The 72,089-nt window shown below is 39.0% G+C and overlaps 1 protein-coding gene across 1 annotated transcript; it reads right to left on the bottom strand.

The window, feature by feature from the left end:
* Nucleotides 1-25,265: 25,265 nt before the first annotated feature.
* Nucleotides 25,266-61,818, bottom strand: LOC149829671 (actin-interacting protein 1-2-like). The gene is made up of 6 exons (XM_090015234.1): nucleotides 61,731-61,818; nucleotides 61,544-61,617; nucleotides 42,096-42,518; nucleotides 29,351-29,464; nucleotides 28,745-29,152; nucleotides 25,266-25,523 (listed from the first exon to the last, which is right to left on the bottom strand). The coding sequence occupies exons 1-6, from the start codon at nucleotides 61,816-61,818 to the stop codon at nucleotides 25,266-25,268; spliced, it is 1,365 nt and encodes a 454-aa protein (XP_089871360.1).
* Nucleotides 61,819-72,089: the final 10,271 nt, after the last annotated feature.

The following is a 72,089-nucleotide window of genomic DNA, read 5'->3' as shown; positions in this document are numbered from 1 at the left end:
CGGATATTGGGCAGTTGAAGATCCTTGCAGCAGCCGATTGGAGAAGAGGGTCAGCATTGAGTAAGACCAGAGCGCACTTACTCTTGTTCAGGCGAAGGTCTGAAATTGCAGCAAAGACTTTAATAATGAAGTACAACCTAGACATTTGATTAACATTCGCATGTCCAAATATTAAAGTATCGTCTGCATATTGAATTGTGTGACCAACAAAACTAGGAATGCCCAAGGATTCCAAGAAGCCTGTTTCTTCTGCCCTTTTCATGAGAATAGGTAAACCATCTACCGCGATATTAAAAATGATAGGTGCTAGAGGACAACCCTGTCGTACACCTCTAGCCAACTTGAATTCTTCCCCTCTCATTCCATTGATGCAAACTGATGATACGGATTTTGTGACCAACTCCTTAACCCATGCTATAAATCGGCTGCCAAGCCCCATATTTGTTAGAGATTCAATCAGAAAATCCCATGCCATTCTGTCATAAGTCTTGTGAAAATCCAATTTTAGCATGAAGTGCGGTGATCCAGTCGACTGTAAAGAGTGAAGAAGCTCAGTTGCACAAATAATGGATCCTTGCAAACTTCGACCTGGAATAAAAGCACCCTGGTTCGGACAAAACAAGTTGATCAATGACAGCGCGCAACCGATTAGCCAACACCTTAGATATAATGCGATACAGAGCACCCGTCACCGAAATCGGCCTAAAGTTGGATATGTCTGATGCCCCTTGCCTCTTAGAAATCAAAGAGATGACTGCCACATGATATGGTTTAGGCAGCCTCGCATTACGATAGAATTCATCGAACAAGTGGAGCAGGTCAGTTTTTACAGTTGACCAAAATGCTTTAAAGAAGTCAATGTGAAAACCATTAAGGCCTGGTGCCTTCCATCCCGATAGTTCGCTAATAGCATTCGAAATCTCCACTTCAGTGAATCTAACCTGCAAAGAAACAAATTAGTTTGCCGCCAACTGCTTATAGCCCATATCGCCGATGACCCCCCTGACGCCTAAGTCGGCCGAATACAACCTGGAGAAATAAGAAGTAATAGCTAGCAGGCAATTGTGCGGACCAAACTGGCATCCATCGATCTCGATCGAGAGTATACAGTTCTTACTGTATTTATTTGATGCGTTCATATGAAAAAATTGTGTATTATCATCGCTATTAGCCAACCATGCAACTCTAGCCCTCAACTTCCATCTAAGCTCATCTCGTGCTCTCCATTCTGCAACGAGAGTAGAGAGTACGACGATACGCTCCTGCAATTGAAGCACTTGACCCTTCGGTACACCAACAAGATCGACCTGACGTTGGGCCAAATCGGAGAGCTCAGCTTCCCACTGGCCGATGAACCTAAACTTGTTCAGGTTATTAAAACTTAGCCATTCCTTAATACGTTTTCGAAGACGAAGAAGCTTAACATGGATGCGGATGGCCACCCAAGATCCCGTAGCAGGTTGAGCCCACGATTGACCTACCAACTGCTGAAAGTCTGGCACCCGAAGCCACCATTCCTCAAAGAAGAACCTACGACATGCCTTGGAGCCTGCGCCCCACGAAACAGTCATTTGTCCATGATCGGACATGGTCCGTGGCAGCAGACAAGCAGTGACATCCGGAACTGCGTGAAATAGTTCTGGGGAGAGAAAAACGCGATCAAGTATCCGCAAGCAAGGGCGAGACCTCATATTTGACCACGAGAATTGCTCCCCTACAAGAGAGAGAGAGAGATCTAAAATGGTTTACAATTTAAGTACTTGATTGCCAAATTATTCGAGATCTAAAATGGTTTACAATTTAAGTATTTGATTGCCAAATTATTCTAATGGCTGGTTGACATGGTGAGTTGATTCACTTTCTGGGAAGCATATTGATTTTGTCAGTTATCAAGTTTGAACTGAAAAGTTTACTTCAACGATAGGGTCGCGAGATCGAAACTCAGAGGAATTGACAGGGGCCTGCACAAGATTTGAATTGCTTATCCGGTTCGGGCGTCAGGTGTACGGGGGACATAAAAACAATGAAAATATCAGATACAATATAATTGCACCAACATTAAGCACCTGATCACCCTCCATCTTGAGGACAGCCTGTCAGTTGTGGGGCCTAGGGCCTGATGGAGGGCAGTCAAGTGCATAATGCACAAATTTTGTGCCATGTGATTGCACCCGATAAGAATCCACAAAATATGGTGGTTGTGTCTTAATCTTTGAGGGTCTTATATCGCAGTGGGCCGAGCCCATTAAGCGACCTAGTCTTCGATATAGGTTTTCTTGTCATTAAAAAATAAAGTTTAGATTAAAATATTGTTAAATTGTAAAATAGATGCCGTCATTATCCTAAAGAATTAAACATTAAAATTTTTTAAATATTTTCTAAATAGTCACTTTTTGAGCGCACAATGGTGAAATTTGTCCTTAGTGACCTGTTCCAGCACACAGAGACAAGGTCCTACCCCAGAACTACCCAACAATTAAGCGCACACTCTATCCTACTGAGAAAGTGGAAACTCACTATGACACTTTAGTGATTGGATGTCATCCAAGAAAGTTTGCTCACAAAAAAACCAGGACCGTTTTATGGGACAATATTTGCTACCCCTCGTGGGTAAGGAACCCTTCAGTGAAAAACTGTAATATTTTTATTATTTTTTGCACATTTGACACGATCTACATGTTTAGTTTAGTAGAAAAGGACCTTTGAAACATGTTATTATAACATGCATGTGAGATTTTTTCAGGGTTAAAAAATCAACGGCCTACAATGTACCAAACTTTCAACCTTCAAAAAATAATATTTTTACATAAAAAAATATGATCTAAGTGTTCATTCTTACGAATTCGACCATGTTGAATACATTTGCTCAAACCAACCTTCTCCTGTGAGTTCCAATTAGAGGGTCAAATGCTTTCCCCATCTTATATTGCCCTTCGTAATGATGCATCTACTCATTCAGGAATCATGTCAGCCTTTTACATTAATGTTAGATCATGGTTGTTTTTACTTTAAGCTTACGACATTGTATGTAAGGGTGTCAATAGGTCGGCTTTGGTTCGACCTAGGTGGAACCAAACTTGGATCAGATTTTTGGGTAGGATACCGGATCTAGACCCAGGTCTAATCGAGCCTACTATAAGATAAATCATACCTAGATCCAATAAGAACTACATGAACCAGACCCAGATCATACCTGATAAAATAATAATTTTTTATCATTTTTACATTGAAAATTTATGGTCTTAATCAAAGCTTGAGTCAAGCTTGGGTCTGGTATAAAATTTCACAAACTATACTCGGGTCCATATATTAATCGGTTCTTCAAGTCGGGACATGAGTCTTAATCGGGTATTCTTTTTTGTCACCAAACCCGAACCCTATAGGGTTTGGTCGAAGTAAACCCAACCCGTTGACACCCCTAATTATATAGAGTCAAACATATTACTTTTCCCTAACAATTATGAGGGTGTGCTTGAGTGCCGAGATCTTGTAATATCGTGTATTAAATTTAGAGATATTTGAGGTTTTGGCTAAGTGCCATAAAAAAATCGATAAATCCTCGATTTTAGGTAGCGTCAATTGAGTTTGGGTTTGACCCATGGGTCATTGATAAGACCTAAATGAGCCAAACAAGATATGATAAAAACTTTTATTTTTGACCTTTAAAATCAAGCAAAATTTGAGCAAAATTCAGGTTAAATTCAAGTTATACATCATTAGATGTACCTCAAAATGTTGAATTCAACTATATTTTATTTTTCTGAACTCAGGCTATGGTCTGCTCGAAAATCATATTTTTTAAAAAAGGGTCTGTCTCGATGGGACCGAGTCCAGATTGGATCAAACTGAATCCAATCTGTATGATCCAAGTTAATATGGATCTGAACTCAATCTAAAACCCATATTAATTAGGATCTGATCCAGTTCAAGATCCATATAAATATTAGATATGAATTTGCATCTTGGATCTGGACCCAGATCTAAAATCTAGGTCCAACGAAATTAAAGCTTTCAATTCGGTATAAAGGTTTAATTTAAGGAAATTTAAGGTTAAAAAGACTCCAAGATGGATAAGGCACTCTATGAAATTTTCTAGATATTTATTAATTATTAATTAATTAATTAATTAATTAATTCCAAATTTTAGTTATATATGGTAGTTACCAAATAGTGAGGTCTCTAAAAGAGTCCCTTTGATTGCTTTAAAAAAAAATTACTTTTCAATAGGGATGAGTTGGGGTCGCTACAGGTTTGGTATCAGAGTCGACCATAAAATATTATATTTTAATCATTTTTGTGTACCAGAATTTTCTTTTGATAATCAAGCCATGTCCAAATTTTATCAGAAAGTCATGACTTGTATTCTAGAGCAGTCTCCATCACTAGTAAGGGCTACCTGGTATTTTTTTTTACTAATATCAATTTATTTAAATTTCATATGATAGACTGTGAGAATGGCTTAATTTAATTCCTTTTTATGTGAATTAGGAATTTGATGTGAATATGCAATTATGATTGTTGAGGGGATCAATCCTAAGGGGGTAGGTTTGATAAGGGTGCAAATTTTTTAACTATTTTTCATGTTTTAGATATATACCCGCTCCCGAGCTTTGACTTCTGGTGCTCCCACTGATTGACAGGAGCAAAGGGACTTCATGTTGAATGCCCTGAACACCTTGACAACGATAGTGACCACATACGTCCAGGCACAGGTGGCGCAACAGATCATGTGTGTCTATCTTGCCGAGGTCACTCCAAACCCCACCGTGGTGATGTTCAAGAAGTTTCTTAGGTTGAATCTCCAACCTTCTCAGTGAAGGCCGACCCAGAGGCAGCTGAGAGTTGGGTTGAGGAGACTAAAAGGGCGTTTTGTATCCTGCCTGTGCCTGAGGATAGGCAGACTAATTTTGGCATGTTCCAATTGAAGGGTGATGCCAAGAAATTGTGGGACACCCTGTGATGAGTGAAATACGACAGAGTGGAGGTAATTCCTTGAGTGACTTTCAATGAGAATTTCTTAGATGCTTAGTTCCCTGCTTATGCACGAGAACGTATGTAGCAATATTTTTTTGGGTTTGTTCAGGGGAACATGAGTTTGGTGAACTATACCACCAAATTCAGGAGTTTGGAGCGCTACTACTTGAACCTTTTTACTAATGATAAGGCAAGGGCAGCGAAGTATGTTCGTGGGCTGAAAGACGGACTCCAGGTTCGTGTGATGACGAGTTGTCCTACTATATTCAGTGATGTGATCAAGTCTGCATCCATCTTGAATGAGGAGTGGAAGAGGTTCAAGGATGAATCACAGAAGAGTGGGGGGTAACTAGGGCATCACCAGTGGCGAAGCGAGGAAGAACCCACCTGTGGGTGGCAGGGGGTAAGGTAAAGAGGCAGAGGACACAACAAGGGCATCAGAAGGGTCGACCCCAACAGAGGAAGCAATAGGGGAAGACTTTGTTCATGTGTCAAAGGTGCAACAAGAGTCATCATTAGGGCTCTTGTCCACTCTTTAAGGGAGTCTGCTACTAGTGCCAACAGCCCGAACATATCGTTATCTATTGTCCGAACAAGCCAACGACTCATGGAGGACAACAATAGTAGCAACATAGGCCTCAACAATAGGCGCAACAGAGGACCAACAGGAGAGTGTACGCTGCAACAACTGCCACACAGGGTAATCAAAATGACCTGCTCGAAGGTATTTTCGTAGTCTTTGAACACTATGCTCATGTGATGTTTGATTTGGTGCTACCCATTCTTTATATCCTCCTCCTTTGCGAGTTTGCTTGATCTTGTTACATCTAGCCTCGAGAAGGCTTTTTACGTGATGTCTCCGATGGGTACATCTTCTTCTTGCGAGAAATATTTTCCTACAGTCTGAGTGATCATCGAGGGGCATGAGTTGTTTGCTGACCTGATCATACTGAACATGAATTTCTATGATGTCATTTTGGGTATAGACTGGTTGTCTAAATACAATGCTACTCTTTAGTGTTGGAGAAATGAGGTTCCGTTAGAGCGCCCTGATTTGTCTGTATTGGTGTTTTAGGCGATTTGATCAACGAGCGAGGTGAAGATTGTCTCGACATTGAAGATCTCCAAGTACCATAAGCAAGGTTGTATGGTGTTCTTGGCCAGTGTGTCTGCGACAGACAGTTAGGTGACACATTTGGAGCAGTTGGACGCGGTTCATGAGTTTTTGAACGTCTTTCCCGAGGACTTGCCAGGTTTGCTACCTCACAGGAAGATCAAGTTCTCAATCGAGCTAATGCCTGGCATGACACCAGTTTCCTGAATACCGTATCACATGGCACTTGCAGAGCTGGTTGAGTTGAAGAAGGAGCTGGTTCTGTAAGATAGATCTTTGTTTCGGGTACCATCAGTTGTGAATCAGGGCAGAGGATGTTCTAAAGACCACATTCAGGTCCAGATACGGGGACTATAAGTTTTTGGTGATGTCTTTTAGACTTACCAATGCCCCTGCAACATTCATGGACCTGATGAATCGGGTCTTCAGTTTATGGTTGGATTCTTTTGTCATTATATTCACCGATACCATTCTTATCTACTCTGAGAGCGTGGAGGAGCACTGAGAGCATCTGTGGATTGTGTTGCAGACACTGAGAGAACATCAACTTTATGTTAATTTCTTGAAGTGTGAGTTTTGGCTCCACAGGGTGATGTTTCTCAGCCACGTGATCTCTAAGAAGGGCATTGAGGTCGATCCAGCCAAGGTGGAGGCAATGTTGTCTTGGAAGCAACCGAAGACAATTTTAGAGATCAAGAGTTTCTTGGGATTGGTGAGCTACTACTGTCAATTCATTGAGAACTTCTCTCGTATAGCGGCTCCAATGACTCGACTTTTATAGAAGAAGATAAAGTTGGTTTGGTCACCTCGATGTGAGGAGAGCTTTCAGAAGCTGAAGAGGAGGTTGGCCACGGCCCCAATATTAACTTTACCTTTTGGGACAGGTAGATTCATTGTGTACAATGATGCTTCAGGGACCGGACTGGACTGTGTCTTGATGCAGCACAGAAAGGTGATCGCGTACGCTTCTCGACAACTAAAGGTGCATGAGAAGAATTACCCCACGTATGACTTGGAGTTAGCGGCAATTGTCTTTGCACTGAATATCTTGTGTCACTACATGTATGCGAAATAGTTTGAGGTCCTCTCTGATCATAAGAGCCTCAAGTACATATTCACACAATGTGATTTTAATTTGAGGCAACACAAGTGTTTGGAGTTCCTGAAAGACTACAAGTTCTCCATCACCTACCACCCTGGTAAGGCAAATATAGAGGCAGACACGCTTAGCAGAAGGCTTTAGTCATGATACTTAGCTTAATAGGGCATATTTGGGATATGATCAAAGAGTTTGTGAGATGACAACCATTTGCAGATGATTCTGGATGCATCCTTTATGCGGGGATGCAGGCGTAACCTAAGATTATAGACCACATTGAGGAGCTTCAGTCAATCGATCTAGAGTTTGAGAGGTTGTGCATGAGTGCCCAGAAGCATGATGCATAGTTTTGTCGTGAGGAGGATGAAACCATCATGTTCAAAGACAGATGGTGGGTTCCAAAGGCACTGCAGGAGGAGCTGATGAGTGAGGCATACCGGTCGAGGTATTTTGTTCACCCAAGTTCTACTAAGATGTTCAAGGACCTCCAACGGATGTATTGGTGGAACAAGATAAAGCAGGACGTAGCAGAGTTTGTGTCTCGGTGTCTACCTACCAGTAGGTGAAGATCAAGCATTAGAGACCTGGTGGACTTCCTCAGTCATTAAACATTCCAGAGTGAAAGTGGGATGACAACTTAATGGACTTCATCATAGGGTTGCCGTGGACCCATTGTCAACACGATGCCATCTAGGTGATAGTCAACATGTTAACGAAGAGTGCCCACTTTCTACCGATCAGGATCAGTCAAAGCTTGGAGAGTCTAGCAGACCTCTATGTGGATGAGATAGTCTGGCTTCACGGGGTGCCACATTCGATCATGTCAGATCGATACCCTCATTTTATGTCTCATTTTTGGCACCAGTTGTAGAAGGCCCTTGGTGCCACATTGAAGTTCAACACGACTTTTCACCCACAAACTGATGGTCAGACAAAGCGCATGATACAAACACTAGAGGATATGCTTAGAGCATGCGCGTTAGATTGGGCAGGAGAGTGAGATAGGCTGTAAAGCTTGTAGAGTTTTCATACAACAATAGTTACCCTGCTAGCATTGGTATGGCCTCATACGAAGCTCTGTATGGCAGACCATGTAGATCCCCAGTGTGCTGAAATAAGGTTGGAGTGAGAGCAGTGGAGTCACCAGAGGCCATCAAGCACTACTCAGACCAGGTACGGTTGATCCGACAGAGGTTGGTCGCAGCACAAAGCAGGCAGAAGAGCTATGCCAATCAGCGGCGTAGGAAGCTCAACTTTGCCATGGGTGACCACGTGTTTGTACAGATCTCGCCCACGAAGAGTGTCTTCCGGTTCGGGAAGAAGGGGAAGTTGAGTCCTCAATATGTTGGACCCTTAGAGATCCTTGAGAGTGTTGGGTAGACCGCATACCGTGTGACACTTCTCCCTTAGTTTTCTTAGATTCATAATGTCTTTCACGTCTCGATCTTGAAGAAGTATGTGACTGACCCCTCACATGTGATCCACTATGAGGCGGTTGATGTACAACCTGACTTGATGACATAGGAGAAGCTGATGAAAATTGTGGATCGCCAGGAGAGGACACTGCACAGTAGGACGATTCTATTCGTGAAGGTGTGTTGGCAACATCACAGATTGGACGAGTGCACTTGGGAGCCCAAGGTCGATATGCGTGAGCACTACCCACACCTATTCAGTACGTTCTAATTTTGTGAATGAAATTCTTTTAAGAAAGTAGGGATGTAATATCGTGTGTTTTTACACAGTCAAATTCAAAGATTTTGGTTGTGTTGCAGAAAAATTGATAAATCCTCAATTTTAGGTGGTGTCAATTGAGTTTGGGTTTGGCTCAAGTCTCATTGACAAGACCTGAATGAGCTAAACAAGATATGATAAAAACTTTTATTTTTTACCTTTAAATCAAGTAAAATTTAAGCAAAATTTGAGTTAAATTCATGTGAAAATTGGAGGCAAAATTCAAGTTATACATCATTGGATGCACCTTGAAATATTGAATTCAATGATATTTTATTTTCCTGAATTCGAACTATAGTTCGCCCAAAAATTACATTTTTTTAAAAAGTGCCCATCTCGATAGTATCGGGTTCGGGTTGGATCAGACTAGATCCGATCCGCATGATCCAAGTTAATATAGATCTAGACTCAGTCGAAGACCTATATTAATTAGGATCTGATTCAATTCAAGATCCATATGAATATTGAATATGGATTTGGATCTTGGATCCAAATTCAGATCCAAAATCTAGGTCCAACGAAATCAAAGCTTTAAATTTAGTATAAAGGTTTAATTTAAGAAAATTTAAGGTTAAAAAGACTCCTAGAGGGATAAGACACCCTCTAGATTTTTTCAATAATTATTAATTATTAATTATTAATTAATTAATTAATTAATTAATTATTAAAAATTAATTAATTTGAAATTTCAGTTAGATATGGTAGTTACCAAATAGTGGGGTCTCTATAAGAGCCCCTTTGGTTGCTTTAAAAAAAAAGTAAGTAATTAGAAAGAGGAAGGAGTTGGAAAAGTCAACAAAAAAAATCTAGAAAGATTAGGAAAGGAGGTTGGAGATAGAATCCCATATGGAAAATTCTATCTCCTGTCCATGTGAGGAAGCCCTAGAGGGGCGTCACCCTCTAGAGGCCCCCTCTGATATAAAACTTGAAAAAGAAAGAAAGAAGAAACAAAGAGAGAGAGAGAGAGAAACCGTGGGAGAGAAAGAAAGAGAAGAAAAAATAAGAAGAAAAGAAGAAGGAGAAGAAGGCTCTTTTTCTCTCCGATCATTCGATCTTTCTCCTGGTCTCTTTTGAGCTTCAAAAAAAGGTACAGGCTTCCTTCTTGATTCAAATGCAGAGAAATAGCACAGATGAGGTTTATGTAATGTTTTTGGTGGAATGAAAAAAGAAGAAAAAAATGAGAATATGATTTTACTAGGTATATATATATAGAGAGAGATTGATAGATAACATTACATTAGTTTTATATATATATATATATATATATATATATATATATATATATGGTTATAATATATATATATATATTATAACCATCCATAAATTTTATTCTTTTAGCCTATGCATGCTGTTTCGATTTTCGGTGCATATAGTTAGATTTGTTCCACTGTTCACAAGGATAAATCTGTCCTACCATGTGTATGGACAAATGTGGATAGATCTGCCTATTGTAATGGTGGACAGATCTGACAAGCCTCATAAACGTGCAAATTTGGTCCGGATCTACGGATGTCAATGATTGTTTTTTTTTTTTTGGCCTGTTATGCGATAGATTTTCAGCATGTTACATAACTAGATTTTTGGTCTGTTACATGATTAAGATATTGGTCTATTATATGGCTGGTTCTTGGTCTGTACATGATCAGTTCTCGGCCTGTGGCATGATAAGTGTTCAGACTGGTCATATAACATACTAATATAATTGTTTAATGCATTATATAAGACTGTTCATGTTTTACATTATGTCACCAAAACCCAAATTTCGTAAATTATGGTTTTAGGATTGATTTTCAAATTTATTTCGTTTTTTTTATGAACTGTGAATAACCTAGCTGACAAAAGTCGGCTGAGCAGTTTCTCTAGTACACAGGCCCATCCAAGTGTTGTTAGCTGAGCAGGGTTCAAAAAATAATACGAGACACTAATATGCCCAACCAACTGCAGTCGACTAAGTATAATTCAAACACTTCTGTGCCCAACCAACTACAGTTGGCTGATCATATTTTATAATCTGTCATGCCCAGCCAACTGTAGTCGGCTGAGCAGTTTCTAAGCCTGTCAAGCCCAACTGACTGTAGTCAGCTGAGCAGATCTCATGTGTTACACTCCAGCTAACTGCAGTCAGCTGGGATAGACTCAAACAAAAAAAATGATGAAATGGAGCTGATGTCAGTGGGTTTTAGCCCAGTCGATTATCATCGTCTAGGACCCATATCCAACTTTGTTTGATGCTGCCATTTAGGCCAGCATCAAAACAACCTTTAAAGTTTCATCTTGAACTCTAAGTTAAGATCAGGTATGCTGCCACTGTTAGATTGAATATGGCTTGTTTTGTTGCTGCCACATGAACTGTAGTAAGTCTGATTTTTTTTGGCCTATTATATAGTTGATTTTTTGCATGTACATTACCGAATTCTTGGCCTGATATATGACATATTTTCAGCCTGTCATATAGCCAATTTATGGCCTGTTACATAATAAAAATTTCAACCTATTATATAGTCAGTTTATGGCCTGTTTCATAACAAAAATTTCAGCCTGTCATATAGTTGATTTTCAGCTGGTTACATGACAAATTATCGGACTGGTTAAATACATAATCATGTGATTGTTCATGTATGTCATGATAAGACTGTTCATGCTTTATAAAACGTTACATAATGTGTGCTTCTATATGACTGTTATGCACACTTTTACAGGATTGTCATGCCTTATGAATATTACTAAAAATATGTTATGTGACTGATTATGCATGCTTTTATGTGACTGTTCTTGTATCAAAAAATGTCACAAAATTTTTATATGGTTGTGTCGTAAAGCGACACCACATACGTGGAGAAATTAATATGAGACTGCATATGGTTATCGGTTGAGGCTGTGATGGTTTTGCCTAAGCCTAACCGATTGCCAATGAGGTCTTAGTGTTATGCCGTGTATGATTAACATACCTTCGGGCTCAGTATGTTTTGATTGGTAACCCGAGCATACTCGAATTTGGTAAAGATGTGGTTGTTTACATATGCTCATGAACTTGAGTTTTGTGTTGGCTTAAATATGCATATAGTGAACACGTGAATTCTGAAATTACATTGTTGTTGCATCAGCATGATCATGTGTACGTCTGTATATTATGCATGAGATGAATCATGAAAATAAAAATGTATATTGAAAGCATGTGTTCATATGCATATGTAAATTATTTATTCATGCACATTCGTATTGTGTGTGAATGAATGTGCATTTGTGAACATGTTTGGATAATTATGTGATCACATGTTCACTTTGCATAAGATGCACCAGTGGTCAGATGTGATCCACTGTAGGCCATGTGGACCATGAGCAGGTGTTGCTCTAAGTTTATTCTATGCATTGCAAAAATCCATTTGAAACTATTGATTTCTGAATTAATTGCACTGTTAAATTTTGTAACGGGCCAAGGTCACATGTTGTATTTTGCATGTTGATTTGTAAAATAAATCTTTTGAAAAGAATGTCTTTTGATAAAAGATAAAAAAGATAAAATAGTGTAATTAATGTTTCTTCTTGAATGTTCCTTTTACATTATGGGAATCCTAGATGGCGGTTTTGGAGAACCGTAAGGATACTAAAACTCTGTGTGCGATTGTGCTCCTAAATATGATATGGTGGTTCACCTCTCAGCCACGATTTAGGGAGTTTCTGTCACTTTGCCTGAGGGTGGTGTGCAGACATAGTTATTATTGGTATACCAAGAAAGTGATATCAGTAGATGTTGATTTTTCTGGTGTTCCGACATTAAATGTTGATTTCTAATGTTCTGATGTATGACATTGATTTTTGATATCGGTCGAGGGCCAAATCTGAAACCCATTAATAAAACACAAATTATGTGTTAAGCTATAATTAGGATATCTTGAACTTCGGGAATTGTTGTGCCCATTTTTTCATATCCGCAGGTTTTAATGAAAAGTGAAACTAAAATTGTGTACATTTAATAGCGACATGCATACAAAAGAAAACTCTGACAAGAATTTAGTAAGCTATTCATGCATGTGCATTGATATCATGCATATTTACTATTCTGAAATTAGTTTATGCACCTTTACCTATTTTCATTTCATGTGAGATATTGTTGTTGCATGCTAATTGTTATTAAATGCATGATTGGTTGTTTGGATTATGAGATAGTTGTAGTCATGTTCCTCTAAAAATGTTATATGAATTGATTTATACTTCTCTTGCCTATTTGTATCTTTAGAAAAATTTGTACACAGGATCTTTAATTTTGACCCTATGCTCTTTATGTTTTTCATAGGTCCTGAAGCCCAATGATGAGGACATCTACTATATGGGGCTTATGAGGCTTCATGACTACTTTATAATATTTTGTTTGGGACAGTGTGGCTCTATAATTAAGGACATTTATTTGATTATGTTCTTAAACTTTAATTATTGATGAATAAAGTTAATTAGTCGATTGTTGGGTTAATGTAAGATCCCTTGTGGTTTGGATTGTGTTATATCTGTAAGGCTCCGGATCTCTGGGTAGAGTTTCCACAATTATAAAAAAAAAAATCCACTTTTCAATAGGGATGAGTTTGGTTTGTTACAGATCTCTGGATTGAAGTCAAATTCGACAGATGCCAAATCCTTTTTTTAGAAAGGCAAGATGGGGTTAGGCATAACCCCACCAGTTATTGTTCAATGTACCACTAAGGTTTTTTAACCTGCAACATCCCACCACAAGGAGACGTACACTGATAGCTCTTACCAACCACGCCGAGCCCCATTGGTAACTCATGCCAAATCCTCCAATTACTAAAATGAGAGATCTCAAATCCGTGGATCTAAAATCTTCAAAACTGCCAAAAATGCAAGGCTTTTTGGCAAGGGGGTCAAGCTAAAAATCCTTTGAGGATCCCAATTTCATAAGATGTTAGAGCAGTATTTCAAAGAATGGCTAAGTGCCATGAATATTTGACACAGGCAAACACATGACAACATTTCACGTGGGGTCTAAACTTTGTAGTTGTGGGCCCCATGCAATGCTGTCGTGTGATTGGCTAGTGTCATATAGTCATGGTTGTTAGCTGCTCCTTTAATCTCAAACTCAAAGAGACTTGTGCACACTTACATATTTTTATTAGTTTTTTTACACCTAATGGTGGGTTTGACCGATTAGATTGTGCCTTGCTGGTGACTGATTAGATCTTGGTACTAGCCCTTGTGTGTGGATGTAGAATTATTATGGACCAGCAACTCGAAAAATGATTTTGTGGATGTGCAATCATGTTAAGGGGGTGTTTGATTCACCGAAGAATCTCTTGGAGGGACACCACACTCCCTGCTGAGGTGTTGTCCCGCATTTGATTCACCTATCATGTGTGTTCTGTGCTCAATTTAATTGAGGGGATGCAAAAGTCCAAAACATTTGTCTCTCACTCAAGATTCTTATATCCAGAACATTTGTCGCTTTGCTTGTTCGACCGACAAATGTTCTACATGGCAAACACTTTTTAAGAGTGCATTGATGCCAATATGTTTTAAGAGGGGCAGAAAGGGAGATAATAAAAGTATGAAAAATTATCATAAGTATTGTACGACAAAAATGATGCATTTCACGAAAAACCTTATAATTTTCAAAAATTTGTTTGATGTCCAAAATTGCAAATATCTGTCATTAAAAAGACCATTTTAACCTTTGCATGAGTGGTTTTCTTTCAGATATGCAAATTTCCCCCCAAATATGTTCCCAAGTATTGCATCAAAGATTTATGACAGACCTTATCACTGATTTTTTACCTAAAAAATAAATGATTTCAAAAACACACACAAAAGAACAAAGAAATTAGACATAAATACCATTTCAACGATACCTAATTCGCTGAAAAATTGTGAACAAATGTTGAGATACAACCCTTACAACATTTCTAAACATGAGATGAAAAGGCACGACTGTGGTTATCCTTATTATTCTATGCTAATGACCACCTGCAGTAGAAATCTGAAAAAACAACAAAAGGGACAAAGACAAATCGAGGCATTAACTTTCCAATACCATAAAGATCACCTTAATCTAATGAGTGGTTGGGGAGAAATATCCTTTGAAAGATAGACTGTTTGGTTATTCTAGTCTGCAGAGCATGTTTTTGTTTCAGTTTTAGAACTCAAAAACGAGAATCCTAAAGGGGTTTTTAGTTGTTACACAAAACAAGAACGTTACATGCATGTATCACATTTTCAACAACTATAAAAATGTAAATTTTCAACATCATATCAGAGAGATACATATCAGAGAACAAAGACTGTCATGCAAAAAATATGCAAATTTTCTTTAAAATATGTGAATTTTCTCCCAAATATATGAATTTCCTCCTAAATATGTGATTTTCTCCTACATATGTGATTTTTTTTCTAAATATGTGTCAAAGTATTGCATTTAAGATATGTGTTAGAATTTGCCATTAATTTTTTACTTAGAAAATGAAGGATTTTTGAAAAATACATAAAAAAACAAAGAAACTTGAAAAAACACATTTTCAACGATTCCTAATTCGCTAAAAAACAATGAACAAGCATTGAGAAACAACCCTGACATGATTCCTAAAATAAGAGATGAATAGGTGTGATTGTGTTTATCCAGATTATTCTATATTATTTTCTGCCCACCTGCATCAAAAATCCAAAAAAATAATAAAAAGAAAAGAGACAGATTGAGGCCTTAGCTTTCCAACACCACCAAGATCACCTTAATCTGATGAAAGGTTGGAGAAAAATATCCACTAGAAGATAGATTGTTTGGTTGTTTCAGTCTGCAGAATATATTTCTGTTCTGATTTTGAAACTGAGAAAGGGGAACCCTAAAGGGCTTTTCGGTTCTGACTTAAAACAGAAAAGTTACAGTCTTGTGTTTCCGCTTTCCAACTATTATAAAAATATAGGTTTTCAACTTCGGATATGAGAAATAAAGATTTGAGAACAAAAATTATTCTGCAAAAAATATGTGAATATGCGAATTTCATCCTAAATATGTAAATTTCCATCTAAACATATGAATTTCCTCTTATATATATGATATTTTTCTCTTGAATATACAAATTTCCTTCTAAATATATAAATTTTCTTCCAAATATATGCATTTTTTCTCAAATATACAATTTTTTTTCCAAATATGTGAATTTTCTCTTAAATATGTGATTTCTCTTAAATATTTGAGAAGAAAATCATATATTTAAGCAAAAAATCGCATATTTGAAAGAAACCCACATATTTATGAAGAAATTCACATATTTAGGAGGAAAATCATATATTTGAGAGGACATTCACATATTTGGTAGGAAATTTGCATATTTAGGAAGAAATTCATATATTTGAGAGAAAAAATAAATATTTAGGAGAAAATTTATATATTTGGAAAAAAAATTGCATATATAAGAGAAAATTCACATATTTAAGAGAAATTTCTCATATTTAAGAAGAAATTCACATATTTAGGAGAATATTTTCATATTTGAGAGAAAAAAATACATATATAGGAGAAAATTCACATGTTTAAGAGAAATTTGCATATTCACGTATTTTCTGCAAAACCATTTTTTTTTCATATCTGTATCTCTCTGATCTAATAATGAAAACCTATATTTTTATAGTCGTTAGAAGAAGATATAGGCCTGTAACTTTCCTGTTTTTAGTAAGAACTGAAAACCCTTCTAAGGTTTATGTTTTTGAGTTTAAAAAATAGAACAGAAATATGCCCTACAAACTAGAATAATTGAACAATCTATCTTTCAAAGAATGTTTCTTCCCCACCACTAATCTGATCAAGCTGATCTTAGTGGCATTAAAAAGCGAACAACATGATCTCTCTGCACTTTTTATTATTTTTTTAGATTTTTGGCACGTGGCTAGAAAATAGCATAGAATAATCAGGATAGGCACAATCACATTTGTTCATCTTTTATTTTAAAAATGTTATCAGGGTTGTATCCCTGCATCCGTTTATCATTTTCTAGCAAATCAAGTATCGTTGGTAATGTATTTATGCCTAGTTTGTTTGTTCTTCTTTATATTTTTTCATAATCTTTCATTTTTTGGGTAAAAAATAAGTGGTAAAGTCTGTAGCAAATCTTGGATGCAATACTTAGACACATATTTAAGAGAAAATTTAAATATTTGAGAGAAAAATCACATATTCAGGAGGAATTTTGCATATTTATGAGGAAGATCGTGTATTTAGGAGAAAATTCGCATATTCGCATATTTACAAATTTTTGTTGAACATTCATTGTTCTCAGATATGTATCTCTCTGATTCAACGTTGAAAACATATATTTTTAAGTTGTTGGAAAGTTAAGATACATGTCAATAAGTTTTCTATTTTGAGTCAGAACTCAAAACCCCTCTAAGGTTCTCGTCGGAGTTACAAAATTGGAAACGAAACATGCTTTGTAGACTGGAACAACCAAATAGTCTAACTTTTAAATGATGTTTCTCTCCAACCACTCATTAGATCATGGTAACCTTGGTGGCATTGGAAATATAACACCTCGATATGCCTCTATTCTTTTTATTATGTTTTTGGGTTTCTAGTATAAATGGCTAAAAAATAGTATAGAATAATTGGGATAGGAATAACCATGCTTGTTCAGCTCTTGTTTTAAGAATGTTGTCAGGGTTGTATCTCGTTCGTAGTTTTTCTGCAAATCAGGTATCATTGAAAAGGTATTTTTGTGTAGTTTCTTTATCCTTTTATTTAGTTTTATGGAATATGGTGCACACCGACAATAAGTCAGTTCGTGATCAAGACATCGAAATAAAATTCTATTGCAAAAGCAGTCAAAGTGAAATTTTATGGAATATGACAATGACTGATACTACTAGAATTTGACTTAGTAGGTCACTAAATTTGAAAAAACTGATTAACAGAGAAAACACAGAAAACAAAAATATCTTTCCAATGAATCAATAATTATAATTTTTTGATATCGGGGTGCCATGATATGGTATGAATAACCGGTCTGAATGATGCACCAGAAATACAGTCACTCGAATGACTGTACTCTTTGTTCAGATCTATTTTTGGTGACTGCAAATACAAAATCTGTCAGCGGACTGAACACTGGAAATATAGGAGAGTTCATTAGATTTTCAACAAATCTAAGTAAGCACAAAATAGACCTATATCTACGAAGATACACTCTGATTATCAGGACTGGGTCAGACAAACCAAAATGCATAAACACACATCAAGCACAAATGCACAAGTTTTGATTTTCGATTTTAATTTTTTGGTGGTTAAAATTTGACCTGCACAAAAAATATACTTCCAATGGTGATTTATCAAAATTTCAACTACCCTTTCTCTGAAACCCAACTCCGGTTAGACAATGCTCAACTCAAACACGAAAGATAATCAACCACACAAGCTTTCAAGAAAATAACTTAACAAATCTGTATTCATTCAAAAGACATGCATGTTTCAAATATGGTGCAACACAATCCAACTCTAACAATGAGATGACAGATTTAAGAAGCAATAACAACATCCACAACACAAATTTAATAGAGCAATTGGGTTTTAGCCAAACTGATGGAGACAAAAATTGGCCAGTTCAAGCCACAAACATGTTTCTTCAATCCTAGTGGTCACAAGATAAGAAGTGTAATCTAAAATTGCCACCAAGGAACACATGCAACATTGTGGGTCACGAACAGTAGCAGAGATGCACTTAAAACAACAATGGTGGATGCCCTTCATATCCATCACGATACCATGAGGATGGAAGGCATCCTACTCGGTTCCTCCAAGCTCGAATACTCCAAGTTTGGCTCAAAACACAAAAATTGCCATTCTTTCTCCAAGTTTCTTCTCAAAACTTTTGCAAAATTCTTCAAATTGTTGTACATATATTGTATTTGAATCGTTATACCAGATAATGTCCTTAAGTGATTTACACAATGACATCTATGTCGGAGACAACGATTTACCTTTGCTACAAATAACAGTCCAACTTATTGACGTGTTTAGTAAAATTAATTTTTATTTCAACCCAGAGAGATTTACATAATTTGTCTGTTATATGTTCAAACCACAAACTCATCATTTATAAAGGAAATGTCACTTCGTCTATTCTTTACTGACGAAGCAAAGCGAAGCGACACCCTCCTAAACTTGTGCGACCTGTCATTCATTTATAAAGGAAACATCGTTTCACATACCGCTCATTTTAAAAAAGCGCACACAAATAAATTGCATTGCACATTAATTAAAAAACATCATTTCATTTGCCTTTTGCAAAAATGAATTATAATTGATTGCAAGTCAATCAATATCAAGCAACAATATGCCTTTGTTTGTCTTTCTCAATGAAATCGATTTGTATTTATGAAGTTACCTCGATTTGTATCGCTGAAGTTACCTCAATTTATACTTTACTAAGTCTAAACATTGTGTCGATTTGTTTGTTGTTTTTCTTTTCTGCCTTTTATGAATCAGTCATTTTGTAAATCACGATAGGACATATCATTCATATAGACAAAGCTCGTAAAGGCAAATCATAATAGGATATTCAAATGGATTTGGTGGGATGAGATGTATTTGATTGTCAGATGGGTTTAGGTAGGGGAGTGATTGGATTGGGTTGGATGTGAGACCTATTTAGCTCTCATCAAATTTAAACCCAATCTAAACTATTATATATAGAGAGAGATACAAATTTACATATATATATTTTAATTAAATTTATTTGGGTCTCAAATGAACCCAAAAGTTATTATATTTAAGTATGATCCATTTGGAATTTAGATAGATCAAAAACTTATTATATTTTAGTAAAATTCACAGTACACTAAAATGATTCATTTAGATCATAAGTGAATCCAATTCTTTTTTTCTTAAGTAGGAGTTATTTGGACCTCGAATTGAATTCAGAACAAATTCATTTTACCTTCATGAGAACCATTTAGGTCTCAGGTAGATCCAAAAGCCTTATTTACTTACTGGAATCCAATTGGATCTCCAAATGGGTCTAAATGTTAATATACATAATGAGATCAAATTGAGTCTTTAAGTAGATTCAATATCTTATTTTCTTAGTAGGATCCAATTTGGTCTCTAAATGGATCTAAAATACTTTTACATTAGATTAGATTTATTTGGGTCTTAAACGGATCCAAATCTCTTATAGGTCCAGTCCAAACCCTGATCTGAGTCTAAACTATTTCCATATCTATGATGGTCATGTATTGTATCTAAGCCAAACCATTGATTATGATGTATTATAACTAAATACTCATATTTTTTGTAAATGAATGTGGTTGTAAATCACATCGATTTGTAGTTATGAAGTTACCGTGACAATGATATGTCTTTGTGAACGAAATCAATTTGTATTTATAAAGTTACATTGATTTGTATCATTGAAGTTAACTCAATTTGTTCTTTACTAAGTCTAAACATCGTCTCGATTTGTTTATTGTTTTTTTTTTTTTACCTTTTATGAATCAGTCATTGTGTAAATCGCGATATGACGTGTTGTTCACTTAGACAAAGCTCGTAAAGGCAAACCCAATCTAAACTATTATATATATATATATATATATATATATATATATACATTTACATATATATTTTTTAATTAAATTTATTTGGATATCAAATAAACCCAATTTTTTTTTATTTAAGATGATCCATTTGAAATATAGATAGATCCAAAACTTAAACCCTAAACCCCAAACCCCAAACCCCAAACCCCAAACCCTAAAGCCTAAACTACAAACCCTAAAACCTAAAACCCTAAACCCTAAAACACTAAACACCAAACCCTAAACCCTAGACCCTAAACCCTAAACCTTAAATTCTAAAACCCTAAACCCTTAAAACACAAAAACCTAAACCCTAATCGTGACAGGGCATATCATTCTTATAGACAAAGCTCGTAAACACAAATCACGATAGGACAAATCATTTTTGCTTTATGTTCATGGGTGTACAGATCGTGATAGAACACTTCTTCTATAAAAAACAAATCGCGATCTCTTATAGAACTGATTGCAAGCCAATCGGTATCAAGCAAATCGCGATAACATGTAGCCTTTATACGTACAAATCCTTTCAGCCTTTTATCATTTTTTGTGTAAATCACGCTAGGAAGAAAGGTCGTAAAAGTAAATCATAATTTCTGTAGTACACAACGCTAAATGCTTCTTCAATTTTTTTTTATGAAGGCCGAACATTACAACAATTTATTCAGTAGCACTTGTGTGTTGAACTTATTAAAAAAAGAATTATATATTTATAGAATGTCACATTACAAAAAAGAATTATAGAATTACAACAAAGAATTATAGAATTACAATAAATAATTATCGGGATACAAAAATCACATAATGTTTATTCAGTAGCACTTGAAGACTCAGATGGACTATGATATACAAATCGTCTCTTTCTTTTCCTTGGTGGACTCTCTTTTCTCGGTGGCCTCTTGGTTTCCTCGAACTTATTCAAACCACTGGTAATCATCTCTACCAGTGTACCATATTGTGATCGCATTTATCTCTCCAAATTCTGCACCTACTTCCGTAACTCCTTATTCTCTCTCTCCAACATCTCTAACCTTGTGACAGAGACTACCTTCTTTTTTGTGAGTTGTGTTTGCTCCTCACCGTGTACTACAACTGAGGGAATCGTTGTTGTAGGCAGAGGGACACGATGAACATTTTTTCTATGCTGGGAGATGACATGTTGGGGGACGGGAGGGATGCATGGGTTCCCAATATTTTCACGTTGCTTCTTCTCAATCTCCAGATTTTGATGCATGGGTTCCTAATATTTTTTAAAATAGTTGAGGTCATATTGTCGTTCTTTATAATCATATGCTATGTTACAAACACCTCATTTGTTCCAGCTATCCAATTGTTTCCTAAAGCGTTCGTGCTAATTCTCGTTCCTGACCCCACCACTATTCATCTTCCTTCTCACTTCCACAAGCTGCTTTGGGGTAGACTGTCCCAAGCCAGCTTACAGGAGAACTTGACTACCATGCTGCAACTTGGCTTCAGATTTGCTAAATAGCCAAATATTGCAGCCAGACAGTCTCGCAGCCTCAGCAATAACCTCTTGGTCCTCGTCCTCCCCATCTTCATACAGTCTCCACACAACCTGTACATTGGAGATTATGGTTTAGGTATAGGCATAATTATTCATGCTAATGAATGCTAAATATTAAAATGATTTATAATAACGAGTGCTAAATATATTACAACGATTGTTGCTAATGAATGTTTTGTATTAAAATGATTTACACTAATGAATGCTACATATTACAACAATTTACAATAATGAATGCTAAAACGATACCGCTTTGTACTAACGAAGACAAAATCATTCAACGATCATTACTTAAGAATGCTAAAGAGTATAACAATTTACACTAATAAAAGTTAAATGCTAAAGCGATAACGATTTATACTAAGGAATACAAAATCCTGCAACGATCATTACTTAATAATGTTAAACATTAGAACGATTTATACTAATGAATGCTAAATGCTAATACGATAATGATTTGTACTAACGAAGACAAAATCCTACAGCGATGATTACTTAAAAATGCTAAACATTTCAAAGATTTACACTAATAAAAGTTAAATGCTAAAGCAATAACGATTTGTACTAAGGAATACAAAATCTTATAAGCAATCATTACTTTAGAATGTTAAACATTAGAAAGATTTATACTAATGAATGCTAAATGCTAATGCGATAATGATTTGTACTAACGAAGACAAATTCTTGCAGCGATGATTACTTAAGAATGCTAAACATTTCAACAATTTATACTAATGAATGATAAATGCTGAAACGATTATAAACGATTTTAAACCATTTACCTCATTTAATTGCAGACCATCTAAAATGAACTTAGCATTATCCTCCTTGACATTTATTGTAGCCTATCGGTCGATCTTGGAAAAACCATAAATCGCAGGGCCATACTGAGGACAAAAGGCGACAATATGCTCTCATGCTCAGGCCTACAAAAATAATATATTAGTAAGACTATAACCTTCAACGACATTAGTCTATAACTACCAAGTATGTAATAAATATTTACCTTAACAAATGGCTAAAACCCTTCGACGGTTTTTGTACCCTTACTCACACGGTAAAGTTGACTGCATAAGAATGCAAGAATAGTAGCACCCCATGCATAGTTGTCTACTTCATCGAAGTCTTTCAAGAACTGCAGCCACAGGTAACTTAACCTCGAACCAGACAAATCCGAAAATAGAGTAAGTCCAAAAAAATAAAGAAGGAAGCTGCGCAACTCTTGGTCAGCTCTTTCAGATGCACATGTAGCAGACCGGCCTTCCCATTTATTACGAAAAGAAGAAACTTTCATTAATGTGAAATTTCTTTCACCAAAAATACATTGACCCCAATCCTCCATCGACATTCCTAGAAGGGTCGTGCACTTGTCCCTTGCATTATAGTTTGAATCTCATGCTAGGACAACAATTCTATGGCACTTAAGACCCGTAATTTGTGGCACATCTTCTAGGGTCATGGTGATCTCAAAAGAATCAAACTGGAATGTGTTCATCTTATGATTTCACTTATTGACCGGGTGGGTCATAGTGTTCCAATACGAGAAAGCCACTGAAGTGCATATTTCATAATTGATCATTCTGATATTCACTCAGATGTCCATATTACGACAGAACTGCAGGCCACTGACACCGCCCTTTGAGCTTTTCACCTGGTGCTCTACTTATCTTCTGACCTCTGTGTAGCACAAAATAACATATTATTTGTATCAAATCAAAATTACTCTCATTTGTACTTTTACATGTCGCTATACACAGTAATTCCTATATATAATAATCGTTGCACACTCGCTATCACTGTAATCATATACACAATAATCAATATCAAAGTAATCGCTATACGTACTAATCGCTATACATAGGTCACAATAATCACTATACATAGTAATCGCTATCACAGTAATCACTGTACATAATAATACCTATCACAATAAATCATTACGTAATCGCTATATGTTACATATAAACAGATTCATATATCCTTCAAATTTGGATATTTATCAGATTTGATAGCAAAATCAGAATCGAATTATACTCGAATAGTTTTAGCTTATCAAATGCAACTGAACAATCAAATTTGGTCGGATATAGGATCAAAAATATGATTCACTGAGTGGCAGTTGTGCCAGAGAATGATGTTAAGGCACTTTATGCATTTGAGAAAGGAGGTGAGACGACCTTTGTATTTGCATTGAAAACTGGATTTAGCAACTACCACCTCATAAAATGGTAGATGCCAAATCCAGAAATGGATTGCTGCCACTTTGTCAAATGCATAAACTCCCTCCAACTACCAGTTCCCATATGGAGACTTATTTCATATTCTTAAGATCGAAATATCATCAAGAGGGCGTTTATTGCATCCCCACCCAAGGGAAGCCACTTCTTGAAGGGACGCATGAGAAAAAGTTCTTTCCCATGGGGGGAAGGTGTGAACCAGTGTTGTCGATATTGGCCTGAATGTCGATGCACCAGAAAATACTGACCTAAATTGGCTATTTTTTAATAAAATGTAAAAAATAGATTAAAATTAATTTTTTATATTATTTTAATGGCTTTAACATGTGTCAAGTTCTGATTGACACAATATTTTTTAATTATTTTTTGGCCAATTCAGAATAATTCACTTGAGAATGGATATTGGAGGATTCACCTGAATCATTGGGCCAAACGATACAAGTCCGATTCCGATACAGACAACAGTGGTGTGAACCCATTTTGACAGGAAAGATGCTTGTTTGCCTTTATTATGTAAACACCACCACATGTTTTCCATGGAGATGTTTGTTTCACCTCCCTTAGTAAAAGTTCTCTTTCCTACGAAAGAGTGTCTCTTTCATCCCCCCCCGAAAAGAAAGCAATATCCATGCGTGAACAAAGAAGAGAGTGCGAATAGGCCAAGGGATTAAGCATTCTATTATTTCATCACAATTCCAGCAATGAACATTGCATACACAAATATGATCATGGAAAATATTTAGGTGTATGCATGGCTGATCAGACCGACAAAAGGAGAAGGAAAAAAAAAACACCCAATATAACCCAAAAAAGGCGAAAAACTCACATAAGCAAAATCATATCAAAACACGAGCCATTCTGCTATGTTCTTCTAGTCTTCAATCAAAGACAAACTGGAAAGGGTTTTCCTACAAACAAAACAGAGAATTCTTTTGACGAAGACTGCACAGAGCAAGAAATGTAAGGCCACACAACTTGCTTCCAAAACCAAATCAACCATCAATTGCAGTTACGATCCCGTTACTGCTGCACTAATCTCCACACACGAATGCATGCATCTTCACCAGAGCTTACAACAGTGCAATCATCATTGAAAACTAATCCATAAACACCTCCCAAGTGAGCACCCTTTATGGTTATACGACTTGAAGCTGGCTTATCAACTTCATATATAATTATGCTTGTGTCTAGAGATCCCGTAGCAACCATTGTGCTATCAGGAGACCAAGCCACACAATTTATACGAGCAGTATGGTACAACATGTTCTTAAGCTTAACCTGCAGAAGATAGTCAACTGGTTAGTGAGACAAATGTTCAGGAAGTTAAAAATCAAACCTTGGTAATTAACATTACATTTCTAAAAAGAATTAATGCGGAAGGGAAAGGAAGAAAGAGAGATGGACTATGCAAATGGGAACCAAAAAGTTAGAAGTATGAACAACTTAAATATAGTGACAAAATCTATCAAAAATAAAGAAAAAAAAACATGGATGAAGCATGACAGCCTTCCACTACTTTAATGTGTGTAAAAAGAATTTAGGAAACAAAAAGAAAATTAAAAAACCATATAGGATTTACATTGTGCCTGATAAATTGAACCATGGCATTTTGCTATGTCACATGGGTGCGGGTGCGGGTGCGGGTGCGACACGGGTGCGGCGCAATTTCAAAAATTTTGGACACGGGGACTCGGCTATATATATATATAATTCTAGTAAACAATTAAAATTAAGTAGCCAAAACTATGACCTTAATTTTTTCGAAAGTTTCAATTTGGCATTCCCATTTCTTTATGGTACTTCTTAAGCTAGCTTTTCTAATACTTGTGAAACTAGTATTTTTTGAAACTGGAAAAGCATTTATTTAGCTATCTCAAATGGTTGGGTTACCTTTTATCGTGTTTTATACATATTTTTACATAAGTTGTGACTTGTGAAACAGTCACACAGACTGTGCACACAGTCTGTGCAATGCAGTCTGTGACTGTGCAGACTGTGCACAGTCACACAGACTGTGTGCAATGACTGTGCAGTTGCAGTTGCACAGTCTGTGACTGTGCAACTGCATGCATTGCACAGTCTGGTTATATATTAAAAAAAAAGATATATAAAAATTGTTTTTTTTTGTTTTTTGTCTTAAAAATGGACATTTTTGGACTCGGTCAAAGTTGACCGAGTCCAAAATGTGGACGGACGTGGCCTGGACTCGTTGACCGAGTCCGACTCGGCGTTGACCGAGTCCGGGCCGAGTCCGAAGCCGCACCCGTGTCCGCACCCGTGTCGGGGCGTGTCGACTCGGGTGCGGCACCTCCCTAGCCGAGTCCGTGTGACATAGGCATTTTGTAGTCTAGGAAAACAAGGGTAATTATAATACCGCACACAAGGCCATAAATGCTTAAGAATTTTCAAGGTTTTTGGATCTAGAATGCCATTGACATACAATAGAATGAATGTCTACTACATTTTTCATAACAGGGATATTGCGCCGAATCAATTCATTCTAGGTCTTGATTGCTTTGTCACCTTCTCATGAAAATCCAGAACATGCAATTAATAGCAAAGTACACCATTATTATCAAAACTGGTATTTGTCTTATGCACCACAATTTGCTTTGTAATCCCATTGTTGCTTAAAGCTAAACTTATGGTCCCCAATAGTAATATTCCTGCTTATTGCTGATCTCCAATCTTTACTGGGCTCCTCCTTTTCCCAGTTCCTTCAACTTGCTTCATGTCAAATTTTTTGTGTTCTGTAATTTCAGACAGCTTGTAACATGCCCATTCTATCCCTGACAATGCTCATCTTTCTGTTTAATTAACTCTTAAGGACAAGATGTAAGGATACGTGGCATTTCTTCAATATGTGTTTTTATTTTTGCTTTACGTAACATGCATTAGTATTGTATCATTGTCATCAATGGCTCGGGTAATTGATTTGTAGTACCAGTTGGAGTCACACTATCTCAACCGGGCCATATTCAGGCAAACCTAGCTTGACTAATAAAAAAAAATTAACTCAATCCTAGTGAGGATTAATCTATTATGAGAGATCATCCCATGTGATTAATGAGTTGGGACATCAACCTGTTGTAGTTGGAATATTCATTTTCTCTTTCCTATTTCATTAAGTCAAATTGAAATGACAAAAATTGACACAGAATTAGAGCAGCCATGACGAAGTGATCTATTAATCTCATCTTCATGCTTTTTCCTCTAATCTTCTAACCTCTTTCTTCTCTATGGATTTAATATTTTTCAGAAGATTTCTTTGTTTTGAATGTTAAATTTTAAAACACTTACTTGGATCATAGGCAGATCTGACTGTTAGCTTTGAACAAATCTGGAATCTAACTTGTTTTTTGGTCCCATAGGCTTGGGTGAAGGGATAAATGGATTGGTACGTGGAAATGGTAGCTCTATCTCAGCTGGTGGTGTGGTTGGCTGGAACCAAATAATCAAATCTTCAAGGGAGTACGACCTTGCAAAGGGGGGTGATTGAATTGGTAATTAAGTTTATGGTTCAAATCAAGCTTGCAAAGGGGTCAAGCTGAGGTTCCAGACTGACTTATGGTCCAGGGATGTAACTCTTGCTGAAAGATATCCACCGTTTTTTCACATAAACAGAGATAACAGCATACTTGTAAGTGAATGTTGGAAAGGAAGAGCTAGTTAGTTCACTGAATTCAGAAGGAATTTCAAGGTGCAAGAGGTAGAAGATTGGTTTTGGTTATGGCTATTGGATTTTTAGGCCCATGGAAAATTTCTGACAGCGAGAATTCCTTATATGGAAATGTGACGGATGTGTTATGTTCTCTATAGCTTCATTTAGCCATGCTTTTGGCTGTAAAGATGTAGACCACTTTCCAAATGACACCGTCCAGGGTTTCCATCCCTCCTACAGCCAAGATATTTGTGTGGCTCTTAGCACTTGATAAGGTTAATAACCAGTGCAAATTGAAAGACAAAAGTTTCCAGCTTGCAAGTACTTGCTACTTCTGTTTCGATGAGAACGAAACAATTGAGCATTTGTTTTGGTTTTATCCAGCATTTCAGTGGTTGTTCAAACAAGCTTTGGATTGTGCCAATAAAATGGTCAGATGGGGATTTAGCTTGGATTGGTCGGAATAGGACTGGTGGTTAAGAATCTTAATTTGATCTATTCTGTAAGCTTGTTGAAAGATTTCTTATCCCCTGGCTTAAATTATTTCTCTTAGACAAAAAAAAAGGATTTACATGGTTTGCAAAGTGTTATAATGTGCATCTCCCTCGCATACTGTCTGTAGACTCTGTACATACACCAATTCTTGTTTTCTTTTTGTTATGTGTGTGTGCTTGTGTTCAAGGATTGATACACACACACACACACACACACACACACATATATATATATATATATATATATATATATATATATATATATATATATATATAGAGAGAGAGAGAGAGAGAGAGAGAGAGAGAGAGAGAGAGAGAGAGAGAGAGAGAGAGAGAGATGGTACCTCTCGAGTGACATGGTCCCATACAACAGCTTCTCGATTGAGATCACCAGAAATAAACATAGAGGCATCTGGGGAGAAACGAATGACGTTAATAGCACCACGATGCTTCTCAAGGACTGACTCTTCAGTGAGAGTGTCCCCATTGACAGAATAGACGTGGAGTTTCCCATCTTGGCCACCAACAATGGCCTCACTTCCATCAGGTGAAATTGCAGATGCCGTCACAGCAAACCCAAGATTCAGAGTTGACAACACTTTGGATCCACGAAGCATGATTACTCTTGAATCAGTTGAAAGCAATGCCAGCTCGGGCTTATCAAGTGCAATATTTAAGTCCTTTGGTTGTGCACCAATATCAATTTGTTCTTCATCACCACACTGATCAGCATGCAGCGGAATTCTCCTTACCTGTAAAATTTTGGGAAAAGGATCATCTCTTGTAGCAAAAGCAAGTTGAACATATTGTACATAGCTACAGTTGTTGTACAGTCAACAAAATATAAGCCCCACAGCAGGATATCATCAATTGGAATTTGGCAGGTAGATTAAGAAATTGTTCCTTATTAAAGGAATATGCTATTCATCAGACTTGGTGAGCAATACTACCGTGTATTGAACTTTTATAATTGGCTGGAAAGCTTTCCAGACAAGAATATATGGACTATCCCTGATATTTACTATCCGAAGATCAAAGAAGAGGACCAAATATTTGGAGAACACCTGATAAAATCATCAAATTGGACTAGGACAATATAACTTAAAAACGAGGAGAAAATCTCCAACCGAATAGCCTTTGGAAATCTTTCACATGTTATTGCCATTAGACATACTAGCGAGCACAGACATGCTCCCAGTCTATGTCACAGGGACTCACCAAAGAGGCCTCTGCACCCACGTCGACGCGATGCGGGTGTGGCACCCAATTCGGTCAACCCGCACCCAAGGTTATCATTGTCCAAAATGGACTTGGTTAACTTTGTCCATTAAAAAAAGGGACAGGGCTCGATAATGGGTAAGGGTACCTCGAGCACCCCCTCCCCCCCCAATTAAAAAAATAAGGGGGTACCTCGAGAAGGGGTAAAGAGGGATGGGGCTTGAGAATGGGGTACCACGAGAAAGGGTAAAGGGGTGGTGTTAAAATATATATATATATATATATATATATATATATATATATATATATATATATATATATATATATATATATATACCCTCCCGCACCCCCACACCCAAGTTCTTTTAAAGTGCCGCATCGCCGCCCCCGCATTTGCACCCGTACCTATGTGACATAGCTCCCAGTTTATCCAATACATATATGCACATGTATGAATACAAATTGTAGTTAGTTGCCTGTTTATAGAGAGCGTGAGAGAGGTTGACTATACCATGCACGTGCGAAAATCAAATTCCACTTGTACAACTTACATAATGAATAACAAATAGTGTCAACTGTCACATACAAATCAATTCCTTATGCTGTGAACATTGGATCAAGAGAATTTCTGCTCATGACATTTTATATGTCAAAATTACAACTGGCACGGTAACAATGTCAGAACAAAACAATATCCATAGTGCTATGATTAGGCCAATGAAGCACTGCTCGTCATATTATATCATTACATGGCAAGGTGTACCTTTCAAAAGGTATATGTGTAATTAGGTTAACCTAAAGTTAGACATAACATACAAGAGAGTTGACTGCGACATCACCCACCATATGAGGCACTTTACAGCCCTGTGGTACCTCCTGTTATCTCTTCTCTATTCTTCGTCTTCACCACATGAACATAAAGTTGAATTACTTGCTTAAAAGATGTAGTACTGCTCATTTCAAGCATGGGCGTGAACAAATCTCAATTCATTTTTTATTTCTTCTCAAGGAGTATTGAAAATGATATTACTTGCATATTTTGGTCAAACTATTTCAATGAAATATTATATAGAATTTCAAAGGCTATTTAAGTTTCTAATTCAAGAATTTGACATCAAGAAATTGGTCTCATTTACGTACCTCTTAGAGATTGAAGTTACAAGAACAACAAAGAGTATATTTATCTTTTAGAGAGAATATGTTGGAAGATACTGTTATTAGTCAGTTTGGAGCCTTGTGAATTAACTAACATATCTGTTATCCGATTAGCCTGATTAATCAATTCATGCACAATGAAATGATACTGAGATGGGCCATGAATATTCAAAAAATTGAAGGCTACTCATCAAAAAGGAATCTTCTATGCCAATTCCTTTGAAGTACAAAATAGATGACCTGCATGTATGTGCATAAAAGAACCGCCTCTGGTTTTATTTTCTTTGAGAGTGAATTCCGTACCATTGAATAGAAAAGAGACAAATGATCATAAGCTTAAATGTTGAAGCCAAATTATAAAGCCATGTCTTTTGGGCCATTTGAAAAGAATTCATGTAAAAGCAATATTACAAAAGGCAGAGATTCAGGTGAAACTTCTAGGAAGCTTTATGGTGATAAATAATATCTATGAAAAGAAGCAACCATATATTGGTGACTTGCCACTTTAATAAGAAAGAGTTGCATTCAAGATGTTTAGCACTTCAAATTTTCTGAATAGAATTGCAAATTCTCCAAGAGAGTTCAAGGCTTGACTTCATAAATCAATTCGATAGATATCTTTGCAACACCTCAAGATGGAGCATTGTTGCCTATCTCAATTAGGGGTGGCAATCGGGTCGGGTTGGCAGGTCGACCCGGCGGGTTGGCTGGTCAGCATACCTCAACCCGACCCGTTTATTAAAAGGGTCGGCTGTGGCAAACACGAACCCGACCCGTTTATTAAACGGGTAACCCGACACGACCCGCCAACCCGTTTATAAACGGGTTGGGTCGGGTAAACGGATTGGCAGGTTAGCAGGTTGACCCGCCCGCCTAACCCGTTTATTAAACGGGTCAGCTGGGTTGGCATACCCCTAACACGAACCCGACCCGTTTAATAAACGGGTTAGGCGTGAAAAGATACTGTCATTTAGTATAAAGTCTGGATCTCAGGATCCAGACCCAATTCCTTTCATTTTAAACACATGCTCATTAATGTTTCATTAATGACATGCTATAATTTTATCATAACATGTAATGGGTATTTTCGTACCCTAGCTATTGTATCTGTGTGTATTTAATCAGAGAAGCAAAAATGAATACCCTGATTAGGGATTTTTGCTGCAGCCTCGTTCTCTCTCCCCATGCTGTGTTGTTGCTTGTAGATGAAGAAAGGAACCCATGATTTCTATCATGGTATCAGAGCAGCAGGTTCAATATTGAAGATCGGTTCCTTCTATGACTGATTTGTCTCCTTCTAAGGTACCTGTTTTCTCATTTTTCCTATCGATTTCTCTTGTATTTAAATCTGCAGTCCGGACTGAAATCTCTTCTTCGTACTCTCCTCTTTCTTTTTGCTCTTTTGAAATACATCATTAATCTGCTTATTGTCTTCTTCAAGTACCTCCTTTTGATTCCCCTTTTTTATTTAAGCCAACGTGTTTCTCTTATTTCCAAAATCCAAAACTGAAATTTGGTCACGTTGGCATATTTCCTCCTTCTTTCATTCCCTGTTGTTCTTCTGTCATATCTACTACTTCTTTCACATTGCTGCACGTGATCTTACCCATCCATAAGCAAAATAATCAAGCAAGATCAATTTTTTTGATCTATGTGTGATTACAAGAGTTGAAAAGGATCACTCCAAACTCATTTGCATATTGACGTCAGATCAGATTATGATCTGCACGCCCAGATCTATCTTGATTAAAATAATTTCATCTTCGAATTCATTTTCATCTCTGTTTTGCCTGTTTTCTCATTATTCTAAAAGGAAAACACAATATTTTCAAAATAACGTACCTATTACTGATTGAATTTTATTCAGAACAGATTCTTTACTGTGCAGTCCTGTTTTTCTGCCTCGTGTTCATCAGTTAAAAAAAAAAACTAGTCTGGTCTTTAGACTTCTCTGATATTAAAATTTACGTTCTGAATTATACTAGAATTCAATTGTGGTTGGGTCTTTGTCGTAAGGCCATTTCTTATTTTTTATTCCTTCTCTTGGTTGGATCTTATTCCTTCTTGTTTTTGGCTTCAAAAGAATATGGACTCAATCCCTCATTCTCAGTCTGGTCTTTCCTCAAACTTTCTCAGCCAACTCGTGTCTGAGAAACTGAACAATTCCAATTTCCTAACTTGGAAGCAACAAATCATACCATTCATAAGAAGTCAGGACCTTTCTGGACATCTGGATGGTTTTGTTCCTGTTCCTCCAGAATTCATACCACAAAAAGAAAAGAATGGTGAGAAAGATCTTTCTATTACCTATGTTAGAAATCCTGAGTATGTATCCTGGATGAAGTGAGATCAGGCGTTGGTTGCCTATATCACTTCTACATTGTCACAAGAAGTGCTTGTGGCAATTCCAGATGACTGCTCTGTTAAAATATAAAACTGTGCAAATGTTTCATATTTACTGACAAAAATGATAAACTTTCTCCTCGTGTGATTCCCTGTGCCTTTTTAGGATATGCTGAAAACCAGAAAGGTTATAGATGTTTTGACTTCAAAAATAATAAATTATATGTGTCTAGAAATGTTTCCTTTCTTGAAAAGGAGAGCTTCTTTGATTTTAGAAAATTAAAAGACGTCACTGAGTACTCCTTTTTGCTAGATCTAATATCAACATCTGATGAATATGACCTTGATTGTAACTTTGATGATGATCAAAGAATTATTGATCTTAATGTTGAAAATGAAGAAGTTCATAGAGATACTAGTATTCAATATTCCAGGCGACAAGAGTCTAATCCTCCATGTGCACTTGAAAAATATTCTAACATTCCAACTAGACAATCATCCCGAATCTCGAGGCCTCCAGGAAAGTTTATATCAGTGGCGGAGCCAGGGGTGGGCATGGGTGGGTGGCCGCCCACCCTAAAATTTGAAACCGAGTCGACTCATGACTCGGAAAACCGAGTCGAATTGGGACTCGTGAAACTGAATCGACCGAGACCCGGGCTCTCGATGAGTCTAGAGCCTGCCAAAAGAGGCGAGGGGTAAAACCCTAGCCAGTTTTCTAAAGCTCTGCCCCTCCGTTCCAGCGTTCCCCTTCAGTCACAGGCAAGACGACCACCCCATTCGCCGGCAACCCTTGTGCTCTGCAGTGCCGCCGGCCTCCCTTCGGTGAACCCGCGGTGGCAGTGCCCCCCTCCGAGCTTCTCCCTCTCGGCTGCAATCTCCGGCGACGCGAGGCACCACTGTCACAGTCAGTCGGACCTTTGCCAATCTCCGGCAACCATCGCTAGCAGTTTGAAGAAGACCCTCTTATCTCCTAAATTTGAGGGTGGGTTTTGTTCATGTTCAGTGGCTCTGGTGATACAGTATCCAGTTATCCATTCTACAGGAGCAATACAGGCCAATCCTTCAATTTGGTTCTTGATCCTTTCTTTTTGGGGCACAACTGAACGTGGGTCTAGTTTCTTTCCTCCTTTTTGGGTGCAACCTCATTGAAAGAGTCAATCTTGCTATCCTTTCTTGGTCATCGTGCGTGCATAGGACTCTCCTTTTGTGCCTGCTGCTAAAACAAGGTATGGATGTCTATCAATGTAACGAAGGCAACGGATAGCGTATCTTTATCTACCAGATAGTTGGTGAGTGAATTGCTTGTTCTCGATTGTCTAGGATTCTTGTAGTGAGTAACTGTGGCCATTGACAGATTTTAATAATTGGGCGTCTGTATTTTTTGTCTAACAGGCATTTTTATACTCTTTTTGCTTGAATTCTGCATATGGTGCATGTTGGTCATCATCGGTGTCATAAAAAATGTATTCATTTTTTAGCTTAAAGCTTTTTCGGGGTTCTACGGCCAATCTTGGTGGTCAGAGGCGGAGCTGGGGGGGGCGGGGGCAGGAATGGGCTGTAGCCCAGTCCTGCCTCTCGAAACAGTTAAATTATTTTTTTTTTAAAAGCCCAGTCCTAGCCCAGCTCAGCCCTGACTGCAGCAAATAGTTTGATTTGTCCATATAAAATAGATTTTTATTAATAATTGTAGCCATTTTTTATTTTATCTCAATTTTTTTTTCGGGGGCGCTGCCCCTGAGCCCCCGACTATCACGCCATTTTTTTTTTTGCTACACCCCTGTTTGCCCATCCCCCACGTCAATCCTAGCTATGCCACTGGTTTGTATCATACGAGTCTTTCTCACCCACATATAGGGCAGTTATTGCATTAATTCACTCATATGAAGAACCATCCACATATTTTCAAGCAAAAAATGATATCAAATGGATAGAAGCCATGAAAGTTGAATTAGATGCACTTGAAAAGACTTCTACATGGAATATTCAAGATCTTCCTTCAGGGAAGAAAACTATAGGATGTCGATGGGTTTATAAAATTAAAACCAAGAGTGATGGTACTCTTGAAAGATATAAAGCCCGTTTAGTAGCCAAAGGTTATGCCCAAGAATATGGGATTGATTATGAAGAAACCTTTGCTCCGATGGCTCGTATGACTACTGTCCGAACCTTAATTGCCTTAGCTTCTATCAAAAAATGGTCTATTTTTCAAATGGATGTCAAAAATGTTTTTTTAAATGGAAAGCTAGTTGAAGAAGTATACATGGAACCCCCTCCTGGTCTAAGTATTCCTAAGGGTAAAGTCCTTCGCTTAGAAAAAACTCTTTACGGACTTAAACAAGCACCAAAAGCTTGGTATGATAGGTTTAGTCGTGTTATGATTGATATTGGTTTTCAATTCTGTTTAACTGACACTGCTTTGTTTATTAAGAATTCTGATGCAGGGATCATTGTGCTTCTTCTCTATGTGGATGATATGATCATCACCGGAAGTGATAAACAGGGAGTTGAAACAATCAAAACACTTCTTAAATCTCATTTTGAAATGACTGATTTGGGCTTGTTGAGATACTTTTTAGGCATTAAAGTTGCTTATTCTCCTAGAGGATATTTATTATCTCAGACTAAATTTGCTTTTGATATTGTTTTCAGGTCTGGTATTACTGATGATAAGAAAGTTGACACTCCAGAAGTTGTTAATGTTAAAATGAAGATTGATGATGGAGAACTTCTTGCAGACCCTACTCCTTATAGACAGCTTGTCGGGGCACTTTCCTATCTATCCATTACCAGACCAGATATAGCACATGTTGTTCATACAGCAAGTCAATTTCAACATGCTCCTACTTCTGTTCATATGGGAGCAGTCATGCGTATTATCATATACATCAAGTCCTCTCTTTCACAAGGACTTTTCTTATCTTCCTCCTCTTCTCTTGATTTAATTGCATATACTGATGCTGATTGGGGAGGTGATCCCAATAACAGACACTCAACCACTGGCTTTTGTGTCTTTTTAGGGGAATCATTGATCTCGTGGAGGTGTAAAAAGCAGCAGAAGGTATCTCTCTCATCCACTGAAGCTGAATACAAAGCCATGGCAACCACGACCATGGAAGTAGTTTGGCTCCGACGACTGCTTGCTGACATGGGAGTTGAAGCAACAAAGGCTTCACAAATGTGTTGTGACAACAAAAGTGCGATCTACATTGCCAGTAACAGAACATTCCACGAACGCACCAAACACATTGAAATGGATTGTCACTACGTCAGAGAGGAATATCTACACGGGATAATTGATCTGCCATATGTCACTTCAGAATATCAGTTAACAGACTTCTTTACAAAGCCTCTCGCTGCTCCCCGATTTCACTTTCTCTTAGACAAACTTTCGCTCATTGTACCGTAAGTTTGAGGGGGAGTGTTAAAATGTAAAACTGTACACATATGTATATATAATAATATTATATTATTATTATATATATATATATATAAATACATTTTTCATTTCTTTTTTTTCTGTATTTTTTTTCCTTTATTTTTATTTTTTGTCTTTATGTCATCTAGTTCAGTTTGAACTAGAATGACTGTTGCTAGTCAAGTCCTGTCCAGACTTGACTAGCAATAGAGCTGTTGGACTGACACATTCCAACAGCTCTTAATAGAGCTGTTGGACTGACACATTCCAACAGCTCTAAATAGAGCTGTTGGACTGTGTCCAACAGCTCTATTGAGTCCTCTTTCAGCTGTGTATATAAAGGGGTGCAGCCCCTCTTGTATTTCATTCCAATGCTTCTTAAGCAATTGGTTTTTCATATCAATAAATAATACATTTTTGTTTTTATTTTGTTTCCGGTTATACCCTTTTTAAGGGTTATGCTTTAGTGTCATTCTTGACACTTGCCCTTGTTAATCTAAGCTCGTGTTTCGAAGATCCCCATTTCATTTCATGCTCAACAATGCAATTATGGCATCGACTGGTTCAGACATATTCTCAAGTTTCTCAGGCCAGAGTATTATTTTTAAAGAAAGAGTTTCAAATGCTAAGAAAGGACTCCATGACTATTATGGAGTATTTGAACAAAATGAAGACTATTACAGATCAATTGGCCATTGTGGGATGCCCTGTTAGTGACAAAGATATGGTGCGACAAACTTTGAGTAGGCTGGGGTCGGACTATCATATGATGGTTACTTCCTTATTGTGTTTGCCAGATTTACCTACATTTGAAGATCTTCGTGTCAAGCTTTTACAGTATGAGATGACGTTGAAAGGATTTTCTGAAGATACTCATGCTCATGTTGGAGCACACAATGTTCTTGCCACAGGAGTTGCCTATGGGCGAGGACGTGGTAGGTATGATTTTTGAGACAAATGGGGTCAAGAAAGAAATGGACAAGGAAGTCGTGGAATACTACCTACACCCAATGTTCCTCCCAATGGGCAAAGGCAAAGGACAATACCTACCTGCTTTCTCTGCAACAAAAAGGGACACATAAAGGCAAATTGCTGGTTTAACCCGCAAAATAGAGGAAAGCAATTGGAGACAAGAAAGGGAACAGATACATTGAAAAATAGTGGAGAAGTCAAAGAGTTACTATTATTTGCCTTAGCTGAATTGAATATCAAACAGAATAATCAAGGTACTTGGTATGTTGATTCGGGTGCAGCCACTCATGTCACTGGTGATGCTGGTAAGCTCCTAAATCTTGTTTCTTATGTTGGTAGAAATAGTATAGTCACTGGAGATGGGTCTCACCACCATATTTCGCACATTGAAAATTTTGTAATCCCCATGTCCAACTATTCTCTTGCACTTTCAAATGTCATTCATGCTCCTAATATCAAGAAAAATATTGTTTGTCTCTAAACTTGTAGATGGCATTAATGCTTCAGTTGAGTTTACTCCTTTTTCTGTTTGTGTTAAGGGCCTTCAAACGAGAGAAACATTCACTGAAGGAAAACGTCAAGAAAATATGTACGTGTTCCAAGAGAATCCTTCCTCTCGTGTTCAACCTGTTGATTCCATCTTGAAGCTCACATCATCATCTTCAGTTTCTACTGAGAGTGTTTTTAATCTTTCTGAATGTATTGAGTCGAATCTTTGGCATGGTCGTCTGGGTCATTGTAGTAGTCGCTTTATTGATAAGCTTGTTTCAAGTAGTCTTATTCCCAAGTCAAGTCTAGACTTAAGTGTCGATAATAAAAAGTGTTCTAGTTGTCTTCAGTGTAAGAGTCATGTTCTTCCTTTTCATTCCATTAATAAAAGAGCTTCAAGACCATTTGAAATTATATGTTCTGATGTTTGGGGACCGGCTCCAGTTCCTTCCATGTATGGCACTAGATATTATCTCATATTTGTTGACAGTTATTCTCGATATACATGGATCTTCTTTATGAAAAGTAAATCTAAAACCTTCAAGTTATTTCAGAATTTTCATTCTTTTGTTCAAAACCAATTCTCTCAGAATATTATTTGTTTCCAATGTGATGGAGGGGGTGAATTCTCTTCAAATGACTTCATAAATTTCCTCCAAACAAATGGAATAAGTAGATATGTGTCTTGCCCTCACACACCTCAACAGAATGGGATTACTCAACGGAAGCATTGTCATATTGTCAAGAGTGCAATGAGCATGATGCATGATAGTAACCTTCCAGTTACCTTCTGGGCAGAGGCTTTTCACACAACTGTCTATGTCATAAATTGATTGCCTATGAACATCTTAGAGAACAAATCACCCTATTTCTCTTTGCATGATGTGCATCCAAATTATCACGATTTGCGTGTATTCGGGTGTATGTTATGTTCATGTTGACAGTTCAATGCGGCACAAGTTTCAGGATAAGGCCTTAAAGTGCAGATTTGTGGGGTATGCTGATGATTACAAAGGCTACAAATGCTATGATCCCGTGAGCAAGCGCATAAAAATATCCAGAAATGTTGTGTTTGACGAATCAAATTTTGGTCATAATGCTAGCACTCCTCCTGAAATTGAAGTTTATCACCCTTGGTTGAACTCAGATCTCTTTTCTAGTATTGATAATGTATGTTCTTCTTAATGTAATCAAAGAGACTAGGGAAACGTATCTACTGTTGCGCAAAGAACTCAAGAAAGTGTAACGTCTGAATCACTATTGGCCCCCGAAAGGTATAAAGGCATTGGTTACTCTCGACGTGAGAAGGAGATACCTCCCAGCTTTAATCAGGAGCATAATTCTCCTTATGTTTCCACTCAATCACTTGCTCACAGAAGGTCTACCCGACCTCGGCATCCTATTGATAGGTGGGTCAGTTATGAGAACTTCACGATGGATTTTCAACTTTTCTTAACCTCTTTGGGCAAGGAAGATCAACCGACAACACTTTATCAAGCAATAAATTCTAAGAGATGAATTGAAGCTATGAACAACAAAATGGCGGCTCTTCATGAGTCTGGCACTTGGGATATTGTTCCCAGACCACATAATCGGAATGTGGTTGGGTCAAAATGGGTCTATAAGATAAAGTATAAGCTAGATGGTGCTATCGAGCGATATAAGGCAAGGCTGGTTGCCAAAGGATTCACACAGGAGCAAGGACAAGACTATGATGAGACCTTTATTCTAGTTGTGAAAATGGGAACTATCCGCATCATAGTATCATTGGCTGTTGAGCACCAGTGGACTCTCAACCAATTGGATGTGAAGAATGCGTTTCTACATGGAACTCCGAAGGAAGAAGTATACATGGAGCAGCCCACTGGGTATGCAAAAGGGAACTCTAAAGAATACGTGTGCAGGTTAAAGATAGCTATATATGGTCTAAAGCAGGCATCTCGATCTTGGTTTGACAGTTTCGCTCTTGAAGTAGAAAAATATGGGTTTAGTCGGTCTCTTCTTGACCATTCTTTTTTCATATTTAAATGCAAAGATATAATTACCCTGTTATTGATATATGTTGACGACATTATCATTACAGGTAACTCTAATGAACATATTGAACAGGTTAAAGAACTTTTGAATCATAAATTCAAGATGAAGGATCTTGGTAAACTGCGATACTTTCTTGGAGTAGAAGTTGACAGGACTCCTTAAGGCATGACGCTTACTCAGCATAAGTATACCATTGATGTTCTTAGCAAGGCAGGTATGACAGATTGTAAGCCCCTCAGCACACCCAATGTACTTCATCAGAAACTCAGTTGCTAAGATGGAGATTTGTACGAGGATCCTACAGGATATCGCAGGATAGTAGGAATGCTTCAATATCTTACCTTCACTCGGCCTGACATTGTCTATTCTGTCAATCAGGTATCTCAGTTCATGCATGAACCACATATTGGGCATATGAAAACCGTTAAACGCATTCTTCGATATTTGAAGGGTACTATTGGAGATGGTCTTCTATACAGAAAGAGTATGCCTGGTCATCACATGCATGAACTCCTTACTTACACAGATGTAGATTGGGCAGGAGATCCAGATGAACGTAGGTCTGTCTCAGGATACTGCATTTTCATTGGGCTAAATCTTGTCTCCTGGAGCAGTAGAAAACAAAAAGCCATAGCCAGGTCGAGCACAGAAGATGAATATAGATCAATGTCAGCTACTACAGCCTAAGTAACATGGATCAGACACCTGTTGACAGAAGAGAATCGATTTCTAAAAGTATTCTCTTGTGTGACAATCAAAGTGCTATCAACATGTCATTCAATCCTATCTACCACAGTCGTGCCAAACATATTGAAATTGATCAACATTTTGTAAGACAAAAGGTTGAAGAGAAGGAAATTGAACCAGAATACGTGCGGACTGCTGATCAAGTTGTTGACTTGTTTACAAAAGGACTTATCAAGGACAGATTTTGGATGTTCATGGTCCAAAACCATGTACAACTGGAGGGGGGGTGAAAAGATACTGTCATTTAGTATAAGGTCTGGAACTCAGAATCCAGACCCAATTCCTTTCATTTTAAACACATGCTCATTAATGTTTCATTAATGGCATGCTGTAATTTTATCATAACATGTAATGGGTATTTTCATACCCTAGCTATTGTATTTGTGTGTATTTAATCAGAGAAGCAAAAATGAATACCCTGATTAGGGATTTTTGCTGCAGCCACGTTCTCTCTCCCCATGTTGTGCTGTTGCTTGTAGATGAAGAAAGGAACCCATGATTTCTATCAAGGGGGGTCGACCCGTTTATTAAACGGGTTAGTTTAAGCCCAACCTGAACCCGCCTAAAAGGCGGGTTGGCGGGTCGGGTTGGGAGGTCGTGTCAGGTTTTGCCACCCCTAATCTCAATATTTGTCATATTTTATGACAAAATCTTTGCAGTTTGTAGTTCTACTTTTAAAGGCAGTGACATTTTTTATTGATAAAAATATAATTTACAATCAAGCTCCTTTACCACAGGAGAAAATTATTAACACTATCACAGTTCACTATACATGGAGTTCACAAAACTATACTAGTCATCAATAACTTCACTTTTCATATTCTTTATATATTTTATATTTTTCACTCCATTGTTCTCTAAAATGCCAAAATTACTTCTGTAATATCACATAAGGGCATTTTGTGAAGCACATTCTTGTACCATTTCTATATTGAGGGATCTAACATTTCTCCATCAACGCAAGATTTCATTTTCTTGTTATTCAATTGCAATGAACATCTAGTCAGTCTTTTCCCTCAAGACATGTTTTATTTAGAACACAAGATCTTGTTGGCTTAATATGCCTGACTCAACATTGAGTAGTAATTTTAGCTAGTGTGTAAATTGCCTACCCCATCAAGGTGCAAGATTGAATTGAAATATATTCATTTCAGTGATCATATTGGATAATAGAAAGACACATCATCATGTTCTCCAGCCTAGTTGCAATCATAAGTCATCAAGAAAATCAGCTTCAAAAAGATGGTGCAAGCACACAAACCACAAGATATAAAAATAAAGGCAACTACTACATGTACATGAAGAAATGGTGCTACCTTGTTATCAAAGGCAAATGTGGTGAGCTCTCCTTCCACCACTGCAAAACATTTAATTTGAGAGTTCTCCCTTCTCTGTAACCTTCCTGCACATCCAACTCCTTGCATCCATCGGACAATCACCCCATCATAACTGCTAGATAGAATAATATTCTGGCTGCCTTCAGAGGTGACTGCCAAACCAGTGACGCTCTTCATGTGCCCAGAAAATGATACTGGCATCTTTTCTAGGTCATTGGTTGAATATATACTAATAGTGCCACCAAGGGAAACAGTGACAAGATGATTATTCTGCCACAGGCAACCAACTAGCATTCCATCCAGTCCAGAATCAGATGAAGTAAGTGTCTTCTTCACCTTACCGTTTCCATTTTCATCAATCTCCCACACTTTTGCAGTTTTATCTGCAGACACTGTTAGCACCTGAAACAGCAGGATAAGCTTTCGCAGTAAGATATGAGAGTTGGCTACTAGAGAAATAAATATATAAAACAAAGAATGAATAGGTATCTTTCTGTTGAGTCACACCAAAAGAAAAAATCATAATCAGCAAGTGCATTCTCTTTGAAGACCTAAAAATAAGAAAAAACAATGTATCAAATATTGCATTAACACTTTCCTTTAATCCACCTGTAAAATTGCAACAGGCAATTCAGTCAAAACCAGAAATCCAGCAGTAGCCGATGTGATTCGAAGCTAACAAGGAAAATGAAGGGTTTTTCACCATCTCTATTTCTTATAGTGACATAATCACTTCAACAGATTAAGTTTGCAAACTAAAGGCTATTAAGATACAGCATACAATGCAAACTACTTGTCTTAGATGTTCAAATGATATAACCCAAATATTGTTAAGATATATATATATATATACATATATATATATATATATATATATATATATATATATTATATACTTTAAAGTTAAGTCAACTGTGGTTGACTTAGACTAGTTGTTGGACTGCTGGTCCAACGGCTAGAAATCTAGCCATTGGACTAGGTCCAACAGCTAGTCAAACTAATGTGGACTCCCTTTTTCTCTCCTTTAATCTCTTTTCTTCCTCCGTTTCTCTATAAATATGGGTGCCTTTGTAAGGTAAGAGAGTGATGGGTAGTTTTAAGCTTCTTGTGTGTTTTTTAGTGTATTGTAATGATGATTAAAATGTATTTTTCTTTGTATTTTTAATGTTCTTTATTAATGAAGTTATTCATTCACATTCTATTGTGTTTTATTTTAGTTATTATGTTTTTATCCAAATGCATTGTGTTTTTATTCTTGGAGTTCATTATAGAGTGCATTGAGGTCCATGCCATTTTGTGACATGGTATCAGAGCAAGGCATCATGGTCTTGAAAAAGATTCGTATTAATGAATAGCATGGATTCGAGGATTTTGCATTCCGGTATGTATCTTTAGCTTTTCTATCTTCATATGTATGGTAGGTGTTTTGAAAGGATTATATTAAAAATGAATGTCTTCTTTTGAAATTAGAATATGTAGAAATTGTTAGAAGTCAAGCACCTTCGACCAGATCTTCATCCACAGCAGAAGAGAAAGGGATTTGCAAGAAGGAGAGGCGGCAATGACTGACACGATTCTCAATGAGAGGTTGTGCCCTATATTCAATGTTATATATATGATACAAGTTGGATTGGGTTTGTCAACCCAGACCCGATAATACCAACCATGTAAATACAATACAAAAGAATCATTTTGGGTCTAGAACTAGACCTGTACACTACATTCTCAATACCCTCCTTCAAGTTGTGCATGGTTTTGCAACATGGACAACTTGTTCTTCAAGAACCAAAAACGCATATTGGTACGGCCCTTAGTGAACAAATCTGCCACTTGGTCAGCCGTAGGAACATAAGTAGGTGCAACTTCTCTATCTTCAATCTTTTGCCGAATGAAGTATTGATCAATCTCTATATGCTTTGTGCGACTATGGTGAATAGGATTAAAAGCAATTTGTATGACACCTTGATTATCGCGCAAGAGAGTGGTGGGTAGCATAGATTCTCCAACTTCAGTCAAAAGATGTCTCAGCCATGTGGCCTTTATTGTAGCAGCCACCATAGATCGATACTCAGCTTCAATACTAGATCGTGCAAATGCACGTTGTTTCTTGTTACTCTACGCCATCAAGTTCCCATCAAGAAAAGCACAATATCCAGAAATCGACTGCCTGTCATCTGGAACTCCAGCCCAATCTGCATTTGTGTATACATCCAGTCGATGTTGCTCCCCTTTAGTCTTGGATTGATGATAAACTAGACCATCTCCAAGAGTTCCTTTTAAATATCAAAGGATTCTCTTGACAACATTCATATGCTTTGTTCGTGGGTCATGCATGAATTGTGAAACTTGATTCACTGCATACACAATGTCTGGTCTAGTGAAGGTGAGATATTGGAACATACCCACAAGACTCCGATATTTCTTGAAATCTTCATATGCTTCCCCATCCCGGGATCCGAGTTTATGATTAAGGACACTAGGGGTGGATAGAGGTTTATAATCCTTCATGCTGCCTTATCCAACAAATCCAAAGTATATTTGTGTTGGGTTAGTGAAGTGTTTCATCCTGTCGATCCACCTCAACCCCTAAGAAATAACGCAAAACCCCCAAATCTTTCATCTTAAACTGTCGACTCAATAAGATCTTGGTAGCTTCTATGTGTTCATCGGAGTTCCCAGTAATAATAATATCATCCACATATATAAGAATTAAGGTGCGTACCTGACAATCTCGAAAAATAAAAAACAAATGATCAAGATGAGATCGAACCCATGTCTCTGAACTTCAATAGAGAAACTATCAAACCATGAGCGGGAGGCCTGCTTTAGCCCATAGATGGCTCTTCGTAGCTTGCAAACATGCGTGTTGGGGCTATGTTTGGTATAACTAGAGGGTTGCTCCATATACACCTCTTCCTTGAGAGTGCCATGCAAAAAATACATTTTTGACATCAAGTTGACTTAGAGTCCATCCATACTGAACTGACAAGGACAGAACTAATCGAATAGTTTCCATCTTGATCACAGAACTAAATGTTTCGGCATAATCTTGCCCGTATTCTTGAGTGAACCCTTTCGCTACTAGCCTCACCTTATAGCGTTCAATGGATTCATCGAGTTTATACTTGATTTTATAGACCTATTTAGATCCTACAACATTCTTGTTCGATGGTCTAGGAACAATCTCCCAAGTCCCACTGTAACGCCCCGGATTTCCAAAACAAAGCTAAGTTAAAATTTTCAAGAATTTCTTTTTTTTTTCTTTGCAGCAGAACTTACAAAAGCTTTTAGCAGCGGAATCAGACGATAATGAGTTGTCAGTTTTAGAAAACTCCGAGCACGTTGCAGGTATGTGGCCAAGCAACTCATTGACCACCAAAGTGTTCCATTTTATCAAAAACATATGTTTATTACAACACTACTGCTTAGAAAAGCAGTGAAGGTTCAATAAAAAGGAAGCAGTACAACTCTGTCTAGAGAAACCCTGGAACTTGATGCCGCCTTGCTCCGCATATCGCCACGCAGGTTCAACACCTGAAATCCCCATTAAACGGGGTCAGAACCACTGATGGTCTGGTAAGTAGGCAAACACCTATCTATTCAACTCAAGTAAATGCATAGACCACTCAGGGTCGCAGTTCGTAATACGACGCTCAAGCCTCCATGACTTAGCGTATATCGTAAAAGCCTCATCAGGGCTATGAGTTGAACATCCACGCAAGTCGTCATGACTTCGTATAAGCCTCTTCAGGGCTGTGAGTTAGAATAACCTCTTAAGTCTCTACGACTTAGCCTTGACTTCTTCAAAGTCACGAATGGATGTCTAGCTCAAGCCTCTATGCTTGGCACATCCGTATCCTACGAATCTAAGGACAGCTCTCCGAGCTTCACTTAGTCGTACGGATATCAATGGGGTTCTTTCCCAATCGGTCCAGTAGTATACCGACCATGACACCTTCACAAAGGTTATGCAGGACTGACTCAACAACGTCATCCACTCATACATTCAAAGTAGCGCTGTACCTAAGCTAATGCTTTGTTTCGATAATTGCACCTCCCCCTGGGCTTAGGGGACTCATATCTGGGCGACAACGCGACGATCTGGGGGTTGATTATTCTATGTATTTTAGATACCCCAGAGGCCTGTTGACCCCATCCCCCTAGTAGGACGGTACAGCATACCGGAAGAGATCCTTACTAGGTATCCGAATGCATTCTGCTACTGCAGTAGTTGGGTTCAATCCTTAGATATTTAAGGATAACCACGACCTCCATATATAACGCCCCAGATTTCCAAAATAAAGCTAAGTTAAAATTTTCATGGATTTCTTTTTTTTTTCTTTGCAGCGGAACTTAGAAAAGCTTTTAGCAGCGGAATAAGACGATAATGAGTCGTCGGTTTTAGAAAACTCCGAGCACGTTGCAGGTGTGTGGCCAAGCAACTCATTGACCACCAAAGTGTTTCATTTTATCGAAAGCACATGTTTATTACAACACTACTGCTTAGAAAAGCAGTGAAGGTTCAATAAAAAGGAAGCAGTACAACTCTGTCTAGAGAAACCCTGGAACTCGATGCCGCCTTGCTCCGCATATCGCCACGCAGGTTCAACACCTGAAATCCCCATTAAACGGGGTCAGAACCACTGATGGTCTGGTAAGTAGGCAAACACCTATCTATTCAACTCAAGTAAATGCATAGACCACTCAGGGTCGCAGTTCGTAATACGACGCTCAAGCCTCCATGACTTAGCGTATATCGCAAAAGCCTCATCAGGGCTATGAGTTGAACATCCACGCAAGTCGTCATGACTTCGCATAAGCCTCTTCAGGGCTGTGAGTTAGAATAACCTCTTAAGTCTCTACGACTTAGCCTTGACTTCCTAAGAGTCACGAATGGATGTCTAGCTCAAGCCTTTATGCTTGGCACATCCGTATCCTACGAATCTAAGGACAGCTCTCCGAGCTTCACTTAGTCGTACGGATATCAATGGGGTTCTTTCCCAATCGGTCCAGTAGTATACCGACCATGACACCTTCACAAAGGTTATGCAGGACTGACTCAACAACGTCATCCACTCATACATTCAAAGTGGCGCTGTACCTAAGCTAATGCTTTGTTTCGATAATTGCACCTCCTCCTGGGCTTAGGGGACTCATATTTGGGCGACAACGCGACGATCTGGGGGTTGATTATTCTATGTATTTTAGATACCCCAGAGGCCTGTTGACCCCATCCCCCTAGTAGGACGGTACAGCATACCGGAAGAGATCCTTACTAGGTATCCGAATGCATTCTGCTACTGCAGTAGTTGGGTTCAATCCTTAGATATTTAAGGATAACCACGACCTCCATACCTCTGAGTGACGAAGGCCATCAATGAACTCTATCAGGTTCGGGTGAAATATATGTCACTCAAGGCTGCGCCATCACCGTCTTCCTCGGTGAGAAATTCTGAAAGGGGCCTGCCGGTCTTACAATTACTTGACGAACATTGCATGCCTATAGGGCAGCCTTTGAGAAGTATGTACCCGACCCCAATCAACCACACGGTTTTCACCGTGGAACAAAGGTTTTATTCATATGCATGCTTAACTCTGCTCTCGGCACTTCGGCCTTGACGAGCACTTCACCTCTTTCGGTGGAAACAACACACTCCGGCTCAGCGGCCCTTACGAGTCTGGTTGTCTGATAATTCTCAATGAGCATGCACATGACTCGATCTCTACGGATCGGCTACTCGGCGTATTTTTACGCAACGAGCTCAGGACCTTGTCAAGGCGCTACCACTACTTTGGCGCAACGGCTCTTACAAGTATGATGCCCTTGCAGGTGTCAGGGAGACGAGTCATTCTGACATTGTTCCAACAAAGGACATCATTGTGCCACTTAACTGGTTTTGGCAGCTCTTCTGCCAACCATTCTGTCAACACCTTCTCTGCTCTACCGGCAGTGGTGCGATGAACCTTTCTACATCGTAGAAGGCGTTCCATAACTGGGTAGCACTTCTGCTACGTTCTTTCTGAGCTATTCTTAGCCCTTCAGGAATTTTAGCAGCACTTCCTCTCTTTTACGAAGAAAGCGTGCGTTTCTTTTATCCATTTCAGCGGCATCTCCCCTCTTTGGTGGGAAATCGCTACGCTTAACTTGGAAAATGGATGCGCACCGTTGTGCGTACTTTGCATCCATCAAGGTTGCAGGAACCTTGGGCCATAGCCAGGCCATACGTAATTGATTTAGTCTTTACGTAAAGAGCATTTTGCCAAAAGGCGAAGCCTTTCCAATAGGGGCTTCATTCGTCAAGCAGAATCTTGTACGAGGAGCGGTAAGGGAATCGCATGGGCGATTTTGGAGTTGATCTCCATTTGAACGCTCACTTACGCGCCATATATGTAATATAAGCAGAAGCCTGTGCTTTATACAGCGGCGGCGTAAAGGAAATGCATATACTATTGTTCAGGGTGTGTAACTGAACGAAATATTCTACATATATAACAAAGCAGAAGCCTTGGCATCGTTCGACGCGACGGCGTAAGTCAATACATTGCAGAAAGCAGGAGCCTTGGCATCGTTCGACGCGACGGCGTAAGTAAATGCATAATCGGAAGTGCAGTAATCGGAAGTACAGAAAGCAGGGAGCCTTGGCATCATACGACGCGACGGCAAAGGTAAATTACATGGCCTGTGCGATATAAGACGCGTCGGCAGTATCAGCAGATATACACCTAGATCTGTATCCAACGATAGTTACGAGGCGAGCGAGTGAACACCGAAGTGTCCTAGAGGGCTCAACCAAGAACTAGGGTGAGATACTATTTTGAAGAACGCATATACTGCGTATTCGAACATATATATCCGACGATAGTTACGAGGCGAGCGCGTGAACACCGAAGTGTCCTAGAGGGCTCAACCAAGAACTAAAGCAAGATACTACTTCAGAAAGTATATGCTATATACAAACAATCAAATACTTGAGAGAGATGGTTTAATGAAGCGAACTTACTTCAATTTGAGGAAGAAACGACTCCGATTGCTTCAAACGCTTCGAACGAGGCTCGACTTCGAAAAAGGATCAACTTCGAACTTTGGACGAAAAAGGACTTGGACTTTGACTTTGAACCAAACCAGGTTCAAGTCAAGTCAACTGGGTTCAGACTTAGGTCAAGTAGGTTCAGACCTAGGTCAGGTGGGTTAGGACCAGGTCAGGCAGGCTTAGACCAAGTCAAGCAGGCTCAGGCTAAGTCAGGCAGGCTCAGACCAGGTCAAGCAGGCTCAGGCTAAGTCAGGCAGGCTCAGTCCAGGTCAGGTGGGCTCAGGTGGGCTAGGCTAGGTAGGGGAGGTTTGGAAAAGGAGGAGAGAGAGAGGGGTTGGCGATTTTCTAAAGGAGGGGGGGTCCTCTATTTATAGGTTCTGAAACTTGGGCCCCAAGTTTCAGAATCCCCTCTTTACCCTTGGGCTTTTCTGAGAATCCCTTCCATGGAAGGTGCTGGAAGGAGCTGGAAGGCTCTGGAAGGTGCTGGAAGGTGCTGGAATATTCTAGAATCTTCTAGAATATTTTCTGAGAAATATTTCTGTGGGTCCCACCCATATTTCTGTGGGTCCCGCAAGAATTTCGGGTTTTCGGCGATTTTTTTCCGAAAAATTCTGAGTACGCCATTATCTTTGTATTGATGCCACTAAGAAAGTTGGCTCGCAGGAATCCTTTGATTTTGTTCAGATAGGAAGTTATGGCTTCCAGAGTGTTTGAGCATATATTCGCGATTCGACGAATATCCTAAGTGTAACTGGCTCGCAAGAATTGATTCGTTTCGCATTCTGAGAAAAATGTCATTTTTACTGGTAAATGCCTCATGAATTTTATTCAGATATTTTCTGAAAAATTGCGGGTCTTACATCATTACCCCCTTAATGGAATTTCGTCCGCGAAATTCAGCTAAGAGTACAAGGTGAATAGTTCAGGATATTTATCCCGCATATCCGATTTGGGCTCCCAAGTGCAATCATCGACTCCGTGATGTTGCCATCTTACTTTGACAAGTGGAATGACCTTTGTCCTTAGCACTTGCTCCCGTCGGTCCATGATCTCTACTGGCCTTTCTTCCACCGTCATATCCTCTTGGATGTCAATATCTTCATGTTGGATGACGTGGGAAGGGTCGTGAACGTATTTTCTAAGCATTGACACATGAAATACATTGTGTATCTGTGTATACTGCGGTGGCAATGCTACTCTGTAGGCGGTCTTTCCTATCCGGCTCAAAACCTCGAAGGGACCAACGAATCTGGGGCTGAGCTTCCCCTTCTTTCCGAAACGAAACACACTCTTGGTTGGGGAGACCTTGATAAAAACCTTATCTCCAACCGCAAAAGTGAGTTCCCTACGCCGCTGATCAGCGTAGCTCTTCCGTCGACTCTGAGCAGTCAGTAGCTTCTTCCTGATCATGTGGACCTGCTCAGTATAATGCTGCAACACTATGGGCGAGTCCAAGGTTCGCTCACCCACTTCACCCCAATGGATTGGTGATCTACAGGGTCGCCCGTACAAGGCTTCATACGGTGCCATCCCAATTCTAGCATGGTGGCTATTATTATAAGCAAATTCAGCCAACGCTAGGTGGGAATCCCAATCACCTTTCCATTCTAGCATACAGGCTCTTAGCATATCTTCGAGAGTCTGTATGGTTCGTTCTGATTGCCCATCTGTTTGGGGATGGAATGCTGTACTGAACTTGAGTTTCGTCCCCAGGGCTCTTTGAAGCTGCTCCCAAAAGTGAGAGGTGAACTTCGGGTCACGATCGGATATGATCGAAATCGGCACTCCATGGAGTCTAACGATTTCCCGAATGTAGATCTCCGCCAATCGTTCAGTTGAGTATCGAGTGTTGATTGGCAGGAAGTGAGCAGACTTGGTGAGTCTGTCTACGATCACCCATATTGAGTCGTGTTGTCTCTTGGACCGAGGCAATCCAACGATGAAATCCATCGTAATGCCCTCCCATTTCCATTCTGGAATCTCGATCCGTTGCATTTTTCCACCAGGTCGTTGATGCTCAATTTTTACTTGCTGGCAGATTAAACACCTTGAGACAAATGTAGCCACATCCCGTTTCATACCCCTCCACCAGTACTTTCTCTGTAAGTCCTGAAACATTTTCGTACCTCCAGGGTGAATGGTGTATTTGCTGTTATGAGCCTCCTGGAGTACTTCCTGTCTTAGCTCAGGGTTATTTGGGACCCAAATCCTTTCTTCCATCCATATTCCTCCATCTTCTTTTAAATGGAAGAAAGTGTCATCTCTTTCGGCACGAGCTTTTAATTCCAAGTACTGGGGGTCCTTGAACTGTTCGGCTACAATGCAATCGAGGATCTCGATATGGATTGTCAGGCATGACAATCGAATTTTTCCTGGGTCAGCCAGGAATGGCTTCCAACTGACAAAATCCTCCATCAGCTTCCATTGTCCGGTGAGGCTGGCCAGAGTGCCAACAGTCTTGCGACTAAGGGCATCTGCTACAACATTCGCCTTTCCAGGGTGATAGGAAAGCGTGAATTCATAGTCTTTGAGGAATTCCAGCCATCGCCGTTGCCACATATTGAGTTCTTTTTGAGAAAAGAGGTATTTTAGGCTTTTATGGTCCGACATGACCTCAAATTTCTCTCCATACAGGTAGTGTCGCCAGATTTTAAGCGCGAACACTACCGCGGCAAGCTCCAGATCGTGGGTTGGATAGTTTTTCTCATGAATTCTTAACTGACGGGATGCATAGGCGATTACTTTGCCATGCTGCATCAATACACAACCCAGACCCGTTCCCGAGGCATCGGTATAAGCAATGAAGCCTCCCTGACCAGAAGGTAAGGTAAGGACAGGGGCAGTGGTAAGCCTCTGTTTGAGAACCTCAAAGCATTCCTTACACTGGTCAGTCCATTCAAACTTGACTCCCTTTTTCAGTAATTTCGTCATTGGTACGGCGATTCGGGAGAAGTCCTGTATGAACTTCCGATAATATCCGGCAAGTCCAAGGAAGCTTCGGACCTCAGTGATATTTTCTGGCTGCTTCCAGTCTATCACAGCTTTGACCTTCGCAGGATCTACTGCGATTCCATCTTTTGAGATCACATGGCCAAGGAACATTACTTTGTCTAGCCAGAATTCACATTTTGAAAACTTGGCATATAACTGATTATCTTGAAGGGTTTTCAAGACGATTCTCAAGTGCTCCTTGTGTTGTTCCTCATTCTCTGAATACACGAGAATGTCATCAATGAAGACGATGACAAAAGTGTCTAAGTATGGTTTGAACACTCGGTTCATCAGGTCCATAAAGACAGCAGGCGCATTTGTAAGTCCGAAGGGCATTACTACGAACTCATAATGGCCATATCTCGTTCTGAAGGCAGTCTTAGGTATATCCTCCTCCTTAACTCTGAGCTGATGGTATCCAGACCTGAGGTCGATCTTGGAGAACACTCTCGCTGTTCTAAGCTGATCGAACAAGTCCTCAATCCGAGGCAACGGGTACTTATTTTTAATGGTTGCCTGGTTAAGCATCCGATAATCGATGCATAACCGAAGGGATCCATCCTTCTTCTTTACAAATAGTACCGGGGCTCCCCATGGTGACATACTTGGTCGGATGAACCCTTGTTCCATCAGTTCTTCCAACTGACACTTCAACTCACTGAGTTCAGCTGGTGCCATACGATAAGGGGCTTTGGATATTGGCGCTGTTCCAGGTAAGGATTGAATTCCAAATTCAACCTCACGAAGTGGCGGAAGTCCTGGCAATTCCTCAGGAAACGGATCAGGAAACTCCCGCACTACTTCCAAACTCTCAAGGGGTTGGTCGTTGGATTTTTCCGCCGAGAGGCTCAACAGGAAGGCCACACAACCCTTCCTAAGGTATTTTTGTACCTTAAGTGCTGATATGAGCCTTTTTTGTGGAACTGGTTTGGATAACCGGTATTCCATCTTAGGTAATCCGGGTCGAGATAGAATCACTCTGCCCTCGCGGCACAGAATCTTGGCATTATTCTGAGCCAACCAATTCATTCCCAGAATGACATCGTACTGTATCATATCGATCAGGATGGCGTCAGTAGGCAAGTGTTGCCCTGCTATCTCAATATCCAAATTTTTCACACACCGGATACATTTGGTGCGTGAACCCAACGGGTTATATACTTCGATCATTTTATCAATCGGTTGCACCGAGGCGTGGAGTTGTTCGGTGAAATCGTCGGAGATAAACGTATGAGTAGCACCACAATCAAACAAGACGTAAGCTGCATGTCCATTAACAGGTACGGTGCCTTCAATGAGGTCACCGGTTTCGACTTGTTCAGTCGTTACAGCGTATACACGACCTGCAGTAGGCCTTTGTTCTACTCTAGGTGGGGGTCGTTGGACTTGTGTTCGTTGTGGTACTTGTTGAGAGGGTCCGGCAGATCCGGCATTCCTCCTCTGCTCATCAATAAGCTTCTTCCTGCATTGTCTTGCAATGTGGCCCACTTTGCCACAGTAGAAGCATCCACCTGTGTCACGTGGACATGGTCCTCTTGCGTGATTAACATGGCATTTTGGGCAGTTTGGGTTGGACTGCAAGTTGTTTGGAGCCATGTTCTGCCTTGGTCTTACAACTTGTTGAGTGTTGTTCCCACCTTGGAACCTTTTCTTCTGAAAGGGTTGTCGTGAACCCTGGCCACTTGGAAACATTCTCTTCTTGTTCCCACCATCAACTATGGACCTTTTTGCTATGATCACTTTTGATCGCTCCCAATCCACTTGTATTTTTGAAGCTGCTGCCACAGCCGTTTGAAACGTTTGGGGCATGCTGGTGATAACCCGTGACCTTAGCCCTTCTCGCAGTCCAATGATGTACTTGTCGGCCCTTTCTTGGTCGGTCTCAAATAACCGGGAGCAGTACCGTTCAAGATTTTGAAATTTGGTGGTATAGTCAATCAGATTCGTGCCACCCTGCTCCAATTCCAGAAACTCCATCTTCTTCTTGTTTCTGGAGTGTAATGGGAAGTAATTATCCATGAAAGCTCTCCGGAAGTCAGTCCAAGGAATGACTTCAACTTCCGAGAACTGGATAATCTTAGTGGTATCCCACCACTTCCGTGCGTTGTCTTTCAGCCTGTACGTGCCAAAGTTGGTCTTCTTTTCTTCTGGTACTCCCAGCACCAGGAAGGCACGTTCGGTCTCTTCGACCCAACTTTCTGCCAGTTCAGGATCGGCTCTACCGGCGAAGACTGGTGGATCAAGCTTGAGAAATTTTTCATAGGTTATTCCACCAAGGTTTTCGCTTCGAGGTGCGACTGGTTCTGGCCTTGTTTCTCGAATGGCAGTAACCAAATTGTTGAGTGTTTCCAGCAGAAATCCTTGAGTATGGGACTCCTCGCTTGGTATGGTTCTCCTCGTCGTAGGAGCCATTTATCTACCACATACAAACAACGTGTTTTAGTTTCACAATGTATATATCGAAGCAAAGTTTTATTTACTTAATATACATCACATTTACACAAGCATCGCCTTAAACAAAACGTCATGCCGCACTGGCAGACTTTTAGGCGTTGAGAAACTAGGTACATGAGTCTATTGACTCCAAAACACTACCAGTCTCTTCTAGGAACTGGATTTCTTTCTTGACCCAAAGAACCCGAAGTATAGTTTACTTCCACATTGCCTTGGTGCAGGCACAACTAGCTTTGGCTTGGGCGGCACTTCCGCACTCTCAAGCGACTCTTGTGGATAGATCAGTGATGCCGGTCCACTTGCCCATTCAGTGGCATCATGGCTCGGAGAATCCGAGACCATAACGGGATGATATAGGTTGTATCCCTCTTCCTGGCCATTCAGACTCGGCGTTGGTGTAGCCGCTCTGTTCCCCCATATAATAGTACTTTGATTCGAGGAATCTGAAATCATAATGGGATTATAGAAGGAGTTGTTGCATTCCTCCTCCCAACTGTGCAAGCTAGGCGTACATGATGCCTGTTGATAGCCTTGCGATTGACCAAATCCCTCAAGGAAGTTCAAGTCAAATCCTACCAGAGACGGTAGTTCATCAGAAGTTGCTGGAGTACGGCTACTCTCTCTACTGGAGTAATGTGGCCCACTAACACGCGAGGTCTCATCCCTAAGACCAAGCGATCCCCGCCGACCCATATCGGCGGTATGCTTCATTTGGCATTCGTTGACGGAATGCCCTTCTTTGCCACAATATTGACAGTCTTGGACTTCATATGGGCATACCCACTCATCGTGCATGATCCCGCAACGATAGCAGTATCCTCGGGAGTCGTGAGTTGCCATCTATACAAAGATGCACCCAGATCAGAACAAGAAGTATAAAATATACTTACAGTGCGATATAGTGGACAAGTCGGATCTCGAACCAGGTTTCGCAGACTCTTGCTCTGATACCAATTCTGTAACGCCCCAGATTTCCAAAATAAAGCTAAGTTAAAATTTTCATGGATTTCTTTTTTTTTTCTTTGCAGCGGAACTTAGAAAAGCTTTTAGCAGCGGAATAAGACGATAATGAGTCGTCGGTTTTAGAAAACTCCGAGCACGTTGCTGGTGTGTGGCCAAGCAACTCATTGACCACCAAAGTGTTCCATTTTATCGAAAGCACATGTTTATTACAACACTACTGCTTAGAAAAGCAGTGAAGGTTCAATAAAAAGGAAGCAGTACAACTCTGTCTAGAGAAACCCTGAAACTCGATGCCGCCTTGCTCCGCATATCGCCACGCAGGTTCAACACCTGAAATCCCCATTAAACGGGGTCAGAACCACTGATGGTCTGGTAAGTAGGCAAACACCTATCTATTCAACTCAAGTAAATGCATAGACCACTCAGGGTCGCAGTTCGTAATACGACGCTCAAGCCTCCATGACTTAGCGTATATCGCAAAAGCCTCATCAAGGCTATGAGTTGAACATCCACGCAAGTCGTCATGACTTCGCATAAGCCTCTTCAGGGCTGTGAGTTAGAATAACCTCTTAAGTCTCTACGACTTAGCCTTGACTTCCTCAGAGTCACGAATGGATGTCTAGCTCAAGCCTTTATGCTTGGCACATCCGTATCCTACGAATCTAAGGACAGCTCTCCGAGCTTCACTTAGTCGTACGGATATCAATGGGGTTCTTTCCCAATCGGTCCAGTAGTATACCGACCATGACACCTTCACAAAGGTTATGCAGGACTGACTCAACAACGTCATCCACTCATACATTCAAAGTAGTGTTGTGCCTAAGCTAATGCTTTGTTTCGATAATTGCACCTCCCCCTGGGCTTAGGGGACTCATATTTGGGCGACAACGCGACGATCTGGGGGTTGATTATTCTATGTATTTTAGATACCCCAGAGGCCTGTTGACCCCATCCCCCTAGTAGGACGGTACAACATACCGGAAGAGATCCTTACTAGGTATCCGAATGCATTCTGCTACTGCAGTAGTTGGGTTCAATCCTTAGATATTTAAGGATAACCACGACCTCCATACCTCTGAGTGACGAAGGCCATCAATGAACTCTATCAGGTTCGGGTGAAATATATGTCACTCAAGGCTGCGCCATCACCGTCTTCCTCGGTGAGAAATTCTGAAAGGGGCCTGCCGGTCTTACAATTACTTGACGAACATTGCATGCCTATAGGGCAGCCTTTGAGAAGTATGTACCCGACCCCAATCAACCACACGGTTTTCACCGTGGAACAAAGGTTTTATTCATATGCATGCTTAACTCTGCTCTCGGCACTTCGGCCTTGACGAACACTTCACCTCTTTCGGTGGAAACAACACACTCCGGCTCAGCGGCCCTTACGAGTCTGGTTGTCTGATAATTCTCAATGAGCATGCACATGACTCGATCTCTACGGATCGGCTACTCGGCGTATTTTTACGCAACGAGCTCAGGACCTTGTCAAGGCGCTACCACTACTTTGGCGCAACGACTCTTACAAGTATGATGCCCTTGCAGGTGTCAGGGAGACGAGTCATTCTGACATCGTTCCAACAAAGAACATCATTGTGCCACTTAACTGGTTTTGGCAGCTCTTCTGCCAACCATTCTGTCAACACCTTCTCTGCTCTACCGGCAGTGGTGCGACGAACCTTTCTACATCGTAGAAGGCGTTCCATAACTGGGTAGCACTTCTGCTACGTTCTTTCTGAGCTATTCTTAGCCCTTCAGGAATTTTAGCAGCACTTCCTCTCTTTTACGGAGAAAGCATGCGTTTCTTTTATCCATTTCAGCGGCATCTCCCCTCTTTGGTGGGAAATCACTACGCTTAACTTGGGAAATGGATGCGCACCGTTGTGCGTACTTTGCATCCATCAAGGTTGCAGGAACCTTGGGCCATAGCCAGGCCATACGTAATTGATTTAGTCTTTACGTAAAGAGCATTTTGCCAAAAGGCGAAGCCTTTCCAATAGGGGCTTCATTCGTCAAGCAGAATCTTGTACGAGGAGCGGTAAGGGAATCGCATGGGCGATTTTGGAGTTGATCTCCATTTGAACGCTCACTTACGCGCCATATATGTAATATAAGCAGAAGCCTGTGCTTTATACAGCGGCGGCGTAAAGGAAATGCATATACTATTGTTCAGGGTGTGTAACTGAACGAAATATTCTACATATATAACAAAGCAGAAGCCTTGGCATCGTTCGACGCGACGGCGTAAGTAAATACATTGCAGAAAGCAGGAGCCTTGGCATCGTTCGACGCGACGGCGTAAGTAAATGCATAATCGGAAGTGCAGTAATCGGAAGTACAGAAAGCAGGGAGCCTTGGCATCATACGACGCGACGACAAAGGTAAATTACATGGCCTGTGCGATATAAGACGCGTCGGCAGTATCAGCAGATATACACCTAGATCTGTATCCAACGATAGTTACGAGGCGAGCGAGTGAACACCGAAGTGTCCTAGAGGGCTCAACCAAGAACTAGGGTGAGATACTATTTTGAAGAACGCATATACTGCGTATTCGAACATATATATCCGACGATAGTTACGAGGCGAGCGCGTGAACACCGAAGTGTCCTAGAGGGCTCAACCAAGAACTAAAGCAAGATACTACTTCAGAAAGTATATGCTATATACAAACAATCAAATACTTGAGAGAGATGGTTTAATGAAGCGAACTTACTTCAATTTAAGGAAGAAATGACTCCAATTGCTTCAAACGCTTCGAACGAGGCTCGACTTCGAAAAAGGATCAACTTCGAACTTTGGACGAAAAAAGACTTGGACTTTGACTTTGAACCAAACCAGGTTCAAGTCAAGTCAACTGGGTTCAGACTTAGGTCAAGTAGGTTCAGACCTAGGTCAGGTGGGTTAGGACCAGGTCAGGCAGGCTCAGACCAGGTCAAGCAGGCTCAGGCTAAGTCAGGCAGGCTCAGACCAGGTCAAGCAGGCTCAGGCTAAGTCAGGCAGGCTCAGACCAGGTCAAGCAGGCTCAGGCTAAGTCAGGCAGGCTCAGACCAGGTCAAGCAGGCTCAGGCTAAGTCAGGCAGGCTCAGACCAGGTCAGGTGGGCTCAGGTGGGCTAGGCTAGGTAGGGGAGGTTTGGAAAAGGAGGAGAGAGAGAGGGGTTGGCGATTTTCTAAAGGAGGGGGGGTCCTCTATTTATAGGTTCTGAAACTTGGGCCCCAAGTTTCAGAATCCCCTCTTTACCCTTGGGCTTTTCTGAGAATCCCTTCCATGGAAGGTGCTGGAAGGAGCTGGAAGGCTCTGGAAGGTGCTGGAATATTCTAGAATCTTCTAGAATATTTTCTGAGAAATATTTCTGTGGGTCCCACCCATATTTCTGTGGGTCCCGCAAGAATTTTGGGTTTTCGGCGATTTTTTTCCGAAAAATTCTGAGTACGCCATTATCTTCTTATTGATGCCACTAAGAAAGTTGGCTCGCAGGAATCCTTTGATTTTGTTCAGATAGGAAGTTATGGCTTCCAGAGTGTTTGAGCATATATTCGCGATTCGACGAATATCCTAAGTGTAACTGGCTCGCAGGAATTGATTCGTTTCGCATTCTGAGAAAAATGTCATTTTTACCGGTAAATGCCTCATGAATTTTATTCAGATATTTTCTGAAAAATTGCGGGTCTTACACCATACCTCTGAGTGACGAAGGCCATCAATGAACTCTATCAGGTTCGGGTGAAATATATGTCACTCAAGGCTGCGCCATCACCGTCTTCCTCGGTGAGAAATTCTGAAAGGGGCCTGCCGGTCTTACAATTACTTGGCGAACATTGCATGCCTATACGGAAGCCTTTGAGAAGTATGTACCCGACCCCAATCAACCACACGGTTTTCACCATGGAACAAAGGTTTTATTCATATGCATGCTTAACTCTGCTCTCGGCACTTCGGCCTTGACGAGCACTTCACCTCTTTCGGTGGAAACAACTCACTCCGGCTCAGCGGCCCTTACGAGTCTGGTTGTCTGATAATTCTCAATGAGCATGCACATGACTCGATCTCTACGGATCGGCTACTCGGCGTATTTTTACGCAATGAGCTCAGGACCTTGTCAAGGCGCTACCACTACTTTGGCGCAACGGCTCTTACAAGTATGATGCCCTTGCAGGTGTCAGGGAGACGAGTCATTTTGACATCGTTCCAATAAAGGACATCATTGTGCCACTTAACTGGTTTTGGCAGCTCTTCTGCCAACCATTCTGTCAACACCTTCTCTGCTCTACCGGCAGTGGTGCGACGAACCTTTCTACATCGTAGAAGGCGTTCCATAAACCGGGTAGCACTCCTGCTACGTTCTTTCTGAGCTATTCTTAGCTCCTTCAGAAATTTCAGCAACACTTCCTCTCTTTAACGGAGAAAGCGTGCGTTTTCTTTTATCCATTTCAGCAGCATCTCCCCTCTTTGGTGGGAAATCGCTACGCTTAACTCGGGAAATGGATGCGCACCGTTGTGCGTACTTTGCATCCATCAAGGTTGCAGGAACCTTGGGCCATAGCCAGGCCATACGTAATTTGTTTAGTCCTTACGTAAAGAGCATTTTGCCAAAAACCGAAGCCTTTCCAATAGGGGCTTCATTCGTCAAGCAGAATCTTGAACGAGGAGCGGTAAGGGAATCGCATTGGCGATTTGGAGTTTGGTCTCCATTTGAACGCTCATTTACGCGCCATATATGTAGTATAAGCAGAAGCCTGTGCTTTATACAGCGGTGGCGTAAAGGAAATGCATATACTATTGTTCAGGGTGTGTAACTGAATGAAATATTCTACATATATAACAAAACAGAAGCCTTGGCATCGTTCGACGCGACGGCGTAAGTAAATACATTGCAGAAAGCAGAGCCTTGGCATCGTTCGACGCGACGGCGTAAGTAAATGCATAATCGGAAGTGCAGTAATCGTAAATTGCAGAAAGCAGGGAGCCTTGGCATCATACGACGCGACGACAAAGGTAAATTACATGGCCTGTGCGATATAAGACGCGTCGGCAGTATCAGCAGATATACACCTAGATCTGTATCCAACGATAGTTACGAGGCAAGCGAGTGAACACCGAAGTGTCCTAGAGGGCTCAACCAAGAACTAGGGTGAGATACTATTTTGAAGAACGCATATACTGCGCATTCGAACATATATATCCGACGATAGTTACGAGGCGAGCGCGTGAACACCGAAGCATCCTGGAAGGTGCCAGAATATTCTAGAATATTCTAGAACATTTTCTGAGAAATATTTCTGTGGGTCCCACCCATATTTCTGTGGGTCCCGCAAGAATTTCGGGTTTTCGGCGATTTTTTTCCGAAAAATTCTGAGTACGCCATTATCTTCGTATTGATGCCACTAAGAAAGTTGGCTCGCAGGAATCCTTTGATTTTATTCAGATAGGAAGTTATGGCTTCCAGAGTGTTTGAGCATATATTCGCGATTCGACGAATATCCTAAGTGTAACTGGCTCGCAGGAATTGATTCGTTTCGCATTCTGAGAAAAATGCCATTTTTACCGGTAAATGCCTCATGAATTTTATTCAGATATTTTCTGAAAAATTGCGGGTCTTACACCCACACTCATGTAAAGCTTTCATTTCCTCATTCATGACCTCAACCCATTTGATTGACATAGATGCTTGTGAGAAACTGATAGGTTCATCATGCTTTTCAATCTGGGAGATGAACAGTTGTAAGTCTGTAGAGAAGTTGTCATAACTTACCCATCTTTCAATAGGATGGTGAATCCTCTCAAGCCTCCTGGGTTGCACAATAGGTCGTTGAACTTTGTCTTTGTTTCACTGCACATAGGTAATCCCTTAAAACTTTGTAACATCTGAAATGACAGGCATAGTAATATCTTGTGTGTTTGTCGACATTTCCTTTTCTGGGTGTACAACTGTACTATTTTGTTCTGCAGATAGTGTATGACATGAGGGTACGTCATGCATCACCATTTGATCAAGCACCTCAGCAACAAGCCATGGCTGATAACTTTTAGCATCCTTACAGTGTCCCTCTGTACTTCCTGAATCATCAGTATGAGTCTCGTCAAACACAACATTCCATGAAACTCTGATGCGACTGGTAGTGGAGTCATAGCAGTGATATCCTCTATATTGATCAACATATCCAACAAACCTACACCTGCATGCCTTTTTCTGAAACTTATCACGTTAAGAACTGTCAATATGAACATAGCATATGCAGCCAAACACTCGCAACTCATTATAGTCAGGATGAACCCCAAATAGTGTAAATAGCGTAAAATAAGGGGATTGATCTGCTAACAATTTCATTGGCAGTCGATTTATGACATAGACAGCTGAATGAAAAACTTTCATCCACAAGTTTAAAGGAATGTGAGTGTTATGCAACATACTCAGCGCACTCTCTACAATGTGCCAGTATTTTCTTTCAGCCGCACCATTTTGTTGTGGTGTGTGTGGACAAGATATTCGACGACCTATTCCATTATCTTAGAGAAATTCAGTAAATTCCTTTGATAAGTACTCTCATCCACCGTCACAATGAAAATATTTAATTTTAGTTGAAAATTGATTACAAACTAAAGCACAGAATGAGCAAAAAAGCTTGAAAACTTCAGATTTATATTTGATAAAATAAATACAGGTGTATCTAGAGTAACTATCAATGAAAGTAATGTAATAATGATTGCCCAATAAAGAAGACTGCGGGGCATGTCTCCAGACATCAGAATAGACAATTTCAAAAAGCACAAAATCTCTTTGATTTATTGAATGAAATGGAAGAACATGACTTTTACATAATTGACAACAGAAACAAAGAAGAAAATCAGCCTCGACATTCAAACTAGACTGCGGAACAAGTCCACTAGACACAAGCTTCTCAATAAATGAATGATTACAATGACTAAGACGACGATGCCAAATCTCTGGCTTATTACATTGAGATAGACTAAAACAAACTTTGAATGACACTGGACAAACTGGTTGTGAATTTATTGATGCATCATGAACTAGAAGAGACTCCTTGAAGACATACATGTTTCCCTGTCGTTCTCCTTCAACGAGTGTCTTCTTCGTGAGAAGATCCTTGACACATACAGAAAGAGTAAATTCGACAAAAGAATTAGTATCATCGACAAGTTTAGAAACAGAAACAATGTTTTTAACAATACTAGGAGAATGGTAAACATCAGATAAAGGTAATAAGGAATTGGGGAGTAGAAGGAAAATATTTCCAACATGAGAGATAGGATGAAGAACACCATCTCCGGTTTTAATAAATCTTACCAATATCACATGTCACATGTGCAGCAGCCCGGAGTTAATGTACCAAGTCTCCTACTCAGTTTGCTTGAAACTCAATTCTGAAAGAGCGAAAATCAAAAGATTCTTCACATTTTTCTTTTCATCTCCTTTACGGTCGTCTCCTGCTTGTCCCCTAGTAGAAGGCCCAGCACCATTAAACTTGCCTTTGTTTTGCGGATTATGCCAGCAATTTGCTTTAATGTGCTCCATTTTATTACACTGAAAACATGTCGGGATGTTTATAGGGTTCCCTGGATACAAGTTAGGTGACATGTAGGGTATGGGAAAAAGCCCACGGCCTCCTTGATTACCTCTTCTATGTCCACGCCCGCCTCAAAAGCCCCCACGTCCTCGCCCTAATACTACTCATGTGACAAGTACCTCATGGTTGTTGGAATTCAGGGTCATCTTCTCGCCCCTAATGGTAACTTCATATTGTAGTAGCTTAGTCCGTAGATCTTCAAAACTGGGCAATGAAGGGAGGCATAGAAGAGAGGTGACTAACATGTGGTAGTCAGAACCCAGACCATTCAGTGCCTGTTGAACCTTTTCTTTGTTAAGAATTACGCAACCCACCATGGCTAGTTGATATGTAATACTCTTGATTTTGTTCATGTATTATGTCACTGATAAACTCTATTTCTTCAAAAGCTGAAATTCTCTCTTTAAATGCAAAATCCTAGCTTATGAAATATGTGAATAAGTCTGCGCCAATATTTGCCACAACTCTCTGGCTGAACATTCATCTAGGATGGCCACTAATATCTCATGGGAAAGCATAGAGGTAATGTAAGCCACAACTGCCTGATCTTTTCTTCTTCATGTTACAAATTTTGAATTATGAATCAATTTGTTGGAAACCTCCCCTTTGTCATCTCGCTCTTCTTGCAGGACGAATTCTAGTGGTGCATGGATCGTTCCATCAAGATATCCAGAGAGATCCAGACTCTTAATAAAAGGAAAACTTTGTCGCTTCCAGGTCAAGTAGTTATATGAGTTGTCCAAGGAAACTGGAAGGGAGAATCCATGTGAAAGGACAACAAAAGAACACTCTGACCAGCAGTTTGATTTACGAGCAATGTAAATCTGTTTTTTTTTCTTTTTGCTACGAAAATAATATTGCAGGGAAACAAATAATCAGTAGAACACGACAAATTAATGATCTGAATTTTTTTTTGTATGGACCGAAACTTTGATTTGGTTTTGGAGAATAAGATTTGACTTGAAAGACAAAAGAGAGATCTAAGTTTAAATGGAAACACAAATCTGATCTGATACAATCAGATTTGATTTAACGCTGCTGAAGGGAAGAATCAATATGCCATGGCCAGATCTAATTTAGTCTGGCTTGGAACGAAAACACTAGATCTGGAACGATCCGATCCAGCATCAAAGAGGAAAAAAAATAATCAAGATTTAAGAAAACAGATCTGGTTTGACGTGACCAGACTGTTTGACGTGAACAGATTCAGTTTTAAGAGATCGAAAACTTAGAGAGGAAGAAAGATGTTTAAAAATTTTAAGAAAGAGATTTTTAACCCAATATGATAAGATCAATTTTCAGGACAGAAGGAGAATAGAATCTGATCTGATAAGATCAGATCTTGGATCAAAGAAAGGAAGAAGAGAACTCGACCTAGTATTTACTTCTCAGCCTGCTCTGATACCATGTTAGAAGTCACGCACCTTCGACCAGATCTTCATCCACAACAGAAGAGAAAGGGATTTGCAAGAAGGAGAGGCAGCAATGACTGGCACGATTCTCAATGAGAGGTTGTGCCCTATATTCAATGTAATATATATGATACAAGTTGGATCGGGTCTGTCAACCCAGACCCGATAACACCAACCATGTAAATACAATACAAAAGAATCATTTTGGGTCTAGAACCAGACCCGTACCCTACATTCTCAATAGAAATTATTGTCTTTTAATATATTTTTTAGATTATGGATATGTATATTGAAAAAATTATATTTTGCAAAAATATGTGGTTTCTTAAAATCTTATGTGTTTCATGTTTTGCAAAATATTAATTTTTTACATTTTTTTTGTGTCTCTTAATGTATGTATTTACATAGATTATCTTTGGGATTTTTAATATATAGTGATGTTTCTTTGGTGATTCTAACTATGTGACCATGCATGATTTTAATTATGTAGCCTTTGTGATTATTATTGGATGGCATAAGCATGATTTGTCATCATGAACTCGAATGCATATTTTAATTTCTCTATTATGCATTATATTTTTTAGTGGGTTATTGTGTATGCTTCTTGAGCATTTTATGAATAAAACTTATATTTTTTAAAAGACTCTTGTATGATTGTTGCATAGCCCTTAGTAGTTTTATGTGCTTTTTGGTAGCTTAGTGACTTGAGTGTTTGTGCACTTTTGTAACCCTTAGTGGTTTCTTTCTTGTGCATTGATACTTCATTGCATGTTTCTTAAAGATTTTATATTTGTTACATTGTGATAAAATTCTTTGTATGATATATATGAGTTCATGGTTGTTGATAGTTATATAGCTCTTTGTGAATCTCTATATGTTTGTCATCAATTGTCTAATAGTAGACTAATGATTTAGATCTAGCTTCTTAGAAGCTTTTCTTTAATAAAATCATATACTTTTGTCTTTTTATTGAGATTTATTGGATCTTTTGTATATGATGTGCCTTAGTGCACTTGTTTCTTGATTGGTGGATTCATGATTCCATTATCTTTTGAAAGATACTCTAACATCATAATTTCATCACATCTATGTAGATTATTTATATTGGGCATGATTCTTGTCCATTATTTGCTTGTCAAAGTTTGTAAAATTTGTCATGAGACATCTTGTGTTGGAAGTGATTGCATCAATTGACATATTGTTGTGCATATGATTGAACTATATTCATTCTAAGTCTTCATCTACCTTTATTGGATTTGATTTAAAACTTTGTTTTTTCAAATCGGTACTTTTTTATATGAACTCACTTATTTGAAAATCAATTTCCGTGAGTATTTTTTGCCTTCTTTTGGCATTGTTTTTTGTCCATCATAGATTTTTCTAGGATGCGCCATTTATTTTTGGCCTTGTTGTTGGGTCAGAGTTAGCCGTTGAGGTGAGTTATGTGTGCACCTCATGTCATCTTACTAGTCTAGATTCCCAAAGGTTATGAGTGATGTGTTGTCACTTGTCTTGGGTTTGATTGGTATCTACATCCATGTTGCTTTTGTTGAACAAGAGATGCTTGTTGGGGTGAGTTGTGTGCACCTTGGTTTTCTTATCAGTATAGATTGTCGCCTTATAGTTTGGCTCTAATTGACGGTTGTTTGATCTCTAGTTCTATGAGTGTGTTATATCACTCATTTGTTTATTTGGACAATGTTATTATGAATACTTATAATTATGTTTATCTGTGATGGTTATCTATTTTGAAAATATGGTGTTTGAAAGATTGTTAAAATTGATACATTTATCCTTCTTGATGACATTAGTTTGTTTTTATTACAAGCTCTCTTACTTCGTGTCTTCTCCTATTATGTCTCTTATTTAAAAGATATTTTTGTGGTGAGTTATATGCACCCATTGGTTATTCACATTTTGTGTGTTTGTATTATACTCTTATTCTAGTAGCTGATGCACTTGAATATTGAGGTTTGTCTCTTATTTAAGTGTCATTTTACGTAGACAAGAAAGATTTGTTTGCAATGAGTTAGGTGCACCCATTGGTTATTCATACTTTTTGTGTGTTTGTATTATGCTCTTTTTCTAGTAGCTGAAACATTGAGGTTTGTCTCTTATTTAAGTGTTATTTTATATAGATGAGATGTTCACACTTTTTGTGTGTTTGTTAAGCTCATAAGTGGCATTGTCATTGATCTCTTGTTCTAGCAGCTATTACACTTGAATTTTGAGGTTTGAAGGTCAAGCGAGGTAAATTGCTTATGGTGGTCGAACTATTGTGAAGGTTTGCAAAATATCATTTCTTGATATTTGTGGGATTTTCAAATCTCTCCACAAAATTTCTAAAACAAATTCACTCATTTACCCTTGTCTGGGAAATGGTTATTGAAAATTCTTCATGCATTTTGCATTGAATATGTTTTAATTGCATGCTTAAAGATATTTTAAATGTGTTCCATGATTAGTTATCTTGGGTGATTTACATCATGATATGCCTTGGTTGCATAGGATGCAATATTTTGAGTGTATTTATAGATATTGTTTCTATTGTTGAGATTTAAATTGTTATTAATATTTGTCATTATTACAAAATATCTCTTGTTATGATTTGTACGTGGGATTTTGAACTTCCCCATTATTTCTGTTGTACATTTAATATGGCTACTTGTTTTGAAAAACCCTTCTTTATGAATATTTTTTGTGTGGGTTAAACTCTTTTGTGAGTTATTTATTCATGGTATTGATGTTGTTTGAAAATTCATATTTCATGCATTAATGTGCTTTTCGAGATAGATGTGTGTATTGACTTTCAATAATGCATGTTTTCATGAATGTTTAAAGTGATGAATGATTTATACGTTTATCTTTGAGATATTTTATGCATGCATCTCTTCTTTTGATAATATGCAATTGTGTTCTCTTATAAATCAAGAACTATGATTTCGTAAAATTATCTATTGAGGTGAGACTCTCAATGAATATTGTGTATAAAAATTTAATGACTTTCAAAATTGATGTTGAAAAATTTTCTTACTATTAAAAGATTTTGAAAATTATTAAAATGTCTTATTAAATATGTATTATATTTTTGGCGTGTTTGGTCATTTATATATATATATATATATATATATATATATATATATATATATATATATATATATATAGAGAGAGAGAGAGAGAGAGAGAGAGAGAGACAGAGAGATGGGTGTGTACGAAATGAAATATGCGAATGAAATGTGCTAAATGGGTTTTCTACTCTTTTGGTGTGGGTTTTTTTTTTGCAGTTCTGACCCCATAAATGTGTTGGGCATGGTCAATTTACGAGGAATCCACACTTGGATCATGTGTTTTCGATGAAAAAAATGATATTTGGAGCCTAAAAATTAACAAAGATTTTGGAATGGTGATTTTTTAAACGTTATAAAAACCCGCTCATATATCAGAATCAAACACTTAAAGAGTTGAACCCTATAAAATCAAGTACATAGATCACATTTGTACGATTAGAATTTAAAAATAAAACAAAAAAACCCTGAAAAACTCATTTAGCATGTTTCATCTAGCATATTTTATTTAGCACGTACCCATTACTCTCTCTCTCTCTCTCTTTATATATATATATATATATATATATAGTTATTTTTAGTTGGATTGCTCCTTTTGTACTCTTTAAAATATTGGCATTATTGATGATTCTAGAGACCTTTCGAGCATATCAAGGAAGATCTAGAAGCTCCTTCAAGAATTTGTATTATAGAAGAACATGTCGATATCTTGTGTAATGGGATTCCTTTTGTAATTGCAAACTTATAGTGAGTCAATGTAAGTTTGAGCGGGGGCGTTAACATATATCATGGTTGCCAGTCGAGGAAGCAGGAGCAGGAAGCGTGGCACTTTCAAAATTTTAGGAAGCGAGAAACGTGAGACTACTTAAAAGCGAATCAAGAATCATCTTGGAAGCGACCTAGGAAGCGAACGGAAGCGACCTACGAAGCGAGGGGGAAGCGAAAAAATAAAAATAAAAAAAAATGAAAAAAGGGAGGAAGCGCAGGAGAAGCGCGGGATAAGCAACGGGAAAGCACGCTTCTCAAAAAAAATGGCGCTTCCCAACGCGTTTTGGAAGCACAACATTTCGTGCTTCCACTAGGCTAGGTGCTTTCGGTAACTCTGATATATATACTTTAAAGTTAAGTCAACTTTGGTTGACTTGGACTAGTTGTTTGACTTATGGTCCAATGGTTAGTGTGGTCTCCCTTTTTCTCTCCTTTAATCTCTCTCTTCTTCCTTCTTTTCTCTATAAATATGGGTGGGTGGGTGCCTTTGTAAGGTGAGGGAGTGATGAGTAGTTTTAGGCAGAGTTACTGGAAGCACCTAGCCTAGTGGGGAAGCATGTTTCGGAAGCGTAAAACGTCGCGCTTCCAAAACGCACTGAGAAGAGCCAATTTTTTTGAAAAGCGCATTTCCCATTTATGGGAAGCGCATTTCTCTTTTATGGGAAACATGCTTCCCATTTATAGGAAACACACTTCCCATTTATGGGAAGCACGCTTCTCCTTCGCTTTCCCTGCATTTCCTCCCTTTTTTTGTATTTTTATTTTTATTTTATTTTTCGCTTCCCCCTCGCTTCCTAGGTCGCTTCCAGATTCGCTTCTGGTTCGCTTTCGAGACGATTCTTGATTCGCTTTTAAGTCGTCCCATGCTTCCCGCTTCCTAAAATTTTGAAAGTGCCACGCTTCCCGCTTCCACTTCACATATCGCTTCTCGCTTCCTCGACTAGCAACCATGGTTTTAGGCTTCTTGTGTGTTTTTTAGTGTATTGTAATGAGGATTAAAATGTATTTTTTTTGTATTTTTACTGTTCTTTATTAATGAAGTTATTTACTCACATTCTATTGTGTTTACTCACATTCTATTGTGTTTCATTTACTCACATTAATGATCTATATGCATTTTTAAACAGAAAACAAGTTTTAGATCATGCGATTGTAATCATTGTATAGGTTTTTTAAGACCTTAAAAAAATCAACGGCCTAAAATGTAGCAAAGTTTCATGATTTAAAAAATCTTATTTTATGTCCAAAAACATGATCCGGACATGATTCTTATCAAATAACTATGTTGAACACGGAGTCCGATTGAGAAGATACTACATCTATGATTTTACTATGTGTGTAGGTAATCCCGAAGCAGCTTAGCATTACTTTATATATATATATATATATATATAGGAAGATGGATCCGTGCTAAACCGCATGCTAAATGGGTTTTTGGGCTTCTTCGGTGCTTTTTATGCAGTTTTAGCTCTATAAATGTGTTGGGCATGGTGGATTTACTAAGGATCCACACCTGGAATAATGTTTGGAGCCTAAAAATTTTACAAAGATTTTGGACCGTTGTTTTTTTGAACCTTATAAAAACCCACCCATATATTGGAATCAAATGCTTCAAGAGCTGATCCCTATAAATCAAGTACATAGATCACATTACGGTCAGAATTTAAAAGTAAAATGAAAAAAAGGACAAAAAAACCCATTTAGCATGTGGTTTAGCATCAAATGAGTTTAGCACAAACTCATTAATATATATATATATATAACCTTGGTTCCATTCGCAGGTAGATCATAGATCAACCACCAATGGGGTAAAATTCTGAGGTCAAGACTTTCGCCCTCGCGCCTATGCTGGGCTTTGGCTTAAGTAATTCTTGTTTGATTAAATTTCACAATTTATCCCCTACTGTTTGGTGCACTGAAATCTATTGTCAAACAACCGAGGCATAGAAAGTAAGGTCGTAGCTCTAGATCATAGGGTTTTATTGTTGTTGTAACTTGCAATTAATGGGAAAAAATCACAATCACATTAGAAACGGTTGAAGGCATACATGTATACATTATGTTTACACTTTAAAGTGATAATTTCCTACTAAAATTCTAATATATGATACAAAAGGGCAGCCTTTAATTTTGCTCCCAATACATCACTAAGCCATGCCTGCGTATGTCAAATCGACCTCTTTCACTTTCTTACTAATATTATATTTCCATGCCTCTCTCTCTATTTGGTAGATTTTTTTTTCTATAAACTTGAGTAAGGCCCTGTTTGGAAGCTGTCAGTATGTGGCAGGAATGGAAATTTTTGTGTGTATATTGTTGGGGTTAAAACGGATGTACTGGGTCTCCCCACGAGTGTGAATTGATGGAAACAATACGACGATGACACTGGTAGAAAAATAAACCAAAACAAACCAGTAGCGAAAATAAAAACAGCACACAACGATTTACGTGGTTCTCTCTCAACTGAGGTACGTCCACAGCGACCAATAGGTCAACAACTTTTACTATCTTCAAACAAAGATTACAGAGTGGCCAAAAGGCATAAGCCTTACAAATACACAAGGTGTAACGAAATGAACAAGAGGATATACCTCACTGAGGAACAAAGAACGAATGATCTGAAGAATCAGCTTGACAAAGTTGTCCTGAAAGAAGTATCGTAGCACTTCTTGCTTTTTGTTCCCTCCGCACCTTTTCGGTGCCCTAAAAGTGTTTCTCACACTCTCTCCCTAATGTTCTGCCTTTTTTGCTCTCTTCCGCTGCTTTTGTTCTCTCATCCATCCCCTAAATAGAGGACGAGACTCGCATTAAATGTGGAAGACTAAACGTCCTGCATAACTTACGATGTGCCTGAAGCGCCTTATCACAAATCGCTATCCAGTGATAACCACAATTCGTCATCCAGCTGAAGCACATAACGTTAACCACAAATCGCTATGCAGCTGAAGGCACTCACCACAAATTGCCATCGACAACTCGCTGAACCTCAAACTCTGAACAACTAAAGCATCATTCAGCTGAGAGGACTTCTACAAATCACTATCCAACGAATACTCCAAATCGTCCTCGAAAAGATCAAGCATCGTGCTTAGAATTCTGCAGCGATACTGAATGTGCATCGAACCAATGGATCCCACAAAGGAGGAAACCCCAACAATTCTCCCCCTTCCCGACTTATGTGGAAGCTTCTTCCATTCCTGCTAGGAATCGACACTTCTCATGCTTGTCCTTGGTCAGCATATCTGATGTATTGTCATCAGTATGCACTTTCTCTAGTTGTAGCAATTTTTTATTCAAGACATATCGAATCCAGTGGTATCAAACATTAATATGTTTCGATCTTGAATGAAACGAGAAATTCTTACTCAAATGAATAGCACTTTGACTATCACAATGAAGAACATACTCTTCTTGCTTCAAGCCCAACTCTTGCAAGAATTTCTTCACCCACAACAATTCTTTACTGGCTTCTATAATGGCAATGAACTCAACTTCTATAGTGGAGAGAGCTAGACATTTCTGTAATTTCGACTGCCATACAACTGCTCCCCTGCAAAAGTAATCAAATACCCAGAAGTAGACTTTCTACTATCTACATCACTAGCCATATCAGAATCTGTGAATCTATCAAGAATGGGTTCACCCTTTCCAAAACACAGACTCATCTTTAATGTGCCCTGAAGATACCTTAGAATCCA

The sequence above is a fragment of the Nuphar pumila genome, chromosome 8, assembly GCF_984573655.1.
Source record: "Nuphar pumila chromosome 8, dmNupPumi1.hap1.1, whole genome shotgun sequence".
NCBI lineage: Eukaryota > Viridiplantae > Streptophyta > Magnoliopsida > Nymphaeales > Nymphaeaceae > Nuphar > Nuphar pumila.
This window is presented reverse-complemented; position numbering and strand designations above follow the sequence as displayed.

Bases quoted from the DNA above. Each gene is read 5' to 3' on its own strand.
- LOC149829671 (XM_090015234.1), bottom strand. From the start codon at position 61,818: ATGAGTTGCGAGTGTTTGGCTGCATATGCTATGTTCATATTGACAGTT. The intron at 29,153-29,350 runs GTAGTATTGCTC...AAAATTTTACAG, and splicing joins TTATAAAAGTTCAATACACG to GTAAGGAGAATTCCGCTGCA. The intron at 25,524-28,744 runs GTACCATCTCTC...TATCTTCTGCAG, and splicing joins GGGACCATGTCACTCGAGAG to GTTAAGCTTAAGAACATGTT.